General features: G+C 40.0%; 1 protein-coding gene and 2 pseudogenes across 1 annotated transcript; all 3 read right to left on the minus strand.

The window, feature by feature from the left end:
• Positions 1-22,981: 22,981 nt before the first annotated feature.
• LOC130243809 (uncharacterized) lies at positions 22,982-24,276 on the minus strand (annotated as a pseudogene).
• A 13,112-nt stretch (positions 24,277-37,388) lies between these two features.
• Positions 37,389-40,205, minus strand: LOC130243615 (uncharacterized). Its single transcript, XM_056475859.1, has 7 exons — positions 40,121-40,205; positions 39,774-39,920; positions 39,572-39,699; positions 39,361-39,497; positions 38,079-38,172; positions 37,663-37,998; positions 37,389-37,570 (listed from the first exon to the last, which is right to left on the minus strand). Exons 1-7 carry the CDS (start codon positions 40,200-40,202, stop codon positions 37,448-37,450), a joined length of 1,047 nt encoding a protein of 348 aa, XP_056331834.1. The 5' UTR covers positions 40,203-40,205; the 3' UTR covers positions 37,389-37,447.
• Positions 40,206-42,802: 2,597 nt separating this feature from the next.
• On the minus strand, positions 42,803-52,426 carry LOC130243810 (uncharacterized protein K02A2.6-like; annotated as a pseudogene).
• Between the last annotated feature and the right edge of the window lie 19,663 nt (positions 52,427-72,089).

Genomic DNA, 72,089 nt, shown 5'->3' on the forward strand with positions numbered 1-72,089 from the left:
TGAATGGATGAATGAATGATAAATTAGATGTCCTTAACTTAATTTCACGAGTTCACACTTAAACAATAGTTTCAGAATAAAGCGTATTTGGCGTGCTGTCCGGGGAGAGGGTTCTGAGCTCGGGGAAGACACCCAAACTCGAGTTATTCCTCTTATCAGGAAACAGAGAGGAATGGGGATTCGAGCGAAGTATCTAGCCCGGCCCCAGAACGCTCCCCCCGGGATTGTAATGCTTAAGAGGTGAGGTGACGGGGTGGTGGAGGGATGCTAAAGTCGTAAGATGCTGCAAGTAAGACAGCTTTGGTATATATAGGGGTTTGGTCAAGAACTGATTGGATAATAGAATAATTGTCAATGACGTATTTGATACTGAAACTTCTGCGCGTGCTCCTCCCGAAATTTGTTTATAAACATCACTTCACGGGTTCACACTTACAATAGTTTCAGAATAAAGCGTATTTGGCGTGCTGTCCGGGGAGAGGGCTCTGAGCTCGGGGAAGACACCCAAACTCGAGTTATTCCTCTTATCAGGAAACAGAGAGGAATGGGGATTCGAGCGAAGTATCTAGCCCGGCCCCAGAACGCTCCCCAAAAATTGCTTATTTGGTTACAGGACAGCAGCCAGACAAGTGTGTGAGCCCCCCAAAATTTGCTGATCTTTCAAATTTGGAGGGGTGCTGTTGAGTTAATGGTTGTGCTTTGTAAGGTGTGTGCCTCGGGAGGAAGCAGTTACTGTATTGATGGTGATGCGTTAAGTGTCTCCAGCAGGGGTCGTCGCTCCCACGGGAGACGGGCGACTCCCATAGGAGCAGTCACTGCGCTAGCAGTGGTGATAAGGTGTACTTCTCCCATGGGAGCTGTCACTGCACTTGCAGTGGTGCATAATTAAGGTGTACGTCTCCCATGGGAGCTGTCACTGCGCTTACAGTGGTGCATAATAAGGTGTACGTCTCCCATGGGAGCTGTCACTGCACTTGCAGTGGTGCATAATTATAAGGTGTACGTCTCCCATGGGAGCTGTCACTGTGCTTGCAGTGGTGCGTAATTATAAGGTGTACGTCTCCCGTAGGAGCGGTCACTGCGCTTGCAGTGGTGCATAATGAGGTGTACGTCTCCCATGGGAGCGGTCACTGCACTTGCAGTGGTGCAAAAATTTATAAAGGTGTACGTCTCCCGTAGGAGCGGTCACTGCACTAGCAGTGGTGCATGATAATGAGGTGTACGTCTCCCATGGGAGCGGTCACTGCACATATAGTGGTGCATAATTTATAAAGGTGTAAGTCTCCCGTAGGAGCGGTCACTGTACTAGCAGTGGTGCATAATAATGAGGTGTACGTCTCCCGAGGGAGCGGTCACTGCACTTGCAGTGGTGCATAAGATGTACGTCTCCCGTGGGAGCGGTCACTGCACTTGCAGTGGGGCATAGTAAGATGTACATCTCCCGTGGGAGCTGTCACCGCACTTGCGGTGGTGCATAATTATAAAGGTGTACGTCTCCCGTAGGAGCGGTCACCGCGCTAGCGGTGGTGCATAACAAAAGTGTACGTCTCCCGTGGGAGCAGTCTCTGCGCTTGCAGTGGTGCATAATTATGAGGTGTGCATCTCCCGTTGGAACGGTTATGCGGATTCTGTATTAGCATTATTAAAATATATTATGCAAAGTGTATTTCGAAGGAAGTGTCGTGTCAATGAAGGAATGTGTTTTGAATAAGGGTTTGATGGGCTTTTCTAATGTGAGAGCGGTCGGCTCGAATGTAGCACTTAAAGGCCTGTGAGGACCAGCGTCCGAGTGTTTGGATCTGCTGCTCTGATAGACCATTTTGTGCTGCAGTGGTGGCTGCGCCTATTCTGAAGGAATGGCTGGAGAAATTGTCGGCTGGAAAGCCCGACTTAATTAGGATGCATTTAAGATGCTTCTGGAACCAGAAACGAGTGACTGGGCGATTGCTATCATCTGTAAAAAGGGGGTCTGAAAGGGAAGTGGCTTGTGATCTCCTGATATGTAAAAATGCTAGCAGTGTTTGGTATGGATGGATAGGTGATTGAAGGTTGAAAATGTAAATGTAGTGGCCTCTTTTTGCTTGATCAGTTTTGCTTTGTTTAATGAGAAAAGAAATGGTTTCGTTATCCAGCGTTACTAGATCGGATATGGTGGGATGAATGTTTGGGTTGAACCCGGATGTAATCGTGAGTGCTGAACACCTTAAAAATCCGAAGAAGGCTAAAATAAACATGGCGTCGAGAGTACGTGCTGTGTGGATTGATTCGTATCCTTTGCGAAGAGTGGATATGCATTTAGTGAGTGTTTTCAGTGTTATGGGTTGTCGGGTGTCTTGACGTGTGGGGTGGGTTTTTTGTATGCCTTTCAAGAGAAGAGTTGTTTGTGAATTAGCTATGTGAGGTGCAGGTGAGCCGTAAATTAGTTTGTGGAAAAATTGAATTCCACTCAAATAGCCTTTAATGGAATTGATCTGGAGTTTTTTGATAATTGTGAGGTAGGATATGTAAGATGAAATGGAAAGTAGGGAAAAATCTGGAAACAGTATGTTATAACATGCATGGAATGTTTTAAAGCTTTTCCATGCTGTTAAATATGACTGCAGTGTTCTAGGCGCCACTGCCTGAAGGATAAAGTCGAGAGAGGCTCCAAGCAGGTTTTTTAAAGGATGCTCTATGGGAATATCAGCTCTGAATAAGGAGGGACTTGGATTGGAAACTGATCCGCCTCTGGTGCCAAATGTCTGAATTTCTGACAGGATTTGGCTCCTGATGGTGTTGGAGACGGGTGGAGGATCCAGGGCGAGGGCGTTGGGTGGAACGGGTAGAAGCGTGGCTGTGGACAGAGAAAAAGACTTAGTGTGAAGAAGTGGCTGTGGGATATTGGAGGCTAGAGCTGCTTGCGGAGGCATGCTCGCGCTACTGCTGGCCCTAGGATCACCGGTGGGAGGAAAAGAGAAAAGAGGAGGGGCTTCCGATGTTAGTGACGTCAGCGGAGGCGGCCTCACGCTGGAACTTGCGTGGGGGCCTGGAGGAAAGTTGTAAGCTAGGGCCGCTTGCGGAGGCATGCTCGCGCTGCTGCTGGCCCTAGGATCACTGGTGGGAGGAAAAGAGAAGAGAGGAGGGGCTGCCGACGTTAGTGACATCAGCGGAGGCGGCCTCACGCTGGAACTTGCGTCGGGGCCTGAAGGAAAGTTGTAAGCTAGGGCCGCTTGCGGAGGCATGCTCACGCTGCTGCTGGCCCTAGAATCACCAGTGGGAGGAAAAGAGAAGAGAGGAGGGGCTGCCGACGTTAGTGACATCAGCGGAGGCGGCCTCACGCTGGAACTTGCGCCGGGGCCTGAAAAAACCTGGGGAAGAAGAGGAGGAATTAGAGGAGCTAGGTTTTGAGCTGGGAGCTGAGGTGGCCTCGCGCTCGCACTGCTCGCGGGAGCTTGGAAGGGATGGGGAGGCAGGATGTGGATTTGGGCCTGTGCTTCCTGTAGCGACCCTGCGCTTGAGTTTGAAGGGGGGGCTGCGGGCCAAGGATGTAGTTGAGGATGAGCCTCTGGTGCCGCTAGCGGAGGCAAGCTCACGCTATACTGGTGGCTCGAAGGAACGAGTCCAGAGCCGGCGTGGAGTCCAACTTCCGGGGATTGAGATCCTACGTCATCTGGACCTGGGGCTCTCCCCAGACTCGCTGAAGGCCTGCTGCTGCGTCCGGGTCTGGAAGACGGGTTTTGATCCGGACGCTGGTATGGAGTTTTTTGGACCTGGCTGGATTTTTTCATGGCTTTGGAAGATGGAGTGATGGAAGGAAGTGGTGCTCCGGATTGCAAGGCGTTATACATGGCCAGGAGGTCCGCCTTGGTGGTTCGGCGCGGAACGGTGACGCCTGCGCTGGCCAATGCTTGGCGGAGGTCGGAGACGGTGTTTATCCCTGTGGCTGGGACAGAGGACATGGCTGAGGCAAATGATGAGGCTGGAGAGGATTGCCTTCTGGGAGATGGAGATAGTGAGCCCCGTCGTGATCGGACAGCCGTAATTCTGGCTGAACGGCGGCCTCGAGGTGGAGCCGCGGGCTGAGCTGATGCGCTCTGCGGGGCTACGGAGCTCTGGGTACCGGCGGGAGATCTCAGAGGAGCCTCTGCAAGGAAGGCGTCGTCCTCTGCGAAGAGATTAATCTCAGACATTATTCTGCGTCGAAGTTTGGATGCTAAAGTCGTAAGATGCTGCAGGTAAGACAGCTTTGGTATATATAGGGGTTTGGTCAAGAACTGATTGGATAATAGAATAATTGTCAATGACGTATTTGATACTGAAACTTCTGCGCGTGCTCCTCCCGAAATTTGTTTATAAAACATCACTTAAAGAATATTTTTCATAATAAAACACATTTCAATGACTTGAAATGGACGATTCTACTTTCACTAAAGCACATGATTGAAATTAATGGATTATTTCATCAAACATGTAATACATACAGCCCTGGGGAAAATAAATATGAATGACCACTTAAAAGTTATTATTGATTATCATGAATTGAATTAATGCAAATTATTGAGAAAAATTCCATGTTTAATGTTATAAAATTGACTCAGAAGTTTCAACGAAAGATTTCAATTCATCATTGTGTTAAATGTGAAAAGAAGTAAGCAAGTAAAGACGTACAAAAATAATCCACAATACACAGAAATGTACTTTTAAGAATAAAGTTTATTGCACTTTTAAAATGAAAATAATCATCAAAATAAGAATCTAAAGCTTCCAGTTGATGGTAGTAAAGTCTAATGAGTGAGACGATTTGTTCAAACAACTGAATCAATCGACAAAGAAATCTAAACGTTAAGTTGAATTTTGAATATGATTTACAATTACATATTTATATTAGAGATGAGATCTGCTTACAGCGCGTCATTTACAGTACGTGTGTCAGAAAAGGTAGTGATTATAAATACACTGTTTGTCATACGTGCAGCATTTCCATGATTTGGTGTAATTGAGATCATATCTTAAGTAAATTGTGGAGTTCACGTAAACTGAGCACCCGACCACTGTTCTCAGGCCGACTCGTGTAAGGTTCGCGGGTGCTCCGTCTGTGCACACAGAGACTAATTTTAATTTTGTTGTTCCTCCAAGCTTCAAGCATGGCAAATTAGCTTGAGTCGATGTTCTGCGCCATTTCAATCACATCCAGATTCATTTATATCTGAGGTAACAAACTAAATCGAAAGCCACACCGCTAGGCTGTTTAAAAAACAAATGACTTTAGGCTATATCTCGAAAACACGCATTATTTTACACAACTATAAACACACATTTTAACACGTTTGTGATTATTTTGTCAATGATGCAGGATGGGGAAATTCCTGAGTTTGCAGCAACTGAAATGCCAACAGGACTGGTCTGCAAAAGCACTTCTCTAGTGCGGATCCATAGATATGTACATTAGATGTCGTTTACACTGTTGTTGTCTGTTGGAAGGAATGCATCAACAGGGCCGCCATTTTGGTAAAAGGTAGCGCTCCTTTGAAATTAATGTGGGACCAAGGTGCAGTGGAGGACTGGCCATCCGGAGCCATAGATATATACACATCTACACATATATCTATGATCGGGAGTTTTCCCGGTGGTCAGTATGCAAATATTTTTTTAAATTAAGATGATCATAATTTTACATCACTTTTTTACATCGATGGATAAGTGATCGCATGGGCATTGCTGACAAAGAGCATGTGTTTATGTGCATGGAAATGTGTTATCCTCCCTCCCTGTTAAATTTGATCTAATCCGTGTCCTGAAACACACCCTCTCTCCTGCTTTCACTGCTAACGAAGAGAGATGTAAATGTTTGTAAATGAATCTCTGTTATGAACGACTCGTGTGAACCATCGATATCCTGCGCCTCAATGTGCATATCCACCTTTCTGATCTAAATGGTTTATAACATTTGTAATATTCAATACTTTAAGGTGGACAGTATGCACATTGAGGCACAGGCACTGTTACATTATCGGCCACCTTTATAAGTTACTTCAAAAACTAGCCATTACTTCACTTAGCCGACAATAGTACAAGTTTCTGGCACTGCAGCTTCTTGTTGTCATGTTTAATTTACATTGTTTGCTGCTTTTATTCAACAAAACTAGCGTAAGCCTAGAATTTAGTGCGAGTTGGTGCTACTTTGCCTTTTGGTCAGTGCAGTAAGTGACTTTTTTATCATCAATAACGTTACTTGTTGAGCACAAAAGTTTGTAACTTACAAAATCATAAACTAAATCTTACCTATAAAATGTGACTCCTTTATGCATCGTTTTCTTGGTTTGCTCGTTACTACACCTGTACAAAGCGCAAAAGTGCAGCATCTTCAGATTGGCTTTAGTCTTGACTAGTGCGGTTGAATGACTTTTGTCCTGGGAGCACTGTACAAATATGGCGGCGCTATTGACGCATACCCAGGGTCCGTATGCGATATTTAGTGTATATATCTATGGCGCATATCTGCTTGAGTGCTCCGCAGTTTTTAGATTCTTAGTATCTGATGACGTGATGCACTAAACATACTAATCACACCGGTGTGATCATACAGTATAGCGAACAGCCAATGCTGATCACATCAGTGTTATCATACACGTCAAAGGGTTAAAGTCATGTTCATATATTTTTTATTATTATTCAGTGATTCCTTCAAGTACCACTAGAACGAAGCCCGCGTACCAGACTTTGAGAACCACTGGTGTAGATAGTTAGAAAGGCCTTGTCTGTGTCAGGGTTTTTCTTTTTCAGCTAATGGAGAGCAGGCAGAAGAGGGAGACTCACAAGAGCATCGGTGGACATTTATCTAAAAAAAATGCTGGAGAACAGTGGGTAGGGTTTTGTTGGGGCGGTTTTAGTCTTTTGCAGGTTGGAGTGGAGCAGAAGGAGACTCACAAGGGGAACGAAGAAAATATACTTGGAAGACCTGGAGCTCAGGAAGCAGGTAGAAGTGCTTGAACAGACTGAACAATGGAGTTAGTTTCCAAAGAAATTAATTAAGGTTAATTAAAGACTTGATATCTTTCACTTTTTTTCAGATTGGCATGGAGCATGTGGAGAAACAGGGAAACACACCTCAGTAATGACAAGTACATCGTAGTAAATTAGGTACTGCCTTAAATATTTATGTTGAATAAAATTAACTTTATAAAAGATTTAAAAGTATAGACTTTAATTTTTACGGACTAGGTGATGGTCAGATAGATAGATAGATAGATAGATAGATAGATAGATAGATAGATAGATAGATAGATAGATAGATAGATAGATAGATAGATAGATAGATAGATAGATATTACTAAACAAGCTGGTAGAGTACTTTTGATGTTGTCTTTGTCTTTTGCAGAATGGAGTGGAGAAACTAGGGAATCACACACCTCATCAATGATAAGAAACTGGTCAGGTATCGCCTATCGATGACAGAGGTCCTTCCAAGAGGAAGGGGGTGGAGGTGGGCTTAGATAGTTAGAGCTAGATGTCTTGTCTGTGAGCTTTGTTAGTCTTGTTTTTGTCGTTTGCAGTTTAGGCTGGGGCATGTGGGGAAATGGGAACCACACCTCAGTAATGACTGCAATCTGATGGTCTGGTTAGGTATTTCTTGGATGGCTGGATGGATGGATGGATGGATAGATCAATAAATGGGTGGATGGATAGATGCATGGATGGATGGATGGATGGTAAATAGATGTCCTTCCAAGAGGAAGGGGGTGGTGGTGGGCTTGTATTGTTAGATATCTTCTCTGTTGCAGTTATTTACATTGTAGGTATTGAACACACAACAGGCAAAATAAGGAGCCTCACAAGAGCATCAGTGGAGATTTATCTAAAATTGCTGGAGAACAGCTTGTGTATTGCAGGAGCTCAGTCAGCAGGTAGGGCTCTGTTGGTGCTGTCCCCGTCTTTTGCAGATGGAAGTGGAGCAGAAGAAGGAGATTCACAAGGGAGCGCTGGAGATATACTTGAAGACTTGGAGAACACTTTGTTTATTGCTGGAGATCAGCCAGCATGTAGAGCTCTGTTAGTCTTGTTTTTGTCTTTTGCAGATTACGCTGGGGCATGTGGAGAAATGGGAATCACACCTCAGCAATGACTGCAAACTAATTGTCTGGTTAGGTATTTCCTGAATAAATGGGTGGATGATTAAAATAGATGTCCTTCCAAGAGGAAGGGGTGGTGGTGGGCTTAGATAGTTAGCTAGATGCCTGCGGTAGGTGTGTCTTTTTCAAGCAATGGACACACAACATGCAGAGAAGGACTCACAAGAGCATCAGTGGAGATTTATCTGAAGAACACTGAAGAACATCTTGTGCATTGTTGAAGCTCAGCCAGCATGTAGAGCTATGTTAGTCCTGTCTTTGTCTTTTACAGACTGGAGTGCAGCATGTGGAGACAAAGAGGAATCACACACCTCAGCAATGACTGGAAACTGATGGTCTGGGTTGTGTTTGCGAAAACCGTTAGTCAACTAAGGTCACAAGTTTCGTTCGTTGATTTGGCGTTTCCCAAATCCATTTTTCCAAAACTGTATAAACAATATCCTACTTAATAATAGTAAAAATATTAACAGTAATAACAAATTAATAATAATAATTATTAAGTCGGATTTTTTCTTTTTTCTCTTAATAATACTTTCAATTACAACCATTAGCCAAAACCAGTTTATATGATATATGTACAGTATCACGATCACCAGCGATCATACTCCCAGATCGCTGGATCTCACACACATGGACTACAAATCCGCCATTCATGTTTGCACTCAAACATGCACTCCGTTCACACACACACACACACACATGCTTCCCCATTTCCACTGATTGGACTCCCACAGCTGTTGCAGCTTCTGGACTGATTGCAAACACCATTTAAACCACACATACTCTCACTTCCATTGCCGAGTCTTGTTATCTGTATAGTGACACTACAATGCGTTGTCCTAGTCTAGTTTCTCTGTGTTTTGATCTTTGCCTTGTTTACTTTCTCATTGTCTGCCGCCTGCCTTCTGACCTCTCGCCTGTTACATTTGACCACGATTCTGGATTGCCTTTATACATCTGTTTGCACATGTGTTGACCTTTGCCTCCCTGACTTTGAATAAACCTGCACGTGGATCCTAAACTCCAGTTATCTCTGTCACTCCCTGTGTTACAGAAGACTCGGCCACTCACAATGGGTCCAGCAGATCAGGTCAGTCAACTCAACCAACGAGCTAACACCCTCGAGGACTATATTAATACATTTTTGGACATTGTTAATAATTCAGACCTACCAGAACTTTTCCTCATCCATTTTTTCTATCTTGGATTAAATGAACCATTAAAAACTCCACTGAGAGAATTTGGTCCTCGAGGGTCTCTTCAAGAAGCTCTGGAAATTACCCTAAGGCTCAGCAGATCCCCCTTCACTGTAGGAGAGGTGGAGGAAACTCCTAAATGTTTTTTGGGGAGGGGCAGTGTACAGCATGAACAGATGACAACAGGGCTTGCTGTACACTCCACCGAAACATTAATGCTGGCATCACCATCTCTCCACTATACAGTACATCCTCCAGCTCACAAGATGGCCGCTTTCAATCCTTCAGCTCACAAGATGGCCGCTTTCAGTCCTCCAGCTCACAAGATGGCTGCTTCCAGTCCTCTAGCTCACAAGATGGCTGCTTCCAGTTCTCCGGCTCACAAGATGGCTTCCTGTTCCGAGTCTGTTCCTGCCATAGTTCCAGTTCAAGTTCCTGAAAGACCATCGCCAGAGCCACTACTGCCAGTGCCACTGCCTGAGCCACTGCCGCCAGAGCTGCCAGATCCTCAGTCACCACCACAGCTGCCAGAGCCGCTGCCAGAGCCACTGCCGCCACCAGAGCTGCCAGAGCCACTACCGTCAGTGCCACTGCATGAGCCACAGCCGCCACTGCTGCCAGAGCTGCTGCCGCCGCCTGAGTTTTCTGCATGGCTGCCGCCGCCTGAGCTTCCTGAATAGCCGCCGCCGCCTGAGCTTCCTGAATGGCCGCTGCCGCCGCCTGAGCTTCCTGAATGGCCGCCGCCGCCGCCTGAGTTCCTGAATGGCCGCCGCCACCGCCTGAGCTCTCTGAATGGCCGCCGACGCCTGAGTTTCCTGAATGGCTGTCGCTGCCTGAGTTTCCTGAATGGCTGCCGCCGCCTGAGCTTTCTGAATGGCCGCCGCCTGAGCTTCCTGAATGGCCGCCGCCTGAGCTTTCTGAATGGCCGCCGCCTGAGCTTCCTGAATGGCCGCCGCCTGAGTTTCCTGAATGGCCGCCGCCGCCTGAGTTTCCTGAATGGCCGCCGCCGCCTGAGCTTCCTGAATGGCCGCCGCCTAAGCTTCCTGAAGGGCCGCCACCGCCTGAGCTTCCTGAAGGGCCGCCGCCGCCTGAGCTTCCTGAAGGGCCGCCGCCGCCTGAGCTTCCTGAAGGGCCGCCGCCGCTTGAGCTTCCTGAAGGGCCGCCGCCGCCTGAGCTTCCTGAATGGCCACCGCCTGAGCTTCCTGAATGGCCGCCGCCTGAGCTTCCTGAATGGCCACCAGGTTCATATGACCCGCCGATGTCTGCGGAAAGTAAGGCTCCAAGCCCTCCGCAGCTCCATTCTCCAGGCCCTCCGCAGCTCCACGCCCCAGGCCCTCCGCAGCTCCACTCTCCAGACCTTCCTCAGCTCCATGCTCAAGGCCCTCCTCAGCTCCATGCTCCAGGCCCTCCTCAGCCCCATGCTTCAGGTACGCCTCCGCTGCATGGTCCTGGCCCTCCATCCCTCCCCCTGCTCCGCCTCCGCTCCACCTCCCGCCTGAACAGTATTAGGAGTGTCTGGAAGCCACTCCTTAGAGGGGGGGGCTCTGTTACGATCACCAGCGATCATACTCCCAGATCGCTGGATCTCACACACATGGACTACAAATCCACCATTCATGGACTACATATTCATACATGCACTCCATTCACACACACACACACATGCTTCCCCATTTCCATTTCCAACTCTCCAGTTGTCTCTGTCACTCCCCGTGTTACAATATATATATATATATATATATATATATATATATATATATATATGTATATATATATATATGTATATATATATATATGTATATATATATATATGAGCTTAGAATAGGTGTTAAGTGGTTTATTGTTTTAGAAAAGAATATGGCATATTCTCAATCATATTTGTAAAGGAAACATTGGCCCTTTAGGTGTTTACATATATTTCAGTTTACGAGTTACACTTACAGATGTTTAAGAATGAAGCGTATTTGGCGAGCTGTCCGGGGAGAGGGCTCTGAGCTCTGGGAAGACACCCCAACTCGTGTTATTCCCTTTATCAGGGAATAGAGAGGAGTTGGGATTTGAGCAAAGTATCTAACCCGGCCCCAGAATGCTCCCCCGGGAATGTAATGCTCAAGAGGTGAGGTGTCGGGGTGGTCGAGGGATGCTAAAGTTGTGAGATACTGCAGGTAGGACAGCTTTGGAATATATATAGGTTTGGTCAAAAAACTGACTGGATAATAGAAAAATTGTTAATGACGTATTTAATGCTGAAACATCTGCGTGTGCTTGATTATTTGTGCATCTCCCATAGGAGCGGTCACTGCAATGGCGGTGGTGCATAATAAGGCAAGTGTCTCTTGTGGGGGCAATCACTGCGTTAGCAGCAGTGCGTGGTAAAGTATTAGTCTCCCGTAGGAGCGGACGCTACGCTAGCAGTGGTGCATAATAAGGTGTGTGTCTCCCATAGAAGCAGTGACTACGTTAACAGTGGTGCGTAGTAAGATGTGCGTCTTCCGTAAAAGCAGTTACTGTGCTGTCAGTAATGCATAATAAGTTGTGCGTCTCCTGTAGGAGAGGTCACTGCACTTGCAGTGGTGTGTAATAAGGTGTGCATCTCCCATAGGAGCAGTCACTGTGCTTGCAGTGGTGCATAATGTGTGCGTCTCCTGTCGGAGCGGTCACTGCACTTGCAGTGGGGCATAAGGTGTGCGTCTCTCGTAGGAGCCATCACTGCATTAGCAGTGGTGCATAGTAAGGTGTTCGTCTCCGGTAGGAGCGGTCACTGCGCTTGCAGTGGTGTGTAATAAGGTGTGCATCTCCCATAGGAGCGGTCACTGCGTTATCAGTGGTGCATAGTAAGGTATGCATCTCTGGAGGGAGCGGTCACTGCGCTTGCAGTGGTGTGTAATAAGGTGTGCGTCTCTCATAGGAGCGGTCACTATGTTCGCAGTGGTGCATAGTAAGGTGTACGTCTCCGGTAGGAGTGATCACTGTGCTTGCAGTGGTGTGTAATAAGGTGTGCGTCTCCCGTAGGAGCGATCACTGCGTTAGTAGTCGTGCATAGTAAGGTGTACGTCTCCGGTAGGAGTGATTGCTGCACTTGCAGAGGTGTGTAATAAGGTGTGCATCTCCCGTAGGATTCAATTCACCTTTATTTGTATAGCGCTTTTACAATGTAGATTGTGTCAAAGCAGCTTCACATAAAAGGTCATAGTAAATTGGAACAGTGTAGTTCAGTTTTTAGTGTTCAAGTTCAGTTCAGTTTAGCTCAGTTCAGTGTGGTTTAAAAATCACTACTGATAGTCCAAACACTGAAGAGCAAGTCCAACAGATCCTGAACCATGCAAGCCAGTGGCGACAGCGGAGAGGGAAGAAAAACATCACTAATTGGCGAAAGTGAAGAAAAAAAACCTTGAGAGAAACCAGACTCAGTTGGGCATGACCATTTTAATTTCTCCGCTGGCCAAACGTCTTGTGCAGAGCTGCAGTCTCAGCGGCGGAGGCTGGAAGCTGGCCTCAGCGAAGACTCGTCTGTCCCTGGAGCATCACAGGAATCAGTCTCATATTATCCACTCCTCCATGACCACCACAGTAGCTGCTCAGGATACGGCCTGGTCCAGGATATGGAAACCTTGGGATCATCTCGTCGTTGGTTTTGGATCGAATCTGTGACTCTGCATAGTCCGAGGGCCTCGGGAAGAGTATCCCCAGGTGGAAATGGAGAATAAAGAGAATAGTTAGCGTAGCTGCTGTTCAAAGTGTATATAAACAAGGTGCAGAAACCTGTGTGGAAACCCGCTAAGTGGTGCACTGAGTGTATGCTTTACTAAACAGATAGGTCTTCAATCTAGTTTTAAATTGGGAGTGTGTGTCTGAGCCTCGGACGTTATCAGGAAGGCTATTCCAGAGTTTAGGAGCTATAAATGAGAAGGCTCGACCTCCTTTACTCGACTTTGCTATTCTAGGTACTACCAGAAGCCCTGAGTTTTGAGATCTTAAAGAGCGAGTTGGATTGTAGCAAGACAGAAGGTTGGTTAGATAAACAGGAGCTAGATTATTTAAAGCTTTATATGTAAGAAGCAATATTTTAAATTCAATACGAAACTTAACAAGCAGCCAGTGTAAGGAGGATCGGGGTGATGTGATCAAATTTTCTAGACCTGGTAAGAACTCTGGCAGCTGCATTTTGTACTAATTGAAGTTTGTTAATAGAGGATGCTGGGCAGCCAGCAAACAGTGCATTACAGTAGTCCAGCCTAGAAGTCATAAAAGTATGGACTAGCTTTTCTGCATCTGAGATGGAGATCATACTTCGTAACTTAGCAATATTTCTCAGATGAAAGAAAGCCGTTTTTGTGACATGGGATATATGATTTTTAAAAGTTAAATTGCTGTCTAATATGACACCCAGATCTTTTATAGTAGAGCTAACGCTAACTTTGTATCCCTGTAATTGTAGGTCGAGTTGTGAGATCTGCTGTGTACAGGGTTTAGGCCCAATAAGTAATAATTTTGTTTTGTTTGAGTTTAAGAGAAGATAATTGTTGGTCATCCAGTCTTTAACATCTTTAATACACTTAGTTAGCTTGGACAGGTTTAGACATCTCATCAGGTTTAGTTGAAATATATAATAATTGAGTATCATCTGCATAGCAGTGAAAGATGATCCCATGTCTTCTAATAATGTCTCCCAGGGGTAGCATGTATATTGTAAACAGCAAAGGGCCTAAAACTGATTCCTTGAGGCACCCCGTATTTTACTTAGGCTGATTTGTGAAGGCTGTCCATTAATATTCACAAACTGGTACCAGTCAGCTAAGTATGACTTAAACCATAGTAGAGCCTGTCCCTGGACACCTGTAGACTTTAAGCGATCAATGAGGATACCGTGGCCAATGGTGTCAAATGCCGCACTTAGATCGAGTAAAACTAATAGCGAGATGCACCCTTGGTCAGCAGCTAAGAGTAAATCGTTGGTTATTTTCACTAATGCAGTTTCTGTACTGTGATGAACTCTGAAACCTGACTGAAACACTTCAAAAACATTGTTCATCTGCAGAAAGGAGCATAATTGAGCAGAAACAACTTTTTCTAGTATTTTAGACATAAATGGAAGATTTGAAATAGGCCCATAATTAGCTACGTTGCTGGGGTCCAGTTGTGGTTTCTTAATAATAGGCTTAATAACAGCTAGCTTTTAAGGATTTGGAACATGGCCTAAAGATAAAGAATAACATGTCGAGTTGATAACATTAAGAAGAGGTTCTCCTATAACAGGTAGCAATTCTTTCAGTAATTTAGTTGGAATTGAGTCTAACATACACGTAGCTGGTTTAGAACTATTTATAATTTTATCTAGCTTTTCCTGTTCTATGATTTTGAAGCACTGTAGGTTATTTTGATTCGGTGGGATGTTAACTGGATCTGAAGTATAAGGCGGTGCAGAAAGTTTAATATCTCCTATTTTCTGTCTAAAGCCTTCTATTTTATCACTGAAAAAATTCATGAAGTCATCACTACTAATTTGAGGTGGAACATTATGTTCCAAAGATGACAGATTATTTGTTAGTTTAGCAATGGTGTTAAATAAGAATCTAGGATTGTTATGCTTATTTTCTATCAGTTTGCGGAGGTGCTCAGCCCTGGCAGATTTTAGAGCCCTCCTATAGCTGGACATACTGTCTTTGTACGCAATTCTAAAAACTTCTAAATTAGTTTTTTTCCATTTATGTTCCAGGGCACGGGTTGCTGTTTTGAGAGCGCGGGTATGACTATTATACCATGGGGTAGTTTTAATTTATTTAAGTTTGATGGGTGCCACAGGATTTAGAGTGCTAGTAAAGATGGCATCCATGCTGCTGGTTACTACATCAAGGTCATTTGCGTTTGCGGGTGCATTTCGAAATAGAGAAAGATCAGGTTAGTTATTTATAAATTCATCTTTGGTGGATGGAACAATAGTTCTACTAGGGCGATATATCGAAGAGGATCTGCTTATTTCATGTAAACACAGCTTATATAGTAAGAGGTAGTGGTCTGTAATATCATCACTTTGTGGTATAATGTCTACATCAATTCCATATAACAGAATTAGATGTAGTGTATGCTTTAAGCGATGGGTTGGACCAATAACGTTTTGCTTTATCCCTAGTGAATGTAGTAGATCCATAAACGCGAGCCCTAATGTGTCGTTAGCATCATCTATGTGAATGTTAAAGTCTCCTACATTTAGTATTTTATCAGTTTTAACTAGTAAGTCAGAGATAAAATCAGAAAACTCTTTTAGAAAATTGACATAGGGTCCTGGGGGTCTATATATGGTGATTAGAGCGAGAGATAACATAGGTTTTTGCATAGTGTCCGGAAGCATAACATTAAGCGCTAATAATTCAAAGGAGTTAAACATAAGTCAGTTTCTCTGATTAACATTAAGAATATCACTAAAGATTGATGCAAATCCACCACCACGGCCAGTTTGACGAGCCTCATGTTTATATAAGAATCCTGGAGGAGTCCTGGAGGGATCATTTAAACTAATATAGTCATTGTGTTTCAGCCAGGTTTTAGTGAGACAGAGTGCATTAAGATTATCTGTTATAATTTCATTTATGATAAGTGCTTTAGGTGCTAGTGACCTGATGTTTAGGAGACCAAGTTTTATGAAATTTGTATTTTCACTTTTTAGTGGTTTTCTGGTTTAATTCTTAATAGATTATTTCTGGAGCACACAGTACGTTTATTTCTGGATCTAATAATACGAGGAATAGACACAGTCTCTATGGGTTAGCCAGGTATGCATTACTGTTATTTGTGTAGGACGAATAGGAGTCTGTATGGCTAAATTGTGAATTTTGTGAATTTTTACTTACTAGTCAGATAGAGCGAAGTATTCTGGAGATGTTGTCCGACAGGAATTCAGCTCCAGCTCGACTGGGGTGCAGCCCATCAGCGCGAAAAAGCTTAGGATGCTCACAGAAAAGATTCCAGTTATTAGCAAAGAGCAATTTCTGTTCATCACACCATGTTAATAGCCTACTGAATGTTAATAGTACTGAATCTTTCATTTCCTCTGTGGTAGGTAGGAAGTGGTCCAGAAACGATGATCTGCGTGGCGGGCGAGGTGCGTCGAACCGTCTCGATCAGGCTCCTGAAGTGCTTCTTCAGGATCTCCGTCTGCCGGAGCCCGGTGTCGTTCGTCCCCACGTGGAGGACGACGCCACCGAGGCTCTCGGCAGCACTCAGGATAGTAGGTATCTGTGCAGAAATATTCTTAACTCGGGCACCAGGGAAGCAGAAAGTGTGTACTTTGTTACCTTTGGAGGAAGCGGACCAGATGTGGCGCACGATTGAATCGCCGATGATGGCCACATCGTGGCCCATGTCTCGCAGAGAGGGGCGAAGCGGTTCTCCGTGGGGATCTTGAACACCGGAGGAGGAGACGTTCTGCCCCGTGACCCATGGTAGCCGGGTGTCTGGTGCGCTGGGCCTGGACAGAGAAACACGCGGGGTTGAGGAAGACGGAGTATCGTGATTGTACTGTACACTTACCGCAGACGAGCGAATTACGGGTTCGAGCAAAGCCTGGAGCCGCGCTCGCTTCATCTCGAGGGAGTGAATCTGGGACTCCACTGCTTCCAGCTCCAGCTCCAACGCCTCCATCGATGCTTCTCCTGCACTCAAGGACAGACACGCAAGCGACATTGTACAAGGTGAAGAGCAAAGCCAGTAAGTGAGAAAATAAGTGAATGAAAGAGGTCGGTAGCTTTAGCTGACCAGCGGTGCTAGCAGGCTAAAGCTACAAACAACAGGCGGACGCTCGAGAGACAGAAGGTTTGAAAGTAGATTTGTTTGTATAAGTGTGTTAAGAGATTGTTCACCCTAAGTAGGAGAGACAAATATTTAGCGAATGAGGAGATATTTTATGATAAAAATGTAAATTGCGAGTCTAAACTCCAAACACATGCAACAAGGCTACCGAGGCTACCATCCAGTGACAGTGACGTCACTTGAGCATGTGCATAATTAACCTAGTTTAATTAACCATAGGAGCGGTCACTGCGTTAGCAGCGGTGCATAGTAAGGTGGACGTCTCCGGTACGTGTGATCACTCCGCTTGCAGTGGTGTGTAATAAGGTGTGTGTCTCCGGTAGGAGCGGTCACTGCGCTTGCAGTGGTGCATAAGGTGTGCGTCTCCCATAGGAGCGGTCACTTCGCTTGCAGTGGTGCATAAGGAGTGCGTCTCCCGTAGGAGCGGTCACTGCGCTTGCAGTGGTGCATAAGGTGTGCGTCTCCCGTAGGAGCGGTCTCTGCACTTGCAGTGGTGCATAAGGTGTGCGTCTCCCGTAGGAGCGGTCACTGCTCTTGCAGTGGTGCATAAGGAGTGCGTCTACATTTACATTTAGTCATTTAGCAGACGCTTTTATCCAAAGCGACTTACAAATGGGGACAAGGAAGCAATTTACACAACTATAAGAGCAGCAGTGAGCAAGTGCTATAGACAAGTTTCAGGTGTGTAAAGTCTAAGAAGCAAAGCATTAGTAATTTTTATTTATTTTTTTTTTGAGAGAGAGAGAGAGAGAGAGAGGGCACAGTTAGTGGTATAGCCAGAGAGGCAGTTGCAGATTAGGAAGGAAAGTGGAGACTAAACAGTTGCGTTTTTAGTCGTTTCTTGAAGACAGCAAGTTACTCTGCTGTTCTGATGTAGTTAGGGAGCTCATTCCACCAACTGGGCAGATTGAATGTGAGAGTTCGGGAAAGTGATTACTTCCCTCTTTGGGATGGAACAACGAGGCGACGTTCATTCACAGAACGCAAGTTTCTGGAGGGCACATATATCTGCAGAAGTGAGAGCAGACACGAAGGAGCACAGCTAGAGGTCACTTTGTAAGCAAACATCAGAGCTTTGAATTTGATGCGGGCAGCAACTGGCAGCCAGTGCAAACGGGTGAGTAGCGGAGTGACACGTGCTCTTTTGGGTTCATCAAAGACCACTCGTGCTGCTGCGTTCTGAAGCAGCTGAAGAGGTTTGATAGAACTAGCTGGTAGCCCGGCTAGCAGAGAGTTGCAATAGTCCAGTTTGGAGAGGACAAGAGCTTGAACAATGAGTTGAGCTGTATGTTCAGATAGGAAGGGTCGGACCTTCCTGATGTTGTAGAGTGCGAATCTGCAAGATCGAGCAGTTCTAGAAATGTGGTCAGAGAAGTTCAGTTGGTCATCAATCGTTACTCCAAGGCTTTTTACCATTTTGGATGCAGTGATGGTTGCTCCATCCATCTGGATTGAAAAGTTATGGTGAAGAGTCGGGTTGGCAGAAACTTCAAGCATTTCCGTTTTCGTGAGGTTAAGCTGGAGATGATGATCTTTCATCCAATGTGAAATGTCTGACAGGCAGGCTGAAATGCGAGCTGGAACCGAGGGATCATCAGGGTGAAAAGAGAGGTATAGCTGGGTGTCATCAGCATAGCAGTGGTAGGAAAAACCATGTTTCTGGATGACTGTTCCTAAAGATGCCGTGTAGATGGAGAAGAGAAGTGGCCCAAGAACAGAGCCCTGAGGTACCCCAGTGTTTAGATGCTGTAGGTTGGACACCTCTCCCCTCCACGACACCCTGAATGACCTGTCCGAGAGGTAGGAACTGAACCATTGAATAACAGTGCCTGCGACGCCCAGTGACTCAAGCGTAGATAGCAGGATCTGGTGGTTTACAGTGTCAAAAGCAGCTGATAAATCCAGCAAGATGAGGACAGATGATTTAGAGTCTGCTTTAGCCAGTCTGAGATCCTCCACGACCGAGAGCAGGGCAGTCTCAGTTGAGTGGCCTTTCTTAAAGCCAGATTGCTTGTTGTCCATGAGGTTGTTTTGAGTAAGAAAGTCTAGGACTTGATTGAACACTACTTTCTCCAAAATCTTGGCCATGAATGGAAGAAGGGATACCGGTCGGTAGTTTTCAAGTAGCGTTTGATCCAGGTTGGGTTTCTTTAGCAGTGGGGTTACCCTAGCCTGCTTAAATGAAGTAGGGAATAGACCAGAGTCAAGAGATGTGTTAATTATGTGAGTCAGTGTTGGTATGACTGCAGGAGAAATGGCTTGCAGGAGATGAGAGGGAATGGGATCAAGCGGACAGGTGGTTGCATGGCTTGATAGCACGAGATTGGACACCTCAGACTCAGAGAGCTGGGAAAAAGAGGTGAGTGTGTGTGGTGTTGGTGGTGTATCTTGCGTGTTTGTTGTAGGTGCAGAAAATTGAGCACTGATTTTTGCAGTTTTGGTGCAAAAGAATGTAGCAAAGTCATCAGTAGTGAGTGTGGAGGATGCGGGTGGAGGAGGAGGATAGAGGAGGGAGGAAAATGTTTTAAAAAGTAAGCGAGGATTGGTGGCACTGTTGACTTTCTGACGGAAGTATGTCTGCTTTGCAGAAGTAACCTCAGTCGAGAAAGAAGACAGAAGAGTTTGGTATGTTATGAGCTGTTCAGGATTTTTAGTTTTCCGCCAACTTCTCTCAGCAGCCCGAAGTTTTGAGCGATGCTCACAGAGAACATCAGAGAGCCAGGGTGCAGGAGGACTGGCCCGGGTTGGTCTGGATGTAAGAGGGCATAGTCTGTCTAGACATGATGTTAGCGTGGAGCAGAGTGTATCAGTGGCACTGTTCGTATCAAGTGCAGAGAGTTTGCAAGATGGAGGAAGAGAGTTAGAAACAATGGTGGATAGTCTATTGGGTGAGAGAGAGCGTAGGTTTCTGCGAAAGGCAACTAGAGTTGGAGTGTGTGGCGGCTCAGGAGTAATGTGGATGTTGAGAGAGAGAAGGAAATGATCCGATGTTTGTAGTGGAGTTACTAGTGTTTGATCAGCGAGGCAATGTAGAGTGTAAATAAGGTCTAGTTGATTACCTGATTTGTGAGTAGCAGAAGTAGGTGCTCGTTTGAGGTCGAAAGATGCAAGCAGAGTCTGGGAGTCAGCAGCTTAAGGTCTTTCAATGTGGATGTTGAAGTCACCTAGCACCAACAAGGGAGTGTCATAATCAGAAAAAGATGAGAGAAGAACATCCAGTTCATCTAAGAAGTGACCTAATGTACCCGGTGGGCGGTAGATGACAACCATATTTATGCGGAATGGGTGGATAATGGTGACCGCATGGAATTCAAAAGAGCTCATTTTTGGCAGGGACGGTCTCTGAGTGAATTTCCATTCTTTGGAAATCAGTAGTCCAGTCCCACCCCCTCTCCCTGTCTGACGAGGAGTGTGGGAAAGAGAGAAATTAGTAGAAAGAGCTGCATGTGTAGCAGTGTCCTCCGGTCTCAACCAGGTTTCAGTTAGAGCCATGAGACTAAAGTCAGAATGAGTGGCTATGGAGGTAATAAAATCTGCTTTGTTAACAGCAGATTGACAATTCCAGAGGCCCACAGAGAGAGAGAGTTGTGAAATAGAGGATACATGAATTGATCGAAGGTTGTGAGGGTTGCGCCTGCAGCATACCTCCCGTGCTTTGCGAGTGTTAGTAACAACAGGAATTAGTAAACACATGATAAAAGTGCAAGGAAAACAATAATGAGTGCAGAGATGACGTAAAACAATAAAGTAATAAAAAGTACTCAAGTGCTTTGTCGGTGTCTTTGCTCGGTGGGGTCGCGCAGGTAGAGTCGATGGTCTTTACACTTGTCGGTCTTCACACGAGGCGGGCTTCACACGAGGCTGCCGCGAGACTAGTCGCTTATATACACCCCCGAGCGCTTTGCTGATTGAGCTCAGCTGGACACGCCTCGAGAGTAAAAACACCCGAAATTGCAGCAGCGGGGGCGCGAAAAACCTCCGGCTCGGCACACAAGCTCTTACAGTAAACAAAGGAAACAGTGGCTAAAGCTTGCTAGTACTAAACACAGATAGCTGAAAACTATTTTAAATGTCCAACAACCAATACACAACCAGCTGAAACAAGTCTAAGTGTTCTCGAACCAAACACAGCAACTGAAAACAGGTCTAAATGTACTTACTCGGTGTTGCTCTCGATGCTAACGTGCTTCTCCTGCTAGCTAAACCTAATGTGTTCAAATATATAGTGTTTACCTGGCGTTTGGACACGCCTCCAAGTTAAAAAAGACCCGAAATTGCAGCAGCGGGGGCGCGAAAAACCTCCGGCTCGGCACACAAGCTCTTACAGTAAACAAAGGAAACAGTGGCTAAAGCTTGCTAGTACTAAACACAGATAGCTGAAAACTATTTTAAATGTCCAACAACCAATACACAACCAGCTGAAACAAGTCTAAGTGTTCTCGAACCAAACACAGCAACTGAAAACAGGTCTAAATGTACTTACTCGGTGTTGCTCTTGATGCTAACGTGCTTCTCCTCTACCGTAGGAGCGGTCACTGCGCTTGCAGTGGTGCATAAGATGTGCGTCTACCGTAGGAGCGGTCACTGCGTTAGCGTTGGTGCATAGTAAAGTGTGCGTCTCTGGTAGGAACAGTCACTGTGCTTGTAGTAGTGTGTGCGTCTCCTGTAGGAGCGGTCACTGCGTTAGCAGTGGTGCATAGTAAGGTGTGCGTCTCCGGTGGGAGCGGTCACTGCGTTAGCAGTGGTGCGTAATAAAGTGTGCAACTCCAGTGGGAGCGGACACTGTACTAGCATTATAAAGATATAGTATGAAATGTATGTTTCGAAGGAGGTGCGTTGTAAATTGTCAATGATGGAATGTGTTGTGTGATGTGGTGGGGTGGGCACTAGTGGATGTAAACTTTGGATCCTAGAGGGGTTGGTGAATAAGGGTTTGATGGGCTCTTCTCGTGTGAGAGCGGTCAGATTGAATGTAGCACTTAAAGGCCTCTGAGGACCAGCCTCCAAGTGTATCGAATGTCATACACGAATAGACCATTTTGTGCTGCGGTGGTGGCTGCGCCTATTCTAAAGGAATGGCTGGAGAAATTGTCGACTGGAAAGCCAGACTTAATTAGGACGCATTTATGATGCTTCTGGAATCAGAAACGAGTGACTGGGCGATTGCAATCGTTTGTAAAAAGAGGGTCTGATGGGGAAGTGGCTTGTGATTTGCTGATTTGTGAAAATGCTAGCAGTGTTTGGTATAGACAAATAGGTGATTGAAGATTAAAAATGTAAATGTAATGACATCTTTTTGCTTGATCAGTTTTGCTTTGTTTAATGAGAAAAGAAATGGTTTAGTTATCAAGTGTTACTAGATCGGATATGGTGGGATGAAGTAATGGTCAGTTCGGAACACCTTAAAAATCCGAAGAAGGCTAAAATAAACATAGCGTCGAGTGTACGCGCTGTGTAGATTGATTCATATCCTTTGCGAAAAGTGGATATGCATTTAATGAGTGTTTTCAGTGTTATAGGTTGTCGGGTGTCTTGACGTGTGGGGTGGATTCTTTGGATGCCTTTCGTGAGAGGGGCTGATTGAGAATTAGCTATGTGAGGTGCAGGGGAACCGTAAATGAGTTTGTGGAAAATTTGAATTCCACTCAAATAGCCTTTGAAGGAATTAACTTGAAGTTTTTTGATAATTGTGAGGTAAGATATGTAAGAAGAAATGGTGAGTAGGGAAAAATCAGGAAACAGTATGTTGTAACATGCGTGGAATGCTTTACAGCTTTTCCATGCTGTTAAATATGACTGGAGGGTTCTAGGTGCCACTGCTAGGAGGATAAAGTCGAGGAAGGCTCCAAGCAGGTTTTTTTGAAGGATGATCTATGGAATTATCAGCTCTGAATAAGGAGGTACTTGAATTGGAAACTGATCCGCCTCTGGTGCCAAATGTCTGAATTTCTGGAAGGCAAAACGAGAGAGAGAGTCAGCAATTAGATTTTTTTGACAGAGGAATGTGCTTTGCAGTTAAAATAAACTGGTCACATGCTGAGATCCAAGTTAGGCGTCTTAGCAGGGGAATTAATACTACCGAATCTGAACAGCCTTTATTTATGCAGTGAATGCTTGCTTCATTGTCGCAGTGAATTATAATGCAGGAAGTGGACCATTCTTTACCCCATAGGGATGCAGCGATGACTAGTGGATAAAGCTCGAATAGCGCCAAGGATTTTAGTGGTTGCGGCAGGTCTAACAGCTGGGGCGGCCAAGTGGACGTGAACCAGCATCCTTGATAATAACCTCCAAATCCGACTGACGGGGCAGCATCGGTGAATAAATTAATATCTGCTGGGGAGGATTATAAGTCGCTGTAAAAGAAGGAGAGACCGTTCCATTGTTTGAGGAATAATATCCTTAAACGGAGTTCATTTAGGCTGCCGTCGTCGATGGATATTTGATCCTCTAAACCGTGCACTGAGGACGCGAGAAATAAGAGGTGAGAAATAAATGAGCGGCTTTGGGGAATTATGCGCATTGCGAAATACAAATGGCCAAGAATTGATAATAGCTCGCGCTTAGAACAGGTGGAGCTGTCTAATAGGGTTGACCAGCTACCAGGATCGTTCGATCAATTTTCTATTTTGGTAGGGACGCTTGGAATTTATTGGAGTCTAATTTGATTCCCAAGAATTCGATTGAAGTGCTTGGACGGCTGTTTTTTCCTCAGCTAGGGGAATCTCGAGTTATGTCGACTTTAGCCATCCAAGCGCCGCGACCCAAGATTATGATTAGGGAAATAGCTTGGTCGATGTCATGATAGTTCATTGAGAACTCTTCTAGAGGGATGAGGCTGTTGATACTAGGAAACAGAGAGTTATGCCGGGAGGAAAGGTAGATTATTAGGCGTTTTTTATCAGAGAAAGTTTTTGGGTTACTGAAAATTGGCCGCAATCTATCTGGCGGTCTGCCGATGTGGGTGAAATGGGTGAGAGGAGAGAAAAAAGATCAACATCGGAACCTGACAGGATTTGGCTCCTGATGATGTTGGAGACAGGTGGAGGATCCAGAGCGAGGGCATTGGGTGGAACAGGTAGAGACGTGGCTATGGACAGAGAAAAAGACTTAGTGTGAGAAAGTGGCTGTGGAAAGTTAGAGGCTAGAGGCGTTTGGGGAGGCATGCTTGCGCTATTACCTAGGATCAAAGGTAAAAGGAAAAGAGAAGAGAGGAGGAGCTGCTGCCGTTATTGACATCAGCAGAGCCGGCCTCATGCTGGAGCTTGTGCCGGGGCCTGAGAAAATCTGGGGAAGAAGGGGAGAAATTAGTGGAGCTAAGGTTTGAGCTGGGAGTAGAGGCAGCCACACGCTCGAGTTGGTCGTGGGAACTTGAAAGGGATGGGGAAGCAGATTAGGAATTTGGGCCTGTGCTTCCTGTAGCGACCTTGCGCTTGAGTTGGAAGGAGGTGCGGCGGGCCAAGGATGGAGTTGGGGATGGGATTCTGGTGCCGCTAGTTGAGGCAAGCTCACGTTATACTGGCAGCTTGTGGGAGCGTGTGTAGAGCCGGCGTTGAGTCCAACTTCCAGGGATTGAGATCCAACGTCATCGGGACCCGGGGCTCGTCCCAGACTTGCTGAAGGCCTGCTGCTGCATTTGGGTCAGGAGGACTGGCTTGAATCTGGAAGTTGGTATGGAGAGCTTCGAACCTGGCTGGATTTCTTCGGGGCTTTGGACGGTGGAGTGATGGAAGGAAGAGGTGCCCTAGATTCCAGGGAGTTATATGTGGCCAGGAGATCTGCCTTGGTGGTTCGACACAGAACAGTGACGCCTGCGCTGGCCAATGCTTGGCGGAGGTCGGAGACGGTGTTTCATACCGGTGTTTCATCATAACGGACGTTTTACGTTACAACTAACGTGGTTCAAACGATGCATCTGCGACAAAGCCAGCCTGATCTCACGAGAAAACGTAAGTATTTTACGTTTTGTCAGTTTAGTGGCTAGTTCGTACGAATTCATACGAGTTCAGTCATACGAAATTGTACGATTTTTAAAAAGGAGGCGCGGCACCTAACCCTACCCCTAACCCAACCATCATTGGGGGATGAGCAAATCGTACAAAATTGTACGAATTAGATCGTACGAATTAGCCACTAAATCAAAAAGTTACGAATTGCCGTGAGATTGTGTTGGACAAATCAGCTACGGTTTTAGGAAACACTTGTCTCTACATCATTCTTTTCCCAAACGATGCATTATACTATGATAGTTCAGCCGCGAGTTATGCCGTTATTTTGGAAACAAACCCCTGGTTAGGTATTTCCTGGATGGATGAATAAATGATAAATAGATGTCCTTCCAAGAGGAAGGGGGTGGTGGTGGGCTTAGATTGTTAGATGTCTTCTCTGTGGCAGTTATTTAAACTGTACACTGTAAAATAGCCAGTGTTTTGCTGTAATAAAAGGAAACTGTATTTTACTGTAAAATGAGTAGGATTTGTATGAAATTGTGAAGTGCAAAAAATAAAATACAGTAATTTACTTTTATTTAGGCATTACAGGTTGTAACTATGTTAATATATGGTCAATTACTGTCACATCTACTCTAATGCTTTATATTGCATTTATCTGAAAGCAGAAAACAGTGATTTAGGCATTAACACACACACACACACACACACACAGCTTCTGTCTTATTCTAAACACACAGGCCTCGCCCCTTTAAGGGTGTCAGGTGTTTGATTTGTTTACTTTTGAGTGTGCTCCATTCTCTGTCTATAAGTTCAGATGCAGAGTGTGATGTGTTTTAAGCCTTAAATAAGAATCTACAGTTTGTAAATCAAATGTGTTCAAATATGTTTGAGGCTACATTGTTAGCTAGTTAGCATCTCCTCACAACTTCTTAGATTACTTTCATTTAAGTATTTGTATTAATTGGATAACTTGCCATTATGTACAGATGCAAACAGTGTAATGTGCCTTTCTGGCAGTGAAGCAGTTTTTATACATATTAAAATCCTTCAATTCTAATCTCCTCCATTAGGTAACGTGCACAGAAATCTTCACAGGGAAGCACAAGATGAATCTTACTGTAGAGCAGTCCACACGCACACCTCCACTGTCAGGTCACAGCTTGTGAAATTGTTGCTAAGAGTATTTCCACCTGTAAATTCATATCAGGGACAATAGAAAAGTTTGTTGTCTTGAGCTTTTTTAAGTAAATAAATAATAAAGATATTTGCATTCTTGGTGTTGCCGTCTGTATTTGTGTTTTTGTAATTATATTAAGATTGATGTGTGCGCTTTTGTTTTCTTGACAAACATGTTTCTAACCATATCTAGAGTACGTGTGTGTGTATATGAATGCGTTCTATATATATATATATATATATATATATATATATATATATAATCAATCAATGCCACACTAGATCTTATTCAAAGGTAAGTATTATATATGGATGAGACACATTTGAAGGCAAAATTATTCACCCTCTTGAAATTTTAATTCTTTTTAAAAAATATATCCAAAGTGATGTTTAATTTCTTAAAACTTTGTTTACTTTTCTTATAACCTGACTTGCCTAGTTTAACCTAGTTAAGCTTTTAAATTGCACTGAATATTAGTATACTGAAACATTTTTGTAGAGGCTCAATGAATTTGACTGGAAAACTTTGAACAAATCATTTTGTTATTATTGGATATGTGATGGGGCGCCGCAATGGCGCAGTAAGTGGTGCTGTCGCCTTACAGCAAGAAGGTTGCTGGTTCGAGCCTCGGCTGGGTCAGTTGGCATTTCTGTGTGGAGTTTGCATGTTCCGGTTTACAAAGACATGCGGTATAGGTGAATTGGGTATGCTAAAATTGTCCTTAGTGTATGTGTGTAAATGAGAGTGTATGTGTGTTCCCCAGTGATGGGTTGCAGCTGGAAGGGCATCCACTGCGTAAAACATATGCTGGATAAGTTGGGGGTTCATTCCGCTGTGGTGACCCCAGATTAATAAAGGGACTAAGCGTAAAAGAAGATGAATGAATAGATATGTGATTGTAATAAATGTTGCCAGTTCCTTTGAAAATTTTACACACAATACTCCATAATGACAAGAATAATTTATTAAAAACCAAAAAACCTGAAAAATCACATGTACAGAAGTATTCACAGCCTTTGCTCAATACTTTGTTGATGCACCTTTGGCAGCAATTACAGCCTCAAGTCTTTTTGAATATGATGCCACAACTTGGCACACCTGTCTTTGGGACTTTTTGCCCATTCCTCTTTGCAGTACCTCTCAAGATCTATCAGGTTAGATGGGAAGCGACGGTGTACAGCCATTTTCAGATCTCTCCAGAGATGTTCAATAAGATTTAGGTCTGGGCTCTGGCTGGGCCACTCAAAGACATTCACTGAGCTGTTGTGAAGCCACTCCATTAATATTTTGGTGGTGTGCTTTGGGTCATTGTACTGCTGGAAGATGAACCGTCACCCCAGTCTGAGGTCAAGAGCACTCTGAAGCAGGTTTTCATTCAGGATGTCTCAGAACATTGCTGCATTCATCTTTCCCTCTATCCTGACTAGTCTTCCAGTTCCTGCTGCTGAAAAACATCCCCACAGCATGATGCTGCCACCCCCTTCTTCACTGTAGAGATGGTATTAGCCTGGTGATGAGTGGTGCCTGGTTTTCTCCAAACGTAACGCCTGGCATTCACCCCAAAGAGTTCAATTTTAGTCTCATCAGACCAGAGAATTTTCTTTCTTATAGTCTGAGAGTCCTTCAGATGCCTTCCATCTGGCCACTCTACCATACAGGCCTGATTGGTGGATTGCTGCACAGATGGTTGTCCTTCTGTAATGTTCTCCTCTCTCCACAGAAGAACGCTGGAGCTCAGACAGAGTGACCATCGAGTTATTGATCACCTCCCTGACAAACGCCCTTCTCCCCTGATCACTCTGCTTAGATGGTCGGCCAGCTCTAGGAAAAGTCCTGGTGGTTCCAAACATCTTCCACTTATGGATGATGGAGGCCACTGTGCTCATTGGAACTTTCAGAGCAGCAGAAATTTTTCTGTAACCTTCCCCAACCTTGTGCCTCCAGACAGTCCTGCACAGATTAATTGTTCACCACAAAACTAACAATGTGAGCGAACAAAATCATAGTTCGTTTTGATTTCAGGTGTACTTTAAGATGCTGATGACCATTAAACACGTCATAGCAGTCTTGTGAAAGGTCCTATTTAAATAAAAATAAAATACAGCAAAATACGTGTTTTTATTGCACATTATTGGTACATAAACAATAAACATTGGATGATGTTTGAGAATAAAATAATTTTTAAAAGAATGAAAAATAAAATAATGTAAAAAAAATGGAATAAATGAATAAATAAATAAATAAAAAGTCTTTTTTATTGACCAATAACAAACATATAAAATCTGATCTTACACAAAAAGGCAATAATAGTAACAATGATAATAACTTAACAGATCAGGTTAAATAATATTATAAACACATATAAAACAATTAAAAAAGAAAAAAAATGTAAACAGAGATACATAAATAACACAAATACAGCAAAAGGAAAGACTCGTGTATCCGTGATATTTCCAAAATAATTATCATAATAATCCAAGAATCTCACTTCTCTTGTTTTTAACCAGTCTAAGAGGCTTAGTAAAAACATCAATTTCAATTTAAAAATGTGAAAAAGAAGGCTGTGAATTGGAGAATATTTGTTTGTGAATAAAATGTTTTCCATAAAATTAAAATAGTTAATAATGTAGTTCTCTGATATATCAGTTTTACCTTTATAGTAACAAATAATATCTTGTTGCTAAAGGCGCTGGAAGAAGCAATGTAACTACCTATATGGAGATATAAGCTATTCCAAAAGCAAAAAAATATGCGGGTTTTGTCTTCAGTTTTACAAAACGAGCATTAACCTGCATATATTTTGTCAAAGTATTATTCACTGGATATATTTTATAAAGAATTTTAAAATGAACCTCTTTTGTTTTATTGGGAATTCAGTACTTATGAGGTAATAGCCAGGCGTTTTTCCAGTATATTAGGTCAATAAAGGATGCCCAATAAAATCTGCCCTTAGGAACTTTATAACTTTTATTTTGGAAAAGTTGTCAAATATATTTATTATTACATTTTTTATCAAATGCTCTAATTCCATTTAAGTTTAGCTCTGGTTCTTCAATAACATTTTCATTAAAAGTTAAATGAGATTTTATAAGTTAAATTAGGCCTAAAGGAATCACTTTTGCACAGCATTAACTTCTTTAAAAGGTATAAATAAATAATAGTTTTTTATTTAAATTTTATTGCATAAGAAGAACAATAGCATATAAAAAATGAGGAATACAACTCTTACATTTTTTCACATCAAAGGAACAAATCAGTAAAGAATAAAAAACTAAACAAAAAAATAAATGGAAATTCCAGGGGATATATAAATTATAAAAAATTCACATAAGAAAAGGATTCCAAAATTGCATGCATCCTTATAGCTTTTTTATTTTTTGTGTCTTTTAGGGTTTCGATATAATGCTTAAGATCAATTTTAAACAAATAAATATTAGGCTTATTATTGGGCCATTTTTGTTTGTGTACATGGTACTTCCCATATACTTTCATTTATTAATAAACAGGTTTTGCTTTAAACTTTAGTTATTATTATTGTATATCAAAAAAAATTCTTTACGAGAAAACAGAATTTTTAATTTCGTAAGTTTAAATATAAGATAATCAACATCAAACCAAAACATTTGAGTATTCAAAAAACAGGTGTTTTATCGATTCCTCCTCTAATTCCAACACAATCTCACGGAAATTCGTAACTTTTTGATTTAGTGGCTAATTCGTATGAATTCGTTCAATCTAACTCATACAATATAGTATGATTTGCTCATCCCCCAATAACGGTTGGGTTTAGGGGTGGGGTTACATGCCACGCCTCCTTTTTAAAAATGTACAATTTCGTAAGACTGAACTCGTACAAATTCATACGAATTAGCCACTAAACTGACAAAACGTAAAATGCTAACGTTTTCCTCGTGAGATTAGGCTGTCTAATTCTCAAAATAAATAAATAAATTCACATTTATTCCATGTCTCTAAAAAATGTTTTAACAACTTGTTTCACTAGATAAATTAAATGTATTAGTTCTAAACAAATAATAGTCTTTTTATCAGTACTGCTGTGTGTGACGTAAGCGCTGAAGTTTATTTTGCATCCATAGTGGACGTAAAGAAAACCAGCAGAACGGCGGGAAGATGGCGCTCTGAATAGTTGTCTTTCCCAAGCTCTGCAACAAATTATTTTTTGAACGTAAGTGACGCTTATCAAGCCTTCTTTTGAAATTGTTATCTGTAGTTTGATGATGAATTTATTTGTCGAAGTCTCAAAAGAAAAGGAAAGATCTATTAGATCACACTGTTAGCAGTTCGACTACACCTACTATTATGATGTCTAACCAGCCTGATCTCACAAGAAAACGTAAGTATTTTACGTTTTGTCAGTTTAGTGGCTAATTCGTACGAGTTCAGTCATACGAAATTGTACGATTTTAAATAGTAGGCGTGGCACCTAACCCCACTAATAAACCCAACCGTCATTGGGGGATGAGCAAATCGTACTAAATTGTACGAATTAGATCATCCAAATTCATACGAATTAGCCACTAAATCAAAACGTAACGAATTTCCGTCGTGAGATTGTGTTGCGTCTAACCATGAAGGCATGAAATCTTCTGAAAGAAGCAATTTACTGAGGGATGTTTGTCATGATTATGACACCCATGTATCCCCCCCTTTACCCTCTGCTGTGGATGACTTTCCATCTTTACCCGTGACCCCAAGTAAGCCGCCATCCAGTAAACGTGGTAAATCAGACACATCTGGTGGAGATTTTATATCCACTCTCTCTGAACTGATTTCCTGATAAACAACAACGCTATGCGAATTGAAGGCCTGAAAAAGGATTTCGTTTGTACAGAGGTAAAAGACTTGAAGGTAAAGATAACTAACGCTTAGAAATGCATCGATGAGGAAAAGCATCATCGCAACAGGCTGGAGAACCGAATTCGGGAGCTGGAAGGATACCATAGAAGATGGAATCTTAAGTTGTACGGATTTCCGGAGAAAGCAGAACAAAATGTACAAGATGATGTGATTCGAATTTGTCAGGAAGTGCTACCTGATGGAAAATCTAAGCTCCCAGATGTAATCGATTCTGTTCATCGCTTGGGAAAACTGCACACTGATAAACCCAGGCCTGGTATTATTCAGTTTACCAGCAGAGTGCACCGTGACGCAATTTGGAGGGCAGCTAGAAATAACGCATACCTCCGTGATAGCAAGCTACGCTTTGCCAAAGACTTCTGTGAAGAAGACAGTGAGCGAAGGAAAAAGCTGTGACCTATAATCAAAAGTGCGAGAGATGCCGGGAAAAAAGCTTACTACGTAAGAGCTCGTGCTTTTGTTGAGGGCAAAGAAATCACACTTCCCATTTAATGGATTCTGAATTGTTGTTCGGCATCTGTTTTGAATACTTTGTCTCATCATGAGCAGGTTTAGCCATTTATGCAAATCTCACTGTTGGTCTTGTTCTTAGGATGTTATATGATAAGTCGACTCATTTATTACTGACATTTGTTTTAAGCTTTTAAATTAAGATCTATTGTTCTCACAGTTCTCTTAGATTTTTCTTTTAAATTTTTTTTTTAATTTTCTTTAAATGTCAGGGGTATGATTCAATTCAATTCACCTTTATTTGTATAGCGCTTTTACAATGTAGATTGTGTCAAAGCAGCTTCACATAAAAGGTCATAGTAAATTGGAAGAGTGTAGTTCAGTTTTTAGTGTTTAAGTTCAGTGTGGTTTAATAATCACTACTAAGAGTCCAAACACTGAAGAGCAAATCCAACGATGCGCAGCTCTACAGATCCCAAATCATGCAAGCCAGTGGCGACAGCGGAGAGGGAAAAAAAACTTCACTAATTGGCGAAAGTGAAGAAAAAAAACCTTGAGAGAAACCAGGCTCAGTTGGGCACGACCATTTTAATTTCTCCGCTGGCCAAACGTCTTGTGCAGAGCTGCAGTCTCAGCGGCGGAGGCTGGAAGCTGGCCTCAGCGAAGACTCGTCTGTCCCTGGAGCGTCACAGGAATCAGTCTCATGTTTTCCACTCCTCCATGACCACCACAGTAGCTGCTCAGGATACGCCCCGGTCCAGGATATGGAAACCTTGGTATCATCTTGTCGTTGGTCTTGGATCGAATCAGTGACTCTGCATAGTCTGAGGGCCTCGGGAAGAGTATCCCCAGGTGGAAATGGAGAATAAAGAGAATAATTAGCGTAGCTGCTGTTCATAGAGTGTATAAACAAGGTGCAGAAACCTGTGTGGAAGCCAGCTAAGTGGTGCACTGAGACAGTATGAGACAGTCTATAAAAAGAAAAGCCTTATTTTTATTTGCGAAACAATTAAAGCCTGATTTTTGTTTCTCCCAAGAATCCCACTCACAAGTTTTTGAGATCTCAGTGGGGTAATGACCTTTGGTTTTCTCACGGAACTGAACACTCGGCAGGAGTTACTACTCTAAGAAATGCATTTAAAGGGAATATTTTGCATTCGGACAGTGATTCAAATGGACATTTTTTGTGTAATATCATTGATATTGACTAAAGTATTGTTATCATTGCCAATATATATGGATTTAATATTAAGACTAAAAATGTAAGTTTTCTTGATTATATAATAAGCATATTACAATATTGGCTCAAAAATTTTCCAAATTCTATAATTGTTATAGGTGAGGACTTTAATATTCCAATCGATAGTGCTCTTGATAAATGGCCTCCAGGTCGCCCCTCTTCACTCAATTCTAAAATTAAACAATTCATGGAGAGATTAGATATATTTGATGTCTGGAGATCCAAATTCCCTAACACAAAAGCTTTTACCTGGAGTAATAAAGCTGCTTCTCAATTTTCTCGATTAGACTTTTGGCTGATTTCTAATTCTTTAAATTCTCAAAATATCACAGTTGATATTCTTCCTACACCCCTAACTGATCATAAAGCTATCTATATAAAAATTATATTTTCAATAAATTTCATATTGGAAACTAAATAGCTCTCATTTATGTAATAATACTGTTAGGTTAAAAATTAATTTTTAAATTAAATATTGGAAAAAAAGCATTAAGGGAACATTCGTTTATTAATAATTGGGAACTACTTAAATTTGATATTGGAAATTTTATGAGATGCCATGGAAGTATGCTTAGTAAATTTAAGAAAGCAGAGGAAGAAGCAGTGGTTAGTAAGATTACTTTGCTCACTCAAAGCTCCCCTGAAAATATTTCAGTTGATGAAACTGCTTTACTTAATCAATTACAAAATCAGCTTGACGACATTTACAAAAATAAAGCTGAAGGTGCTTTTGTGCGATCTAGAAGGAGGTGGATGGAGCAAGGCGAACAAAACTCTGCATACTTTTTTAGGTTAGAGAAATCAAATGCCATTTATAATAGCATGACTAAACTCATGATTTATGGTAACATTGGTGATGACCCCAAGACTATATCTTCTTATTTTTATAATTTTTATAAATTGTTATATACCTCTCATTCAGATGATACTTATACATCCTCTTTTTTAGATTCAATAACTGACTGAACATTATAGAGGAAAGTGATAAAATTTGCTGCGATGAACCTATTTCTATAAAAGAAGTAATTGATTCTTTAAACCATCTAAAAGTTAATAAATCACCAGGAAATGACAGTATTACTACTGAGTTTTACAAGACTTTCTCAATATCTTTAGCTCCTTTCCTGGTTGAAGTTTATGCAGAGAGTTTTTTTGCAAAGTGCTCTCCCACATACTTTAACACAAGGTTTGATTAACCTAATTCCAAAGCCCAAAAAGGATCCACTACATATTGAAAACTGGCGTCCAATTTGTTTACTTAATACAGATTATAAAACTGTAGCTCAAATTTTTGCCCAAAGATTACAAAAGGTAATGAGTTATTTAATTCATGAATCACAGTCTGTTTTCTTAAAAAAAAAAAAACAGATTAATCTCTAATAATATAAGATTAATTTTAGACATCATTGATTATTTAGATTTTATTTCTGACGAAAAAGTTTTATATTATTTCTAGACTTTTACAAAGCACTTGACATGGAAACGCACAATTTTATTTTTCGTTGTATTAAAAAATTTGGTTTGGTGATTACTTTGAAGAGTAATTGTTCATTAAATTTTTTTTTTTGGTACTTCAAGTTGTTTTAGCCTTCAGAGGGGTATCAGACAAGGATGCCCCATTTCACCCTATCTTTTCCTTCTGGCCACTCAGGTACTTTCTCATTATATTAAAACAAGTGCCTTGAAAGGGATTATCACTGCGGAAAGGGAATTCAAAATCAGCCAATAAGCAGACAATACTGCTCTCTTTTTAAGAGATGCATCTTGTGTCCCCTTTGCTATTAGTACAATTGAATCCTCCAAAGCTTCTGGCCTTTTTTTTTACATTTGTCTAAATGTGAATTATTTTCATTTAAAGAATCTAGTCTTTCTACAATTAATAATATCCCAGTTAAAGATAAAATAGTTTACTTGGGCATCTCTTTTTGTAAAAATGAAAAAGTTAGATGGCTCTATTAATTTTGACCCTATTATTGAGAAAACTCATAGAAAATTAAACATATGACTCCAGAGAGATTTATCTATGAGGGGAAGAATTCTTCTTACTAAAGGGGAAGGTATCTCCAGACTTGCATATGCTGCTCAATCTATCCATGTTGACAAATCCATTTTGAATCAAACTGATAAAATTTTTATTTGGAAAAATGGTATTCATTATATTAAAAAATCAGTAGTTATGAATAGCTTTGAGAAGGGTGGTCATCACAAATATTTTATTTGAAGCAAATATTCTGCTTGTTAGTCAATTATTTAACTCAAATGGCCATTTATTAAATTATAAAGAAGTTCTTAATCGATTCAATATTCCCATCTCCCCTAAAGAATTTGCTGTTGTATTTGATGCCATACCATCTGGAGTTATTAGATTATTCCAAGGCATCCCCTATCCTTCTGTGTTTTCTCTTTTAGACCCTTCTACTACAATGGTTGGAAAATGTTTCTCTGCAACCTCTTTAAATAAATCAGTACAATCTTTATTTCTTAATGGAATTATATCAGTTCCAAATGTTACTTTTTATTGGAATTCTTTTGTTTCAGATATTGATTGGAGAAAAATGGCTCATCCCAAATGGCTACTTAATTACAAATAAAATAAAAGAAGTTTCATTTAGAATTATTCACCGTACATACCCAGTCAATACTCTTTTATAAAATATAAAAAAGATATTGATACTAATTGTTCATTTTGTGGGCAGCACCCTGGGTCCTTCTTCACTTGTTTTGGCAATGCAGTTACTGTAGTCTGCTTTGGAAAGATTTTCTCTTTTTATAATTGAGAATGTTGATAAAGAATTTTCCTTACTATGGTGTAGCAAGTACAATTTGATTTGTCGCGCTAGCGTATTTTTTCAATGTGGGCCAATGGATCAGAAGAGAAGGGACGGCTACTGGAGAGAGAAAAGCAGCACAGCAGGTGAGCGAATAATCAAACACCGCCAGTTTCTTTCTTCAATATAGTTTATATAATTAGGAAAATGTTATATTTGTAGTTTTCTGTTCAATATGTATAAGTATCTATATACGTATAGGTTCAATTATAAACTATAAGAATGAACAGATGAACAAAAACAAAGTTATAATTAAGACAATCAGCAAGTTTCAGACACTTGTACAAAATGAAAATGAATAAATAGCTTAAAAAATACAACATTTTGTTTCCCTTTGTATAAAGAAAGCAATAAATTGTGATTAAAATATTCTCATTTAATATATTCTCAAATGTAATCAATAAAAAAAATAAAGAAGTAAACCAATAATAAATAAACCAACTCAACTCAAAATGCAGGTTATAATTCAGTATTTACACTTTTAACTCCATAAATCATTGCTCTACTCAAATGAATCACCTCTCTATTCAAAGGATCGTTACACTATTCAAATGAGTCATCTCACTGTTTAAGCATCGTTACACTGTTCAAATGAATCATCTCACTGTTCAAATGAATCGCTTGACGGTTCAAATGGATCGTTTCGCTACTTAAAGGATTTGTTTCGTTTTTCAAAGGATTTGTTTCGTTTTTCAGATGATTCGTTTCACCGTTTGCCATTCACAGTTCAATATCAAGGATTCCGTGCAAGAGAACTGTTGATTCCCTTAGTTCAGTTCCACAGTAAGTATTTTCCGTTGAGGATTTAAGGAAAAGAAAGAAGAAAAACAGGAGGGTCGCGATGAGTCCGAGTCTCGTTTCTCCAAACAAATCAAAAGAACTCTCCTACCAGTCCGGTGGCTCAAACACACAGTCTAACAGGTGAGTCGGTTCCGTGGGTGGCTCGCCGTAACATAAGTTTCTCCTCGAGTCCAGCGTGAATCAGGGACTCGTCACAGATGCTTCAACTCACACAAAAAACCCAGCCTTGCAAAACACAAGGCAAACATCAATTAATAGAACGTCTTTGACATTAAATCTCATATATACATGCTTCATACACAGCAAATTTGCCAGTGTATATTTTACACCACAGGTGTTGAATTTAACACTTTTCTGGTGTCTATATGAGTCCCACCAGCCAAGTGTCAAGATTACACTTTGAAAAGTGTTGAATATGTACACCTCTGCAGTGTAAAATATTTTACACTTAGAGTGTAAAAATGCACACCACATTAAAGATTTTTAACACCTGCAGGGCAAATTGTCCAGTGTACATATAACTCCTCAGGTGTTAAATTACACTCTCTTCTGGTGTATATACGAGTCCCACCAGCCCAGTGTATAAGTTACTCTTTGAAAAGTGTTGAATATATACACTTAAGCTGAGTAAATAATTTTACACTAAGAGTGTAAAAACTATAAACTAGATATAGTGTATAGTAAATACTCCATCACCATAGCCAGGTCATATTCAGCATAAATTCTATTTTTCTTTGAACTAACATGAGTAAAAGTTAACATTTTCCACACATGAAACTCATAAAGATAAGTGTATATTTAAAAATGTTAACACCCTGGAATAATAACAAAATGTAAATAAATTCTTCTGTTAAAGCCTTATTAAAATAAGTGTTTAGCGCATAAATTAAACAATCATGGAGAAAGTTACAAAACAGAATTTATTTTCTTTAAAATACACAGCACAGGCAACATTAAATCACTTCACAGAATATGCATTTCATACCTGAAAACTTTAATTTGTCATTAATGTCATTTTTTTAGACAAACATTTGTCACATTGAAAAAAACTTTGTGTTTAAGAGAAGATCCCCACTTCTCCAGAAGCTTTGCTGAAGTCTCTACTCCAAACAGCAACTCAAAGTCTTGAAGCACCTAATGTTTTATATAGATTAAAACAGAAATGTCATGTCACATCAGCAGATTAAAATCCATTTTAAACCACCATCAGTTGGTGCAGCACATACCAGGCCTTTTGTGTCAAGAAACCTAGGGAATATATTGAAAACAGATGACGACTTTTCAGGATTGCGGATCAGTTCCTGGCGATACTGGAAAGTGGATTTCATCTTTGCAGCCACTTGCTCCAGATCAGAACAGTGTTTTAGAAATGAAATGGCTTCCTGGCAGCTATCTCCCTCTAGCTGTATCTCCGTTGTCAAAAACGCTCTTTCAGTGATAGGGCCCCTCCTCTCAGAGATGCCTTGTGGAATGCTGGTCCTACTGACTTGACTGTTGCGCTGAACCGTTTTCAGTCTCCAGGCTATGTATCCAGAGTTACCTTCTGGATCATAAAAATGTTCCTGCAATAAAAAAACAAGATGTTTTAGTTAAATTAAAAAGACACTATTTATTTTTTTAGGGAAAATAAACAACAACTCACATAGCCTCTTTTGGAGTAGGGATCTTTGAGGGAGGGGAACAGAGTCACTATTCCAACAGCATATTTAATTTGTATTTCTTTTGGTGGAATGTTCCTAAGAAGATAAATAAAATTTAGTGTGTAATATGTAGTAAACTGTGTACTTTATTAAAACAAATAACTAGAACATGGGTGCTGCTTCTGCAGAGTTTAATCTTTAACAAGCAATACAGACTTATGCTGTGTACAAACTTACATAGTACACATACTACCATATGTAAACAGTATGTAAGCAGAGTACCATTTCCAAAAACAAAGTATTAATAGGACACTGAGTGAGAAGTATTTAGGTAAATTACCGTCACAAAGATTCTGAAATGCACATATGCACACTTTACTATCCCATGATGAGGTAGTGAAGTGATGCAACAGTTTTGCTGCACAAGGTAACACACTTTGTACAACCGATTTTCATTTATACCCCACAGATTAACAATCATTTACCCAGACTTTACTTCTATCGAACCTGCTAGACTTTTTTATGAACACAAAAAGATAATTTGAAGAAAGTTGAAAACCTGTAACCATTCACTTCCATATTATTTGCATTTGCTACTAACAAAGTCAATGGTTACAAGTTTTCAGCTTTCTTGAAAATATCTTATTTTGTGTTCAACTGAATAAAGAAAGCCATAAGGGTCTGAAACTATTTAAAGGTGAGCAAATAGCGAGTAAATTTTCAGTTTTAGTTTAAATGTCCCTTTAATATGCAAAATTGGACTCAAGTTTCTAGACAGTTCAAAGATTTAGATTTGAATGTTCAAGTCTGTTAAAAAGCTATGGGTCCCCCAAAATTTAGATTTCCTCTATTTACTCATCCTCAAGTTCTTTGAAACCATTGAGTTTATTTTTTCTAGTGAACACAAATTAGTGGTTTTAATAAATTCTTTTAGAACTCTGTAACCATTGATTTTCTTAGCACAATCAATGGTTACATGTTCATTCATTCATTTTCTTTTCGGCTTAGTCCCTTTATTAATCTGGGGTCGCCACAGCGGAATGAACCACCAAATTATCCAGCTTATGTTTTACGCAGCGGATGCCCTTCTAGCTGCAACCCATCAGTGGGAAAATGGTTACATGTTTACAACATTATTCAAATATCTTCTTTTGTGTTCAGCAGAAAGAAAAAAAACAAGTAAATGGTGAGTAAATGATAACAAAATTTTCAGTTTTGGGTGAACCATCCCTTTAATTGGGATGACAATGCATTGTAAAAACAGCTTATATTTATATACTTTACCCATGTTTTTCAATCATGTCTCCAACTACAGCATTCACAAGAATTCGCCTTGTAGAATCTGTGATTTTACCAGTTGCTCTGTACTCCTGAAAAATCTTCTCCCCTGCACTTTTTTTCCCCAATACATCTTTTACAAGCTTAAAAACAAAGATAAATTGATCAAATCATTTCATAAAGCAACATTTATATAGGTTTTAATCATGTAATCTACCTCCTTGGCCTCAGTAAATTGGTCGTCAGTTCGAGGTCTTTTTGTTGAGAGAACAGAAACACAGCTGTCTGTTGGTGACACCGTTTTCATTTCACTTGAAAATTGAGAGGTTGGTGGGGCAGTAGAATCTAACAAGAAAATGAAATGTTACAAATACATAACTATTTAAAACACACATATTTGCATTTGCAGCCTTGCAAACCTTCTGTAGCCATAGAATCAACAATTGTCCAAAGTGTGTCAGGCTTTTGTTCCATAATATCAGCAAAAACATCTTCATCCACTTCAGTTCCGGTCTCGTCTGCCAAATAAATGGTATGATCTGGAGATATACCAAATTTCTCCTTGACTACACAAAATGGCACAAAATAAATAATATAATTAGGTGAATAGAAAAACAAATATTTAAATAAATTACAATTTTCCATCAGTTGTTTCATGATATCTGTTTCTAAACGTATTTTAAGCTAAACTAATATATAGAGACATTAGCCAAAAAACAAAACAAAAAAATGCCAGGTATCAAAAAAAAATTGTATGAAAACTTACCTTCCCGTATAAGGGCATCATATGCCAATACTGGAAGCTTCATGTATCTCTTACGAGCTTGATACTGTACTTTAAACAGCATTCTGTTGATCATCTGGTTAGAAATAAAAGATATGATTATAATAGAGTTTGGTAATAAACACTAACAAACAAAAAAAGAAAAACATTTACATAAACAAAAAATATCAATGTTCTTCAAAATTCTAAGTCTGGTTTACCACATTTCTTTTACGACATGTAAAAGTAGACATCCAACTTTGCACATTATGGAGAGTTTAACATTCTGTGGATTCTTGCAATAGTTGGACAAGTCACAAAAAACATTAGATTCTAATCTTTGCACAAAACCGGTCTTAGTGCAAGATTTTAACTCGAAATATAATAAAAACATTGACTGGTTAGTACATTTTTCCTTCAAACGTCGATGAAAAATAATAATAGTAAATAGTAACATTAGACTTTTCCAGGAGAAAGATGATAAAACGAATATTAGAATATATTATCAGTAACATTTGCAGTATTAATAAAACATTTACCACAGCAGCAGACGTCATACACTAAATTGCTATCCTTAATGTAAAACGGTATAACTTAAAGTTAAGCTAATGATTTTGTTTTCAAGCAAACATGGAAAGGAAAAACTTGCTTTTTATTCAACTTGCTTCATGCATAGTTCGTTATTTTTTCAGCGTGACACGCAAGGCGTCGAGTCTCCGTTTGAAAAAAGGAACACTAAATCAGTGTACATTAACCCGCCTTAAAATCTTTCAAAATTATACACACTAGCTGACGGCAAACGTTAAAGAAATGCTGTTAACGGTATACATGTAAGGATACGAATTCATTCTCCACATGCCCGACCAGAATCACTTACAGATATCGTGTACCATGTGTAAAATGCTCAATAGCACATAATTTGCGACGTTAAATAATAAATTGGATTGCATTAGTTGATTCATTCACATTTAAAATAAGTTTCAACAACATACCCATACCATTTACGCACAAACGAATAAACAGACGGTAAAAATTTTGATTTTAAGCATGTGTAAAGATAGGAAAGCTGTCTAAAACTAAATTTATGAGTGACATTTTATGAGGCATTCGCAGTAACGTTAAAGGCAGAAAGCGTAACGTCACACTACTCTGCAGTACTCTCTTTGTTCAAATAAAATTACTACGTTATAATTTCGATAAAACGTACAAAACAACTCACCTGTTTTGGCATTAAATGAGCGGAAAACTTGCTGCTACCATTACCGCTCCGCTCCGTGTTGATGACTCACGAGGGGTCCTGTATGTAAAATATACACTGAAGTGGTGTGGAATCCCGCGCCAAAAAACATTTAAAATGATTCGTGACATTAAGGTTTTACAAAAGTATTTAGGACAATTTGTGTAATTAACAAGTAGCCCAGGCGTATATATAACATTACAAATAAAAAAACTGCAGTTTGTGCTAATAAATGAGGAAAATGACGTACCTCAACACCTGATGGCTTTGTGTGGCTAATGCTGTAATGATTCACGGGTATAGTCCCACAATCCCGGATTTTAAAGTTGCTAAACCGGCTTCTTAATTCTAAAATGTAAAAATTCCGACTCGCGTGTCTTTCGTTTGGTTTTATGTCAAGTTTCCAGCAGGAAACTGTCCAGCAGGAGCAGCCATTAATGAAAAGTTTATCGTCAAATGCGGACCGTATTGACTCAGTCACCTCAAGTTCCCGTATGTGCAATTAACACCGATGAGGAGTATGGAAAGGCAACACCAATAATGCACACTGTTAAAGTCACAATTTAACCCACATCAGCGTTAAAAACAGTATATGTACACTTAGATTTTAACACTAAAACACTACATGAGCTTACACCAGAAATCCAGAAATTCAACACCTCACAATTTGCTGTGTATGCACATTTACTCGACATATGTACACACACATTGATCTTAACGATCCTCAAATATCATATTTTATGATATTTCATTAACTTTAGCCCATATATTATCAGCTGTAGCTCGAGCGCTGTGCATCTCACATTAATTCTGTGTCGACTATGTGGTGTTTAAATGTTAAATATTGTAATAACTTACAGAGACAAGAGTACATTTTGCTTCAGCATTTACTTGAAGGTTGGGTACCAAACAATGTTTTGATCACATCACAGGTGGCTGGCACACACACACACACACACACAAGGTATTCTTCTTCACTGCTTTTTAAGCATACACAAAACCAATAGTCTGCCCTCTACAGGTCAAAATGTTAAACCATTTGACATTACAACATCCCTTTCCCCCCAAGCTGACTTAAATCACCCATAACAACAGTAACTATACATTATCATTTATTTGTTTTTTATTTATTTATTTATTTTTAGATCAATTCATAATCTTTCAAGTAAGCAGGCATCTTCCTGGTTCTTTGAGATCTTCTCACAGTTACCACCGTACTTAAAGATTTTTCCATTCCAGTTGTAATCTCAGAGTTTTCAGAACCATCAACCAACACTTCAGGGCAGTTAGTTTGACTAGAAAGGTCCTCAGTACCCCTGCTCACTGTCTCTTTATGCTCTGCAAATGTCATATTTTCAGATATATCAAAATCTGGAAATTTAGAGTCCACTCTCTCCTCTGGAGTATCTGCAAGCGATTTCCCTTGGGAATGAATCTGATCCATATGTCTACGGACTACTCGCTGGATACTGGAGTACTGGATCTCCCACACCAAAACTCCGATCATGGGCCTTTTTATTATGGTAGACTTTCTGCTTTTGCTGTTGTCCTTCAATTTTTCTTGTCAAATCGGGATGTATAAAGTCCAAGGAGCATCGTAATTTCCGTCCATACAACATCTCTGCCGATGATAGCCCTGTGGTTGTCCGAGGGGTAGTCCTGTAGCTTAACAAAACTCGAGACAATTTGGTTGCAATTGTTCCATCCACACATTTCTTCAACATGATTTTTACAATTTGAACAGCTCGTTCTACTAACCTATTACTGGAAGCATGATAAGGTGCAGAAGTGACATGTCTCACTCCATTTTTCTTCAGGAATTCTTTGAATTCAGTACTGATAAAACAAGTTCCATTATCCAACACAATCAGTTCAGGTAATCCATGGTTACTAAAGCTTTTTCTCAAGCATTCAATGGTGGCTGCAGATGTAGCTGAATTCACTGGGAAAACATCCAACCATTTAGAATGTGGATCGATCAGGACAAAGAACATTTTCCCCATGAACGGTCCCGCATAATCCACATGTAATCTTTGCCATGGTTTTTCTGGCCAGTTTCAAGGATGTAAAGAGGCAACAGGTGGAACATTTCTGTGCTCCTGGCACACACAACAAGATTTTACCAACCTTTCTATATCCTGATCTAATTTTGGCCACCACACATAGCTTCTGGCCAGAGCTTTCATTCTAGACATTCCTGGATGACACTGATGTAACAGGTTTAGAACTTCTGAACTGCCCACACTGGGAATAATTACTCGTGCCCCCCAGCCACACCCATCTTGTACACTCAATTCATTCTTCCTTACTGTAAAAGGGTCAAACTCTGTTCCTGTTAACTCTGTCAGACATCCATGCTGTACTGTTTCTCTCACCCGAGATAGGACAGGGTCCTTCTTTGTCCATCCTCTCACCTGATCTGCAGTAATCAAGGTGATATCCCCATCCTCCAGCGTTAGTACCCTCTCCTCCTGCTCATTGGAATATTCCACTGGAAGTGGTAGCCGACTTTATGCGTCTGCATTTCCATGATCCTTGCCGGCCTTGTACAGGATGCTATACTTGTATGCTCGCAGGGTTTACAGCCCATCGCTGAATCCTAGGAGAAGACATCTGAGGGACTGCTTTTAGCTCATTAAACAAAGACAGTAAAGGCTTATGATCAGTAACAATGATAAATCTTCGGCCATACAAATACTTGTGGAAACGTTGTAAACCAAACATTACAGCCAAACCTTCTTTGTCCAGCTATGAATAGTTCCGCTCAGCTTGATTCAGTGTTCGCGACATAAATCCTATTGGTCTTTCACTTCCATCAGGCATCCTATGAGAAAGAACGGCTCCTAGGCCATAAGAAGAAGCATCACATGACAAAATCACATCCTTCTGGGGGTCATAATGAACCAACACTTGAACTAAATGTATCATTTCCTTAGATCGAGCAAATGCAGCCTCTTGTTCCTTTCCCCAATTCCATTTGACATCCTTACGCAGCAACTGGTGTACAGGGGCTAACACAGTAGATAAATTGGGCAAGAACTTGTTGTAATAATTTAACAGTCCTAAATAAGCCTTCAATTCTGTTACATTCTTGGGCGGGGGAGCATTTTGGATAGCTGTGATCTTTTCTGGTGCTGGATGGAGGCCAGTCTCATCCACTTTGTGACCCAGAAACCATACCTCTTTCTCCATGAATGTACACTTACTCCGTTTCAGTCGTAGCCCCGCATCCTGTAATCTCTTCAGTACTCTAGCCAGAATTTGGAGATGCTCTTCGTCATTACGACCAGTTACCAGAATATCAACAAGGAATACTGCCACATAGGGAATACTTTGTAGTACCCCCTCAATGGTCCATTGGAAAATAGCAGGACTAGAAGAAACTCCAAAAGGTAGAACACGGTAAGTAAATAATCCTTTGTGTGTATTTACAGTCACATATTTCTTGGTTTCTACATCTAATGTTACTTGATGGTAAGCAAGGCTCATATCTAATTTTGTAAACTTCTGTCCACCAGACAAGGTTGCAAACAAATCGTCTATCCGAGGAATGGGGTATTGTTCCAACTTTGAGACTCTGTTTACGGTTAGCTTGTAGTCACCACATAAACGTACTGTATTATCAGATTTTAAAACAGGTACTACAGGTGCAGCCCATTCAGAGTGTTTAACAGGTTCAACGATGTTTTCCTTTAGCAAGCGTTCTATTTCTGCTTCAACCTTTGTTTTCATTGCATAAGGGACTGGTCTTGCTTTAAAAAAAACGAGGGACTGCTTCCTTGTCTACATAAATCTTTGCTGGTGGTCCCTTTAATTCCCCCAACTCCTCTTTAAACAATTCGTCATATTGACTGAGAACTTGAGGTAAAGTTACTTTTTCAATTGCTTGAATCCTATGCAGGGCCTCCCAATCCCAATTCCTTGATCCATCCTCTGCCCAATAAATTGGGCCCTCCTCCCGGAACCACCACTAACGGTAGATCTTTCACAGTTTCCTTGTATCTGACTTTCGCTTGTGCAGAGCCCAACACAGTCAATTCCTGGCCAGTGTAAGTTTTTAACTTTAAAGAACAGGTCTTTAATACAGGAATGTGATCTTCCTTCCACAATTTAGAAAAATTTTACCTATTCATTATAGTCACACCGCAGCGTGTATCCACTTCAAACTTAGCATTTGACCCATTAATGGGCAGTGTGATGGTTAATGGTGCTACTTTGGCAATCTCTGTCTCTTGCAAACTGTACACTGTAAACATACCTTCTTCATCCAATATGGTCTCATGGTTTTCCTCTCTGCTTACATAATGTGTCTTCTCTCCATCTGTATATCTTCCTCTCCTTTGGACAGTTGTTTCCCCCACAGTAGGTTTTGTTCTACAAACTTTCATTAGATTCCCTTGTTTCCCACATTTGTGGCATTTTTCAGAAATAAATCTGCTTTTATTAGCCAAATGTTGCAAACTGCCACATCTGTAACATGCTCTTTTCTTACCATTATCTTGCCTTACTGTTGTTTTATGCACTCTCAATGAACTGGAAGCTTCCATTCGCTGACTTTGCAAGTCTTTAACATCTTTATTTGCAGTTTCCATTGCTTGGGCTATTTTCAATGCTTTCTCAACGGTTAAACATAAAGTAAAGACATGAATCTTAGCTCACCAAAGTGAAAAGGTGTATTCTCATCAATAAAATTCTCTTCAGATCCGCATCAGTATCTGCTTACAGCTCCGCTACATTCGCTTCAATCCAACGGCGATTTCTCTGTCAAATGAAAATCTCTCGATTTCAGCGACAGTTTATATGCTGTAGCATCTGTTCAACAACTTTATTTCTATTAAAAAGCACTCACTGAATGTGGAGAGGCTCTGGATTTCTCTCTGTTGCTTTCTCGTCTCTCTCTCTCTCAATCATCTGTCTGCATCATTTAATATTCTCAACCGTAACTTGTCAACTGTAACTTTTCCAATCATAACTTCCCTATTGACTAAATATGGTGCGTCGGTGTAGTTCCGCTCGCTCTCCCGTTGACTCTTAAAAGGGTCCATGACTTTAATACATAGACTGATTAAATGGCTTATTTTCCTTGCTTTCTTTTTCTTTTTTTTCACATCACCACTTTTCATTAGTAACCTAGGTTATCCGGGTTACAATGGGAAAATGTTTTGTTTGGTTTTGGTAATTATAAAACAGAAGCTTTACATAAAAAGAAAATATATTTTCTTAATCTTCTTATCTTATTAACAAAATTTTATATACAAAAATGTAAATTTTCAAACCAAAAACTTTTTTTAAATATTTTGCTTACTGAAATGCAGTATTACTTTTAAACAGTTTCTAACTCTTTTACAAAACGGCTTTAAAAACAACTGAATTTAGTAAATTATATAATCTTTTTCTTTAATGTGTAATGTGTATATACCCCTCCTTTTTGTTTTTTGTGTTGTTTCTTTTTCCAATAATGTTTAGTTTTTGTCTTTCCATTTTCTTTTTAATGTACTGTGATTGTATATTCTCTTTTTTCGCATAAAAAAAAAAAACCTAATAAATAAATAAAAAATAGTGGACGTAAACTACCAGTAACGGACTTTGATGGTGGCGAGTGGAGCATCTTCAAGCGAACAAAGTAAACAAAGTTAATGAAATATATCCAAGTTATCGTAATCGTAGCTATACTGTCTTTACATGATTCTGAAATGTATGCAAGGTGTCGCTTGCTGAATTGAACTTTAGAAAAACGAAAATGTCATTGACATAAATTATTTTCGTAATAAAATGGTGGCGACCGTGGTGTTTTTGTTTCAATATTTCATATGAGACTACATCTACTGTAAAAAATAATTCTGTAAATGTTTTATATGTGTGAAATAAGTTACATTATGAAGATGGCTTTATATGATTTAAAAAATGCTTGTATGTTTGAGTGATTGATGGTTGTTGCTAGATCAGGTACGGCTTTAATGTGCAAAATCACATCCGACAGCCGCACCATCAACACTGGTGCCCCCCAGGGATGTGTTCTTTCTCCACTGCTCTTCTCCCTGTACACCAATGACTGCACCGCAAAAGACCCCTTCATCAAACTCATTAAGTTTGCAGATGACACTACTGTTATCGGCCTCATCCGGAACGGTGACGAGTCTGCATACAGACAGGAGGTGGAGCAGCTGCCTTTATGCTGCAGATTCAACAACCTGGAGCTGAACATGCTCAAAACAGTGGAAATGATGGTGGACTTTAGGAGAAACCCCCCTGCACTCCCCCCACTCACCATCATGAACAGCACTGTGGCTGCAGTAGAGTCATTCAGGTTCCTGGGCACCACCATCTCTCAGGATCTGAAGTGGGACATTCACATAGACTCTGTTGTGAAGAAAGCCCAGCAGAGACTGTACTTCCTTCATCAGCTGAGTAAGTTTAACCTGCCACAGGAGCTGCTCGTACAGTTCTACTCGGCTGTCATCCAATCCATCCTCTGCACTTCAATCACCGTCTGGTTCGGCTCAGCTGCCAAAACCGACCTCTGTAGACTACAGCGAAAAGTCCGGACTGCTGAAGGAGTCACTGGCACTACCCTTCCTACATATCAAGAACTGTACTCTTCCACAGCGAGTAAAAGGGCACACTACCTGTTTGAACTGTTACCGTCTGGCCGGCGCTTCAGAGCACCAAGCACAAAAACAGCCAGACACAGGAAAAGTTTCTTTCCTCAGGCTATCTACCTTATGAACAATTTAATATTCCCCTACTGTGCGATAAATATGTGCAATACTTTCTCATACGCACTTGTACAAAGCACCTTATTTCAATATACAATGCAATACTTTCTATTCGCACTTGTACACAGCACCTTATAACGTGTATATTTATAACAAATCTGTACACACAATTCAACATCCAGATTTTTTGACTAACTGCATCTCTGTTTAATGATTATCGTCTTTTAAAATTTTTTTTCATATTTATTTATTTTGTGTTGGTCACTTGTCACTTTAGGTACACTGGAAGCTTTTGTAGCCAAAATAAATTCCTTGTGTGTGTAAAGCACATTTGGCAATAAAACTGATTCTGATTCTGCGGTCGGAAGTTAGCGAGAATTATTGATATTATTATTAAATTTCCTATTGATTGTATTTTATCAAGGTCTACTCAATCATCACAGTAATGTTAAAACAGTATTTGAACCAAGCATTGTTTGTTATTATTTAAATTAGCCAATAAACTGCATTTTTTAAAGTCTAGTTAATAAAAATTTTAATTATTATTATAGTGTCACAAAAATGATGATGTATTGATGTGTGTATCCGTATCTTGTCTAGACTTTACCTTGAAACTGCTTTCCATGTTATAAGTCATTAATATACATTCATATTACTTGTACTATGGTTGTATTGTGGTGTAAATCCAGAGTACAGTCCTGTTAGGAAAGCTAACGTTTTGCTGGAATATAAAGCTTCTAATTAGATGTACAAATAGCTAAAAATAGATCATTTTAAAAATGTTTTTTTCCACTAGATGGCAGAGAAGTCACACTATTTTCATCATTTACTTCATTCTAAAATGGTGATAAAGGGTGGCCAGTGATGAGTCTTGTGTAACTTTTTCCACATCTAGGGCCAAAGCCAGTTTTTGATTAGACCCTACACACTCAATCTGAAGACTAACGTTTAATCAAACATTACTTATCAAATAATCATTATTATTTTCTCAAAACAGGCCACAAGGAAAGTATATTTTATTAGCATGATGCTGATGAACTTATCAAGGATATCAGAGAATTAATGGTAACTCACTTCATTTTGGCACATTCTTTCTGAAAATAAGACAATAGAGTTTGCTTGTCCAGAAAATGCTTCTTGAATTAGGAATTTGTAGATATTTGGACTAGAAACAAGACAAAACATCTCAGTGAGAAAAGCATTTCTTACAGTGTGCCTTTGAATGTGTATTAGTGATATTTTATTGTAGATCATTTTAAGTTTGGAAAAATCATAAGACCATTTAAAAGTGCAATATGTGAGTTTTTTTATAATTAAAATATTCAAAAAGCACTGTTTGGAACTCATTTCAATGATTTTTAATTTCCATTCATTGACATCAGGTCAAAACAGTTGAACTTCAAAAGCAATATACAGTGGCATATTTTTATGTCTATTATTAATTATGTAATTATGTCTATTATAATATTTTGCAATTAATAAACAAGATTATTATTCAGTAATTTCAGTAATAAGCATTCTAATTAAAACCAATAAGCGTGTGAAAGTATTTGGATAATCTTCAGATACTTTCAATATATACATCAAAACACTGCTGACCTGAAAGAGATAATAAACCCAAAAATGAAAATGTACTCTTTATTTACTTTCCCTCAAGTGCTTCCAAACCTTTATTAGTTTCTTTCTTCTGTTGAACACAAAAGAAAGAAAGCCAAAAACCTGTAATCTACCATTTCTATAGTAGGATAAACAAATACCATGGAAGTCAATGGTTACAGGTTTCCAACATTATAAAAATTAGTGATGGGCCGTTATCGGCATTATCGTGCTGAGTTAACGCAAGACTCTTATCGGGCGATTTAAACAAATAATCTATTCTCAAAGTTGGGTTGGGAGCTGGGTCTATTCTACGCATGCTATGCTGACTTTCAACTTGATATTTTAGCGCAGATGTATACCTGGCGAATTGCACTGTGGCGAGAACAAGTCTTCGAACCTGTGTGTATTCCTACTGTGCAATTACCACATCAAACATGATGTGCTAGCATGGATGCCGTCCACAAGAGTGAATCTGATTAATGTTAGCTCCACATCTAACTATCAGGCACCTGTAGAGTTTATGCATTTGAGTAAAACATACAAATAAAATGGACTGAGTGCTTTTTAAAATGAAAGATGTCTGACAAAAAAAGTTCCCTTCTGAATCAAATTAGCAGGATGCCCTTCTGGATCTTTCACTTTCTTTGAAGACACTACTGACTACATTTACATGGACATCTGTAATCTAGTTATTTGCCTTAATAGACATATAATTAAGGTGTTTACGTGAAGTGCTTTCATGTAAGAGTTTCCTGTAATTTTGGATGACTTTAACTGCAGTTCAGCAGTTTCAAGCTCCTGAGCATTTCATTCATGCCCCTGTGACAAACTGGGGTATTAGATGCAAATAAGGAGTAGGGACTGGTAATAGTTTTATGGAATTTAATAACGCACGGCGAATGAACAGTTAGTAAACACAAGTAAATCTTATTGAACATCATTTGTTTTCATCTCCAATTATCATAGTAGAACAGTTTCTCAAGCAGTTTGTGATACATTTTGGAAACCGGAGATGAGCCCCTGGTCTAATGCGCCACCTGGATTGAGAAACCTGTTCTCAAAGACTTACTTTTAGTCATTATTTGGGTAGCACACATATTCTAAATGCCTTCGGTAGAATTCAAATGAGCCATTTTAATCTAGATTAATTCCAAGATTACAGTGATATTAATCTAGATATAAAAAATGTATCTATGCCTACCTATAATAAAAATACATCTTTTTTTGTGTGTTCAACAGAACAAAGAAACTCGTAAGGTTTGAAGCAAGTAAAAGTGAATAATTAATGACAGAATAAAACGTTTTGCCTAAACAACCCCTTTAAATTTTCATAAACTACATTCAATCTCTTTTGATTTTTTTTTGATGAAACCTTGTGGACACGCTTATTATCGTTAACATATTTGACAAAAATGTTAATAACTTGTTTCTTTGTTATAAGGACAGCAGGAAAGCAGCAGTGTGTGTCATGGTTGTAGGTTTGTGCACACTCCTGAGTGTCTATTAGGTCACATGGTTTTGTTTTGGTGTTCCACGTGTATCTGTTGCGTCGGTGTTATGTCACGTGCTATGGTAGAGCCCTGCTGTCCTGATTAGCCTGCCTGCGAATCGTTATCTCGGCTATATCTGGACAGCGTTTCTCTTGTCAGTTTATTGTTGGTCGTTCATGCATTTTCTGTCTGTTGTCAGGACTGGCGCAGATATTACTCTGGACCCCCGATCCACTGTTCTGTTCCAGTCTGACTCCCATTTCCATCTGCGTGTGACCACTTCATGTACCTTTTGTTTTGTTTTTTTCTGTTTGGACTTTTCCCTTGTTATAATGACTCAGTCAATAAAGTATTTTACTTCCAATTGGATCCTACTCCAGTAGTCATTTCGACACGTCACAGAATGAACTGACCACTCTTGTCAGATCGAGGTACGCACTAGGCAAGTTTGACAGGTCCGTGTGCTCCTTCTGAAACACAGAACAAGACACAGCAGAACGAGCAGACGAGAGACAAGATACATGACAGTTCTCACTCCATAAAAAAAAAAACAGTATTGTGGCCCCAATTAAGATGGGGTTTGTGGAGAACCAACCAAGGATGCCCCAAGACCAGTGGTGTATTAGTGCAGTCTGTTAAAAGTAAATTATACATGTTGAACATGATGTCCCGAAGTCTTATGGGCTTGGTCAAGTGAGTGATAGTAGGAAGACAAAGCCTACTGAGAGCGCATATTACGTTGGGTTGGGTTGGGAAAGGGAAATAACCGGAAGCTTTATATTGAAAGCAAAACTAGCATCAATGAATTTTCCTCCACCCCCGAATCAATAAGGGTTTTAACGCTCTGAGTTTCGGAAGCCCAACACAGAGTAGCCGGCAGTATAGTGGTAGCAACAGATGATTTGTTTAAATTAATCTCACTCATCAGTAACCTCTTACCTACTGATGGGTGTTGTCCTTTACCGGACAATAAGCCACTCGATGTCCCGTTCCTCCACAATATAAACAAAGTCCCTCACTCCTTCGTCGATGCCTCTCCTGTATAGAGAGGCGGGACCTGCCCAGCTGCATGGGTTCCGGGTTGGTGATCCCAGCCTCCAGAACAATTGAAAGTGCAGGGAATCAGGAACAAGTTCAGTGGGTGCGCTTTGCGCATCAATCGGGAATCCACCTGGATTGCCAGGTCTATAAGACCATCCAGAGTCTTAGGCAGGTCCAGGGTATAAATCTCGTCCTGGAGACACTCCGACAACCCATGAAGGAACATGTCCCATTGCTCCTTCTTATTTCAACTGCATTCAATGGCTAAGGTCCAAAACTCTATAGAGTAATCCATTCCCCTGGTGGAGCTCTGTGAGAACTTCCACCGCTCCTCCGGGAGAGAGGCTGCGTGATCAAAAACCTTTTTAAGTTCTTCAGAGAACAGGTTGAAAGAGGATTCCATGTGGATCTCTGAAGACAGCAATGAAAAAAAATTGCAATTTCGTGATCTTTTTGAAATAAAAGGAGTTCATAGTGAAGTTAGCATTTGTGCAAAGTTGCAAACCGTCAAACATTTCAGCACAGCGATTTCAAAGAGGGGATGTAGGCGAGCGATAGCCATGTCATGTAATCTAAATTATCAATTTAATTTATTTGTTTATTGTTTGTCATTGTTTTCATCACTACATTATTACTAATTCTGAAAAGCATGGATTCAGCATGGACGGCTCTTGATATGGAAACTCAGACTATGCTTAAAATAGTGATTAAAGATCCCAAGACAGTAGATTTGGAGAAGCTGTCTAATGCGGTTGTAGAACATTCATTGAAAGACCTGTCATTCTGTCAAGATGCTGGCCGCTTGTGTTATGCTGTAGTTCAGGCAGAGGCTCAGAAAACTGCATCCAGTGTGTTCAGGCGAAATCTGTTGAACTATTTACAGCAAGAGTTCATTGCAAGAAAAGAGACATGAAAACGCTCAATGCAGAAATGGGTGGTCACATTTATCTGCAGCATTTTTGATTATATAAAGGTGAACAATGCTCCTATTGCAGCCCTTGTGGATCCAGTGTATGACTGCCTCTTTAGATTGGCTCAGCCTGATTCTTTGAAGAATGAGTAAGAGGGGACTAGGTTTCCAGTACTGGGAAGGTTACGGTCCAGAGGAGAGAATTTGGGTTCCTGCTAAGGACATATCGGATCACTCTCTCATCGATGATTACAATCGACAGGTAAGCTCTTCTGGGAGCACCAGGAGGTGCTTCTAGGAAAGAGGGTACTGTCACGGTTGTCGGTTGTAAACACAGTGTAAACACAGTGTGTTTTCTTTTCTCCAAACAAAATGGACGGCTCTGAGGCAAACATTCCTGTAGATCAGAGATTTTGGATCAGAACCGGAAGAGTCCATTTTACTTGACCAGCGCATTTTCGGCCTGTAGGATCACTTGGATAAATGCGCTGTGGAATGGACACCAATCACAGAGGTCTGGTCTAATGTCCTCATGGGAAATGAGTAAGTCTGCAACAGGCACGAAAGCGACTTTTAATTTGTAGTAGGCCAGCTCGGGCACTTTGGTGATTTGTCAAAATTGTCATTACAAAATTGCAGCATTTGAGATCTGATTTCTTTAAAAATCAATGATCTTCACTGTCGATTGAGATGCGATATAAAGTGTGTTTCAGACCAGACAAGAAGCACTGAATTAAATGACACTGTTCAGCATCATGTCTTTTATATATGGACATTTACTTTACCACAGGGCGACGCAGTGGCACAGTAGGTATTGCTGTCGCCTCACAGCAAGAAAGTCGCTGGTTCTAGCCTCGGCTGGGTCAGGTGGTGTTTCTGTGTGGAGTTTGCATATTCTCCCTGCGTTCGTGTGGGTTTCCTCCGGGTGCTTGGGTTTCCCCGACAGTCCAAAGACATGCGGTACAGGTGAATTGGGTAGGCTAAATTGTTGTAGTGTATGAGTGTGAGTGAGTGTGTAAAGATATTTCCCAGAGATGTGTTATGGCTGGAAGGGTATCCGCTGCGTTAAAACATGCTGGATAAGTTGCCGATCATTCCGCTGTGTCGACCTGGGATTAATAAAGGGAATAAGCCGAAAAGAAAATTAATGAATTTTACCACAGTCATTTCAATTTAGTTTCTGCTCTCGCCTGCTTTCATCTTGTTTTACACTTGAGCAACTAAATGAATGCTTAAGTCTATTTAACTGATTATATATTAATATAATTATTATATTACCCATGCTCTAACAGAATGAAAGAATCGAAAATAGTCATATTAAGCTTTCACCAGAAGTTTATTGGTGATGGAAAACACTAGCTGTGCATATATAGCTCACTGATACCAATTAAATAGTAATTAAACGGTCATTTCACCCAAAAATTAAAGTTTTATTAATTACTCACCGTCATGTCATTCCAATCCCCGAGACACACAAATGAGCATATTTTAGTTGAAATCTGAGAGCTTCTTATCCTCCATAAACAGCCATAGTCCAGAAAAAACAAAAATATTCATTGCAAAAAAATGTTTGTTTTTTGTCTTGTTTCTAGTCTAAATATCTAGAAATTCTTAAATTAAGAATTTTCTAGAAAAGTGAAAAATATTGTTTTGTTTTCACAAATAATATGCCAAATGAAGGGAGTTTTTTTCGTAAAGCTTGACAATATGCCAGTGGGGTAAGCTAAAAAATCTTACGTCAGAAGGAAAAAAATAAATTATTTTGCTTGCCACACTGGCAGATTATTGTGCTTGTTTTAAGGAAAAAACTCTCTTCATTTGGCATATTATTTCTGAATACAAAACAGTATTTTTCACTTTTTTACAGTGTTGCAAATTGGTCACAACACAAACAAGTGAAGAAAGGCAGCTAATTGCTCACAACACAAACAAGTGAAGAAACGCGCAGCAAATTGCTCACAACACTTACACATATCCACGTAACACAGTGGAAATGTTTCTAGGGGACCCAAAAACATGACGGAACCTGTTGAGATATGGATGTGTTGTTATGCCGTAACTGTTGCTCAGTGAAGCGATTGGTGGTCTTTAAAAGGTGAGTTGTTTTTTCATTTATTTTAATGTCTTACACAACATAACAACACATCCATCTCAGCAGGGTCCGTCATGTTTTTGGGTCCCCTAGAAAATTTCCGTTCTGTTACGTGGATATTTGCAAGTGTTGTGACTAATTGCTGCATGTTTCTTCACTTCACACGTGTGCTTTCAAATAGTCAAAGATCGTTTCTTTATTTGCTGGTGTTTTTTGTAATTGCACATGCTTTCTTAAATTGCAGCACGTTAGGCTTTCTCGGCCACCGTAGGGTACCTGTTTTTTTTTTTTTTTTTTTTTTTGTCAAGCTGGATATACAAACAAAATGGTACATACTTACAAAACTACATACTGTTATCTCAAGGTTGAGTAATGTAATAGGCAAACATAATATGCATCTCAAGAATAAAAAAAGAACAGTTTTTAAAGAAATTGCAATAAAATAAAAAATACAAATAATAATAAAATAAAAATAATAAAGGGGCTTTGAAAATTAAATTAGCTTATAAAAGTCCAGAAAAGATATAAGCTTAAGGGCTTTTTTTATCATTCACCAATTTTACAGATTTGCAAAGAAGTTTTATCTCATTCAACCACTGATTGAAGTTAGGAGTAGATTTGAACCATCTGCATTTGTGTATAAAGAACTTTCCAAAACATAATAGAACATTGACAGCAAAATGAAAGTCTTTGTTTTCAAGGAAGATACCAAACTTAACAGTCTTTACAGTGAGGGGAGGGAAATGTATATTCCTGGACCATAGCCATGTCTGTACCTCTGACCAAAAGGGAAGCACCCTGTCACAATAATAAAAAAAAACCTCTCTATCTCGTTTTTGCAAAAAACACAATTATTCACATCTATTTTAATCTTAAAAAATTGTTGGTAGGATAAATCTCATATAATATTTTAAACCTCACCTCCTAAACTTTAGGAGGAAGAGGAAAAGACAAATAATCTTTCCTTATTCTTTTAATTTCAACATTGTTAAAATCTTTAATAGGAATTCTCTTCTAATTAGATTTGGAAATTGTGACTGTAAAATTAAGTTCTTAATGATTTTATTAGTGCATTTGCTATCACAGAAAGCATACCCATTGACAGACAGTTGCCTCAATTTTAGAGGAGTTCTGGAATATAAAATATATTCTTTAACTAATGACCTTAAAGCTACTGGAATGGCCCTAACCATTGTATTATATAGCTTTACAGTACATTGCAACTGAAATGTCTTTAAAAACTCTCCATGCAGTAGCAGAATGCCATTATCATCCAAAAAATATGCAACTGCCCAAATCCCTTTAGTACTCCATTCCTCAAAAAATTCTGACTTTCTACCAATTTTTACACATCTATTGTACCAAACGGGAGGGTTGTGGGGGCTAAAATTATGCTTGAAGAGTATTTTCCAATAAAGAAACACTTGCTGATGGAAATTAGAAAGTTTCTCTGACAACGCAGAACACTCAAAATCACAACGAAGAAAAAAGTTAATTCCCCCCATTAAAAAAAAATTATATTAGGGACAATAAACCAAAAGGAGTGACTATTTTGAATAAATGATTTTAACCATTTCAATTTTAAAACCCCATTCATAACATCAAAATCAATCGTGTTTACGCCTCCATATTCAAATTTCTTAATCATGAAATCGTTTCTAATGTAATGGCACTTATATCTCCAAATAAAATTACAATTTAATTTATTGAGAGCTATATGCATTTTGGATGAAATGGACAGAGTAAAGGCAGGGTAAATAAACCTAGACAAACTTTCCATTTTGGACAAAAGGGTTCTTCCAAAAATTGAGAGATCTCTCTGTAACCATCGATCTAAAATGGATTTACATTTGTGTATATTATTCCAGACATTTTTCTTTTCCATAATTTCTTTGTCTTCAGAAATAAAAATACCTAAATATTTAACTTCTTTCTTAATTTGAATATTATATAATGCCTGTAAAGAAGAATCCTGTAGCGTCAAAATTTCACATTTGTTCAAATTTAGATAAAGCCCTAAAGCATTAGAGAACAGTTTAATGGCATGTAAAGCCAGAGGAATTTGTTGATCATTTTTTTTTAATAAAGTTGTATCGTCTGCAAACTGACTAAGGTCTAACTAAACTAACTAATTTTTTTTCATCTAACAAAGATAGACCTTCAATCCATTATTTATGTTCCCATGAACTATTTACCATTATTTGACGTACCAGTATCCTCAGTCAGCAGCAATCCGGCGACCTTCAATGAAACCATGTGGATCTCGAAAAAAAGATCTTTTGCCTGCTCGTCTTGCTTGTTCTATTTGAGGCCAAAGTTACGTCTTTCCTCCAAATCCACTCTAGGAAGCACCTCCGCAAACTGGATTGATTCAGCTTTGCAAACCGCCGAATCTTTACTTCTTCGCCAGATTTCCTCCATCCGCCTTTGAGCAAACAGAACTATGACATTTCTGTTCCTGTTGTCCGTCTTTTTTCCGAGTCCATGAACAATATCAGTGGCGTCCTCCCACTTTGCCTCCACATCAGGAGCAATTTTGCAGAGTGTTTGGATGACTACAGATTTGATGTTTTCTTTTTTTTCCTCGATGCCTTGAATACGCAAGCACCATCTCATTCTGTACCTATTCGTAGATTTTGTCTTGCAGCTCACGATTTCCTTGACGGAAATGGTCATTGTGCGTCTCCAGCTCTTTGACCCTTTTCTTGCACTCTTTTACCTCTTCTGAGTTGAATTGAATCGTCTTCGATAAGCTTGCAATCATGATGGTACTTTGTTTCGCTTGCTCACTTAAATCCAGTAGTTTCTCATCCACTCTCCGTTCCAAATTTAGAATCGCTTCCAAGATAGTTTCGTTGGAAATTTTGTTTTCTTGCTATAATCCAATGATGCCTTAGCTCTTTTTTCTGTTGAAGTTTTACATGGTGTTGATGGAAGGGATCCATCTCCCCGTTCCCTTTTATTCTGGACCGTGACCTCCATTGCGTAATCATGCTTGATGCTTTGGTCACATCTTTTCTTTCAACGGTAGGCATCGAATCCCTTCCTTTGGGATCTAGCTTTAACTTGGCAGGTTTAACCAACTTTTGTGAAGACATTTCGAGCAAAAAGGATGGGAAATTAACACTTTTTAACAAAATTTGGGAACTTGTAACATGAGCTAAGGTAAATCACGGCTGCTCAACCCGCCATTTTAGCACCGCCTCCCCCGTAGGGTACCTGTTCTAGCAACAACCCAGTCCCAATCGGTAAAGTCTAGATCGCATACGCGGCCGGCCGGAAGTGCGATATACACATTAATATAGCTGCATTTTTTTATGACACTATATAACAATAATTCATATTTTTACGTTACTGTGACGGTTGGGTTTAGGGTTGGGGGGTTGTAGGCGTTAAAACTGACAATTTATTGGGTAATTTAATAGATAGATAGCATACTCGGTACAACAACTGTTTTTACAGTACTGTGACGGTTGGGTTTATGGTTGGGGTAGACATTAATAAAATATAAGAAATGTGAAATTTAATTAATAATAAAAAATAATTATCTTTAACTTCCGGCCGCATCCATATCTGATCTAGCAACAACCGTCTCAATCGCTCAAACATACCTTTTTAATCATAACAGATATAATGCCATCTTCATAATGAGACTTATTTCACACATATAAAAGATTTACGGATTTCTTTTTACAATAGATGTAGTCTTATATGAAATACTGTAACAAACACCACAGTTGCCACCATTTTTTGTGAAATTAACTTATGTCAATGACATTTCCATCGACAGTCGATTTTCTAAAGTTCAGTTCAGCAAGCGAAACCTTGCACACATTTCAGAATCATGTAAAGACAATATAGCTACGATTGTGAGAACGATTGTGATGTATTTCATCAACTTTATTTACCTTGTTCGCTTGAACATGCTCCACTCGGCATCGTCAAAGTTCGTTACTGGTAGTTTAACGTTATGTCCGTCGCTATGGATGCAAAATAAACTCCAGCGTCTACGTCACACACAGCAGCACCAAAGAGCTTAGAATGACTCTATGCTCTTTGGCAGCGCTGACAAAAAGACTGTTATTTATTTAAAGTGTGAAATCATGTCCATCAAGGACTGCATGAAATGTTTTATTTGTAATATCCCAGTTAAAAACTTGTTCACTTAGGTATCACAATTACCAAGGACCAATAAAAAAGGACTTCATTTAAATTCAACCCTATTATTCAAAGAACAAAAAAAAAAAGAAGAAAAAAGATGAACCAATATGAGATCTCTCCCTCAGAGGAAGTACTCTACTGTAACATCCTGGTTTCTGTTTTTGTATGTTTCAGTTCTGTGGTCATGTCACTTCCTGCTCACCTTAGTTTACCCCTAATCTTGTTAGCCTTTGAGTTAATTGTCTCCAACCTCTTGTGAGCTTGTTTAGTTAATTGTTTCCTTGTGTATTTATACCTTTCTGTTAGCACTTCGTTGTCATTAGTTTTTGGTCACTCCCATGATGTCTGCATTTCTCTCGTTGCTTTGCTTTGTTTTTGTTTGTTTAAATAAATGTTTGCTTGGCTGCATCTGGATCCGCACCTTTTATTATTTCCTACTTTACGCCAGACGTGACAGAACTAATGACCAACCATGGATCCAGCAGCCAAAATCAACCCAGTAGGTGCTCTTTGTGCCATATTCCAAGACGGTCGCCCCGTGGAAAAATATGTGGAGGAATTCATTCAATTTAGCCACCTCCTTCCCCAGAGTGAGACTGCTGTTAAGGACTTGTTTTGGAGCGGTTTAGACGCCAACATTATGTTAGGTCTTCCTGAAGAAGACCCAAACTGGACTCTGGCTCAGTATTTAGATTTTGTTTCGAGTTTTTGTGGATCACCATTCACCGTGAGTAATATGGAGGAAGCAACCACTAAATATTTTTTGGAGGGGGGCAACAGACAACGAGACCCGCGAGGAGCGGGGCTAGAAAGGAAGCGTAAAACCACACTTAACTCACCTGTGTATCTGTCTACGGCTCCCCGGGTGGGCTCTATCAGTTTGGCAACGCCATGTTGTATTCCCACTATTTGTTTAACTCCGCCTGAGCTTCCCGATCAGCCGCCACCACCGCCAGAACTTTCCGATTGGTCGCCGCCGCCAGAGCTTCCTGAATGGTGGGCGCCAGATCCTCTCGAGTTCCCCGAATGGCGGGCACCAGATCCTCAGTCACTGCTAGAGCTGCCAGATCCTCCAGAGGCGCCAGATCCAGGCCAAATCTAATTCATTTCACTGTGATTTCAGTTGTTGACATGGTTTTACTCAGTTAATATTAAATACATATAGGCCTATTTTTATTATTTTCACAGACTGTTCTATATTTCATGTACAAAACAGTAAATTACAAAAAAAAAAAAAAAAAAAAAAAAATACTCCAGATAGATATTCACAGACTGGGTCACATTTTTAGCATTATTACCCATTTAACATAATATTGTTGATAATGATTACACTGTCATTACCATTTCTGCTTCGGGAGAGACTTGGGGTACAAAGAACTGTCTGACTATGCTTTGATTTTTGTGATCTCTGTCATTGTGGGAATGCTACTCTACGGAGGCATGTTGTCGCACGTCTGTATGACAGACCCACAAGAGACACATGAACGCTCTCCAACAAATCATGCAGTTGGCTTGATAGCAATTCTAACACTCTGTAGCCAGGTATTCGTTCCTTGACAGGGAAAGGCTTGACAGACCCGTCCTTCTCACTGGACAAAGACCAATCAAACTAACGATCACATAAAGTATTACCCAATCAAAAGTAGGAAATGAGGCATCTTCATAAAATGCGTTCTACTTTAAAAAAAATTATAAAATTATGGGACAAAACCCGTCCCGTATTGATTCAAAACGGGACACGCAATTTCTTTCTCAAATACGAAGCCCAACGCTTCTGATGAACTGTCTTTCCATCACAAAATCGCCACGTTTAAGATCTGATTTTCTTAAAAATCACTGATCTTCACTGCCTGATTGATGTACAAAATAAAGTGGGTGTCAGACTGGACAAGAAGCTGCATTAAAGGACATTTTCCCCAGCGTGTCTTTAAATTATGAACTTATTTTACTCCAGTATTTTCAACTGAGTTTCTGCGCTAGCCTGCTGCTACTGACAGCACTAGAATAAATGATTGCTTAAAGGGCACCTATGGTGAAAAATTTACTTTTCAAGCTGTTTGGACAGAAATGTGTGTAAGTATAGTGTATAGCTGTTTTCAGATCGACCGCAACTTTACGTAGGAGAGCGGTCCCCCCGCCCACCAATATTGATTGACAGCTGCGCGCATTAACATGTCCGGTAGTCAGTGTTGGGAGTAATGCGTTACAAAAGTAATGTATTACAGTAACATATTACTTTTTCCTGTAACGCAGTAGTGTAAGGCATTACTAATACATTTTCAGTAATATTTTACTCGGTACATGTTCAGTAACGCGTGCGTTACAACAAACTTTTTTCGCCCATGTGTTGTCATTAATCTCCCCCTGGCTATTGGAACTTTTTACTTTAAACGCGGAATGATTTCTGCCTCTGAGCTCGAGGTCCGAGGTCTATTGGCTCAGCCCGGTTAGCAGTAAGTCCTAACGCGCAGCGGCGCAGGGGAAAAGCGGCAAATAGATGATAATGGCAGAAGACAGTACATTTGCGAGATGGGCGTACGCGCATTACTTCGATTTTGTCCGAGATAAGGACAAAAAGAACGTTACTGTCAAATGCAACCTCTGCATAAACCCGAGAGAATTATCAACATCGAGAAATAGCACTAGCAACTTAAAAAAACATCTCGAGCGTTGCCATGCGACCACTCCACTCACAGAGAAGCGAAAGAAAACGGAGGACGAGAGTGATAAACCAAAGCAGCAGAAATTAAGTTTCTCTCGGTCTGCCATCATGCCACTTGAACCTCGAGAAGTCAGAAGACTTGTGGCAGAATATGTCGTCGAGGACATGTTACCATTGTCAACGGTGGAATCTCCTGGTTTCAGGAAGCTGATTAGCAAGATCCCTGTGACCAGCAGCGATGACAAGGTAAGCTAACATTTTCATGATGACTAACGTTAGCTAGAATTCTACATTATTCAGGGACGGGATGGGATTATATCATATTTATATGCCTTTGAAAAAAAGACATGTATTTCGTATTTAAATGTGTGTAATATTAGTATTTTGGTATTTTTTTAAAACTAAAATCCTTTTTTTTTTTTTACCGATTAACCTTCTTATTAGACTGTATTAATGGGCAATATTTTGAGTACATCTGTTTGAAATAAAAAATACTATTATTTTGTAATAGTATGTTGTATTAAAATGCATTTAATCTTGTATTTATTTTTGTATAACGTAATTAAGACAAGATATCAGCAGTAATATAGAGGTTGATTGGCAAAAAGTATTTTGTATTTTGAAAATACAAAAATAAAAGATTCAATGTATTTGATTTACAAAATTGTTTTTTGTATTTCAAATACATGTATTTGAAATATTAACATCTCTCATGTACTTCATATAGGTCTGTATGGATCATATAGTTCATGTAGATGCCTTTCTGCAGAGTTCAGTTCCCACCCTGATCAAACACACCTTATAATTATCAAGTGCTCCAGATCCTAATTAGTTGGTTCAATTGTGTTTGCTCAGGGTTGGTGTTAAACTTTGCAAGAATGTAAATCTCCAGAAACAGTTGGGAAGTCAAAATGTATAGTAAAAATGTTATAGCCATCTACAGACCTATATACAGCAGCATAATGTATGTTTTTGTATCTGACTGGAACAGACAATAAATATGCATATGTGTGATTTAGCATAGCATGATCATGAACTGGAATTTTAATATCTGTGTATTTTATGTATTTTTCAGCATGTACTGCCATGCAGAACAACGTTCGCCAAAGAACTGGATAAGAACTATACTGCCATGGAAATAGAGCTAAAAAAGCAATTGATAAACAACAGTTTGTGTCAACAACTGCAGACATTTGGACTGCTTACAACAAGAGCTTTTTGGGTGTGACGGTCCATTGGATTGATTCAGAGACACTGCAGCGGAAGAAGGCTGCTATCGCTTGTCGTAGGTTCAGAGGTAGGCACACATATGATGCAATTGCATCTGAACTCATGGATATTTTTTCCCAGTATGGATTAACTGCTGAAAAAGTGACAGCATGTGTGACAGACAATGGCAGCAACTTCATTAAAGCTTTTAAGGAATACCAAAAAGTTGAATCTGAGGATGATGATGAAGAAGAGGAGGTGGAGGATGATGATGGGGAAGTGGCCTTCACCGATCTCCACAGCATTCTCACTGAAGGAAATGATGAGGATGCCCAGCAAGGGCTGTGTGTGCTGCCTGCACATTACAGATGTGCAGCTCACACGCTTAACCTTATTGCCAACAATGAGATTGGCAAATGGTTGGCATCAAACCCAGAATCCAGGTCTGTTTACCGCAGTTCCACAGCAAAGTGCTCAGCACTATGGACCAAAGCTAGCCGGTCCACAGTTGCATCTGAGTGTCTTGAAAAGATCAGTGAAAGGAAGCTGATTGTGCCCTCAGTAACCCGATGGAACTCATTTTATAATGCATATGTTCGGATCGTAGAAATGCCACTTACTGACATTAACAATCTATGCACACAGCTTCAAATTAAATGTATGCATGACAGGGAATACCAGTTTTTGAAGGAATACTGTAACATTATGAAGCCCTTCAGCACAGCACTGGACATCCTACAGGGTGAGGAAACTTGTTTTTATGGGACACTTCAACCAACACTTGAAGTTTTAATGGCCAAAACTTTAGCAATGCAAACTGGCCTTTCACAAATGACCACTGGGTTGCCTGAAATAATTGTGGGAGCAATTAAAACTCGCTTTGCCACAACAATTGACTCCAAGGAAGCTCTACTGGCTGCTGTCTCGCTGCCCAAGTTTAAACTCCGCTGGGTAAAAGATCAAACCAGAAGAGATCACATCAAGTATCTCCTCACCACTGAGTGCCGCTCCCTAACAGTAGAAGAGCATGCAACCCCAATAATTTATGCTCCTCAACCTGCTGCAGTCACCTCCCATGAGGATGAATTCTTTTCCTTTGATGAACAACCCAATGCCATGGCACCTATGTCAGTGGAAACAGAGGTGACAACTTATTTCAATTCTGATCCAGTAATAGAAAGCCTGCATCAGTTTCCAAGAATTAAAAAAAATTGCACTACGCTATAATGCACCAACACCATCCAGTGCACCGGTTGAAAGACTTTTCAGTCTTGGGAGTCTGGTACTCACCCCAAAACGCAACCGTCTTGGTGATGGACGCTTTCAGCACCTTATTCTGTTGCGCTTTAACAGATATTTCAGTCAAGGGGGTATAATGGAATAGGCAAGCCCCCATTGTAGTAAGGATAGCCTTGATATGCCTTATACTTTTAGCCATGTTGAACTGCATACTACCTCTGTTTTATATTTGGCAGGAAACAGAAATTTCTAAATGCATTTTTTTTGCTTGATTATTGAGCCATATTTGCTGTCAGACCATGTGGGCCCAAACATCTTAAGTTGAGTTTTTTATTTCTAAAATGTTTTATTAGTTTATTTTATGTCTTATTTAAAAAAAAAAATACTTAAATGACAGACATATTTCCTGTAAGGTCCTTGTACGCCAAAGCACTTTAATTTCATTTTTTTATTGAAAAGTGTGTCTAGTTCAGGGGTTGCCAACCCTGTTCCTGGATAGCCACCTTTCTGCAGATTTTAGTTGCTACCCATATCAAACACACCTGAACCAATTAATTAGGACCTGGACACCACGTGATAATTACAGGCAGGTGGGTTTGATATGGGTAGCAACTGAAGGGTCTGCAGGAAGGTGGCTCTCCAGGAACAGGGTTGGCCACCCCTGGTCTAGTTCTATAGTTTTATAGAGCCAATAGCTATCTGTCTTGTTGTTGTAGCCTAAGTGGATTAATTTAGTATTTTTAGAGGCATATAGATCTCTGTTTGTTCTGTTTTCCTTCTAAGCAGTTAGGCAATGTTTAGCCTATATGTTTATTTCTATAGCCTAAAATGACTGAGGTTGAGGGGTTGGTCCTCTAATTGCACATTATACTGAGAAAGCTATGTTCATTATGCTCACTTTGTGCATGACAGTTTTGTGTTGTGAATCACTTGAATTTAAAGTGAATAAAATAATGGCAATAATAAGAAAAGAAATCTGCATCTTGTCATGGCATTGGAGTTTACATATAGTCCTGTTGTGTCTAATATGAATATACCCAAGCTATTCACAGATATTGCCAGATAATCACTTAACTTCTACCATACTTTTAACAGACTTAAATCATTTGTGATTCTGACTGTCATCCTTTCTTGCATTGTCTTGAGCCTTCAAGTTGGCAATTATATACTATATTGTTAGTAGTCTGGATAGGTCACCGTCATTCTGCTACATCATATCGCTTTCTACTGGATGTAAAATACAGTGCAGTACAAAATGCAGTACATTTAGTCATTTTATAATGTTAAGCTCTAATTCTGTAGTTATTTTGGTGAAAGTAACTAAAAAGTAATATAAGAGTAATGTAACATATTACAATTCTGAGACAGTAATATTGTAAGGTAAGGGATTACTTTTAAATAACAGTAATAAGTAATCTGTAATGTATTACAGTTTGGAAGTAACTTGCACAACACTGCCGGTAGTCACGTGTATAATCATATAATCAAGACAGGACGAGCGCAAAGCAGCCGGGAATAAAAGGTGTGTTCAGTTCGCTAGGATCATTAATCATCATCAAACGTGATCAAGAGTGAGTTTTACAAGTTTAAAATGTTTTAAAACAGAGCATGTGTGTAATGAATTACAGCGATTCACTTAATCAGCACAGCCGACTGTCAGAACAATTATAAAGGAAGATGCTTCAATCCCGGTTATTAATATACATTAAAATAAGAGATATCCATACAGCAGTGGATATTGCTAGTATCATGTCACATGCGTGCAAAACGAGTGCAAAGCTTAACGTGCGCTCGCGCTCTCTCTCTCTCTCTGTGTGTGTGTGTGTCTTCGTATCTGAGCTGTGTGTGTGTCTTCGTGTCTGAGCTGTGTGTATGTGTGTATGTCAGCGCTACGTTTGTGCTTGTGTGTGTATGTGTGTGCGGTATGTGTTTGTGTCCTTGCTGTGTGTGTGCGTGAACTTTGTAATGACATTGTGTGTGACTTATTGTTGCAAATCCACAAAAAATGCATCAAATACTGATTGTTAAAGTTCTTACTGTAGTATTTCTCACACACGTTACGTGAGATCTGCTTCCCGAGGCAGCCGAGGGCGGTGATTGCTGACAGGCACGTGGGAACGGTGGGCGGGGAGGACTAGCCTTAAAGGGCCAGTACAAAAAACAGCAAAACCTTTTTTCCAGCTATAATATAGACACTTCAAACAGCTATAATAAATAATCTGATGGGTGTTTTGAGCTGAAACTTTACAGACACATTCTGGGGACACAAAAGACTTATATTAAATATGAAAAAGGAGTAACCTATGTGCCCTTTAAATCTGTTTAACTGAATGTATTTTAATTACACTACAACCAGGGCTTGACAATAAGCTTGTTTGAGGTGCGCCTCGCCTTGACTGCATTGTAGACGAGAGCAGGCGTCTGCAGTAAGAGGAGGGCTCAAAAAAATGCATCAGAATTCGGACACTTCCTGAATCTCGCTGTTTTGCCACCTGAAAACGTCACCAGTGGCGGTGATCGCGTTCGCGTTTTTTATTGCGGACGAATGACGTCATGAAAAAATACTATGGTGATTTATAGTAAATATTATAGCGTTTTTGAACATGTTTTTGCAGTATTGGGTTATGTTTATAGTTGTTGTGATACCAGAGCAACAATAGACTTTAAATAGGCAATTTTTATAATTTGTTTCAAAACACTATAGTATTCCTATAACTTACTATAGTATTTTTTAATGTGGGAGTGGATGCAATTGAAATATCACTGTTTTTACAAAAAGATGGTCACAATCAGATGAATAGCTCATTACTTAAAATGGTGTATTTAAAATATGAATCTGTATATTCAATAAAATTTTTAAAGAATGACAAAATAAACAGCTTATACAGCAAGAAAGCTTTCAAGAAATCTCATTTGGCTACATTATAAATTAAGTAGCAATAGCAAGATGCTTTTGAGTGACAAGTCATGACAAATGTTTGTTTGACATAAAGAAATGTTTAAGGGGTTTATTATATTGGCATGCTTATTAGGCCTATATAAACTGCTTTTACTCCAGCCAGACTAAAATAAACAGTGTAAGACTTTCTCCAGAAAGCAGGTTTACTGTTACTGAACAAATACTGTTCTTGGTCTATTAAACATGATTTTGACTTCACATACATATGTGTGTGTGTGCGTGTTTGGTTTACTACACCTCTTTCACTTCTTATATGAAACCATACAAAGATGAGGCATAATGACAAAGCAGTCTGATTACCTTTGTGTGTATGTATGCATATATGAATGTATTGGATTGACTTTCATGGAATAACATTGCATAAAAATTACAATACAAAATTCACACAAACATAGAAGAACTACAGCACATGCATATCCTAATGATTTATTAGTAACATTTAGTTATATTAGATAGGTCACGTTGTTTTTAAAGATGTGTTTTGTTTTTGTTTGTGTGTAAATCTAAATAAATAGCCGTATGTAATGCTTTTTATGACTTTTTTTTTAATTTATCAACGAAAATACAAAAAAAAGGTGTTTAACAAAGCCAGGTATAAACCGTAGTAAAAACAAGTTAGAGAATAAAGTGTAGTTTGTCAGTGTCATCCAATAAGCATTAAGCTGTGTTTTCAGCCAGTCGTTTCCCATGATACTTTTGATGAGCGCAGTGGTTGGAGAGCAACTGCTGCCGACTGCTCAATCTGAGGTACCCGCCTAGCTGTCGCGAGAGTTTTTTAGCGCACGTCAGCGTGACATCAGAGCAAGGCAACTCGGACACATTTCTAACCGGCATGGATCTTGCGGTGATCACCGGTGATCGATTCTGCGCAGATTTTGGCCATCTCAAACGAGCCTATTAACACCCGCCAACCCACCAAATGCGGGTAGATTTCAGCTGTGGCGGGTTAGAGAGCTGCCCCCACTAGCCACTTTGGCTGGTTGAAACAACTTTAAAACAACTTCCTAAAGTAGACAAACTAATGAAACTTCGCCAGCGGGAGATTTGTGCAAAGTTTTGTAGTGCGATTGATAACTTTATAGACAGTGTGTTGTTATGGTAGTTTCAAGGTGGAAAAAGTAGATCAGTTTACCCTCGGGGTCACTTTACCCCTTTGATTTCTCTGGTATATATCAGGTTTACCCCTAAGATGAGACAACCCTAAAGTGAGACACAAGACCACTTTTTTAAAACAATCATATTTTCACTGACCTTTATCCTAAATACACTCTGATGAATTTCATCATTCTGAATTAATGAGAAATGTGTACATTTTACTGATATATCATTTTAGCTTGCTTATAGGGGAGCAAATGTTATGAATGTCCCACTCTCCCCTACTTTAGATAAGGTTAGAAACATGTTTGTCAAGAAAGCAAAAGCGCACACATCGATCTTAATATAATTGCAAAAACACAAATACAGACGGCAACACCAAGGATCCAAAAATCTTTATTATTTATTTACTTAAAAAAGCTCAAGACAACAAACTTTTCTATTGTCCCTGATATGAATTCACAGGTGGAAACACAGAAATACTCTTAGCAGCAATTTCACAAGCTGTGACCTGACAGTGGAGGTGTGTGTGTGGACTGCAGGGGCGTAGCAACCGGTGGGGGACAGGGGGGGATCCGTCCCCCTCACTTTTAGAGATGGACCATTTAAAAATAGGTGATTAATAATTATATGAACGTATGATCTCATACAGCTCCCCCCCCCCCCCCACTTTTAAAATGTCTACTACGCCCCTGGTGGACTGCTATGAAGGTGTTAAAGAGGGCAACATCTTTGTGTTTAGAATAAGACAGTGTGTTTGTGTGTTAATGTCTAAATCACTGTTTTATGCCTTCAGATAAATGCAACTCTCTATAAATGGAAAATGCAACAAAGCATTAGAGTAGATGCGACAGTAATTGTTGAACAGTAATTTACCATATATTAACAGTTACTATCTGTAATGACAAAGTAAATTACTGTATTTTATTCTTTTGCACTTCACAATTTCATACAAATCCGACTCGTTTTACAGCAAAACACTGGCTATTTTACAGTTATTTTCCACATAATCTACTGCAAGGGTTAACAGTGGACAATTTAAATAACTGCCACAGAGAAGACATCTAACAATCTAAGCCCACCACCACCCCCTTCCTCTTGGAAGGACATCGATTTATCATTTATTCATCCATCCATACATACATTCAGGAAATACCTAACTAGACCATCAGATTGCAGTCATTGCTGAGGTGTGTGATTCCTCTTTGTCTCCACATGCTGCAGTCCAGTCTGTAAAAGACAAAGACAGGACTAACAGAGCTCTACATGCTGGTTGAGCTCCAGGAATGCACAAGATGTTCTCCAGTGTTCTTCAGATAAATCTCTACTGATGCTCTTGTGAGTCTTCTTCTGCATGTTGTGTGTCCATTACTTGAAAATGAAACACCTGTCACAGACAACACATCTAGCTAACTATCTAAGCCCACCACCACCCCCTTCCTCTTGGAAGGACATCTATTTACCATCATCCATCCATCCATCCATCCATCCATCCATCCATTCATTCATTCAGGAAATACCTAACCAGACCATCAGTTTGCAGTCATTACTGAGGTGTGATTCCCCTTTCTCCACATGCCCCAGCCTAAACTGCAAAAAACAAAAACAAGACTAACAAAGCTCACAGACAAGACATCTGGCTAACTATCTAAGTCCACCTCCACCCCCTTCCTCTTGGAAGGACCTCTGTCATCGATAGCCGATACCTGACCATCAGTTTCTTATCATTGCTGGGGTGTGTGATTCCCTAGTTTCTCCACTCAACTCTGTAAAAGACAAAGACAACAGCAATAGTACTCTACCTGCTTGTTTAGTAATATCTATCTATCTATCTATCTATCTATCTATCTATCTATCTATCTATCTATCTATCTATCTATCTATCTATCTATCTATCTATCTATCTATCTATCTATCGGAGATACCCGACCGTCTGTAAAAATTAAAGTATATAATTTAAAATATTTTAAAGGTAATTTGATTCAACTTAAAATGTAAGACAGTTCCTAATTTACTACGATGCACTTGTCATTACTGAGGTGTGTTTCCCTGTTTCTCCACATGATCCATGCCAGTCTGCCAAAGAGAAAGATATTAAGTCTTTAATTAACCTTAATTAATTTATTTGGAAACTTACTCCATTGTTCAGTCTATTCAAGCACTTCTACCTCTTTCCTGAGCTCCAGGTCTTCAAGTATTCACCATTCCCCATGTAAGTCTCTTTCTGCTCCACTCCAACCTGCAAAAGACAAAAGCTGCGTCTCAAATGGCACACTATACACTATGAACTTATGCACTTGCACCCTTAACAGCATAATATATGAATGTAGTGTCACCCCAAATACAACACTAACCACAGATTCAAACCGTTTCCCAGATGATGTTTGACTGTTGCCAAATTAGTGAAACAAATGACCAAACTATCAAACAATACCAGCCATGAGTTTAACCGCATTCACCATCAGGAGGCAGCATAATCACTCTCGTAGGAGAAATTTACTTTCATAATCCAAAATAAATAATCAAACATAAGCACCCGATAGCTCCGACCCTTCCGCTACCTGAGCAAAACTGCAGTCGTTGAGTGTGTAAAGTGTCCAACAGTCCACACGTCTTTTAACAGTTGAATAAGTGCATCATCTGGGAATTTAAAGTGCACTTAAAAGAATATTTCAGTGTGAACGCAGTACTTACACTATTTACTACAACATGGTTTAGAATAGTGCATAAGTATGTGATTTGGGACGCACCTATAGACAACACTGACAGAGCCCTACCTGCTGTTCTCCAGCATTTTTCAGATAAATGTCCACCGATGCTCTTGTGAGTCTCCATCTTCTGCCTGCTCTCTCTCCATTATCTGAAAAAGAAAAATCTGACACAGACAAGGCCTAATTAACTGTCTATACCAACCACCACTCCATCTTGGAAGGATGTCCATCCATGCACCCGTCTATCTGATTTTTTAAAAGAAATTCCTGACCATCCAGTCGTTGCTGAGGTGTGTGATTTCCTTTTTCCTCCACGTGGTCCAGTTTGAACTGCAAAATACAATAGAAAGATTTCAAGTCATTAATTAATCTTATTACTATTCTTTGATACCATTCTTCTATCTCCGTTAAGCTGTGGTCACACTTGACTTTTCCTCCCATAGACTTCCATTCATACGCACACGAATACGTCAGACCGGAAACGCGGGGTCATGCGTTAAGTTTCGCAGGTTGCTGCGATGCAAAGTTCAAGCTTGGTGAACTCTGACCTGCGAAATCGCATCACTTGACTGCGTGAGACCCATCGAGGATCAAAACAGGACCTCTCTGGGCAGAAATTTAAAGCATGGAGCAATCGCTCGCTTTATTAATGTCTAATCATCTTGTTTAATCCCGCTCATTTTCGCAGCGCCGCACGACAGAATTTTGCACACAGTGAAGCGCCACGAGCACCGTCACCTGAGTCTAATTAGACACACACCTGACAATCATCATCATCATCATCACAGCAATAAAAAGACTCACTCACATTCACTCAGTGTCCAACCTCCTCACTTGTACAAAAAAGACTG

The sequence above is a fragment of the Danio aesculapii genome, chromosome 16, assembly GCF_903798145.1.
Source record: "Danio aesculapii chromosome 16, fDanAes4.1, whole genome shotgun sequence".
Lineage (NCBI taxonomy): Eukaryota > Metazoa > Chordata > Actinopteri > Cypriniformes > Danionidae > Danio > Danio aesculapii.

Coding starts and splice junctions, on each gene's coding strand:
- LOC130243615 (XM_056475859.1), bottom strand. CDS start 40,202: ATGCTGTTTAAAGTACAGTATCAAGCTCGTAAGAGATACATGAAGCTT. Junction 39,700..39,773: donor TGATTCTATGGCTACAGAAG/GTTTGCAAGGCT, acceptor TTTTCTTGTTAG/ATTCTACTGCCCCACCAACC. Junction 37,999..38,078: donor CCTACTCCAAAAGAGGCTAT/GTGAGTTGTTGT, acceptor TTTTTATTGCAG/GAACATTTTTATGATCCAGA.